At 40.4% G+C, this 70,599-nt stretch overlaps 8 protein-coding genes and 1 long non-coding RNA gene across 22 annotated transcripts in view; 5 read left to right on the top strand and 4 right to left on the bottom strand.

Annotated features, from left to right (window-relative positions):
* Window positions 1-2,032, bottom strand: part of LOC143896730 (uncharacterized) — a 2,892-nt gene extending 860 nt beyond the window's left edge. Inside the window, exons 1-2 of the mRNA XM_077404721.1 lie at window positions 1,275-2,032; window positions 1-1,205 (exon numbers count right to left, since the gene is read on the bottom strand). The exon at window positions 1-1,205 is cut by the window's left edge and continues 860 nt beyond it. Of these exons, the coding sequence (XP_077260847.1) occupies window positions 1-1,205; window positions 1,275-2,032 (1,963 nt within the window). The remainder of the gene's footprint in view (window positions 1,206-1,274) is intronic.
* A 14,443-nt stretch (window positions 2,033-16,475) lies between these two features.
* LOC143896729 (uncharacterized) lies at window positions 16,476-17,060 on the top strand. The gene has a single exon (XM_077404720.1). It carries the CDS (start codon window positions 16,476-16,478, stop codon window positions 17,058-17,060), a length of 585 nt encoding a protein of 194 aa, XP_077260846.1.
* A 1,620-nt stretch (window positions 17,061-18,680) lies between these two features.
* Window positions 18,681-19,477, top strand: LOC143896728 (uncharacterized). Its single transcript, XM_077404719.1, has 2 exons — window positions 18,681-18,808; window positions 18,919-19,477. Exons 1-2 carry the CDS (start codon window positions 18,681-18,683, stop codon window positions 19,475-19,477), a joined length of 687 nt encoding a protein of 228 aa, XP_077260845.1.
* An 18,093-nt stretch (window positions 19,478-37,570) lies between these two features.
* LOC143896733 (uncharacterized) lies at window positions 37,571-47,298 on the bottom strand. 2 transcript variants are annotated; one of them, XM_077404727.1, is made up of 4 exons: window positions 47,164-47,298; window positions 38,509-38,668; window positions 38,109-38,390; window positions 37,571-37,990 (listed from the first exon to the last, which is right to left on the bottom strand). In XM_077404727.1, exons 2-4 carry the CDS (start codon window positions 38,651-38,653, stop codon window positions 37,779-37,781), a joined length of 639 nt encoding a protein of 212 aa, XP_077260853.1. In that variant the 5' UTR covers window positions 38,654-38,668; window positions 47,164-47,298; the 3' UTR covers window positions 37,571-37,778. The 2 variants fall into 2 exon arrangements, with proteins under 2 accessions (XP_077260853.1, XP_077260852.1); XM_077404726.1 differs by having other exon boundaries at window positions 47,151-47,286.
* On the top strand, window positions 38,827-42,009 carry LOC143896736 (coatomer subunit gamma-like). 9 transcript variants are annotated; one of them, XM_077404740.1, is made up of 7 exons: window positions 38,829-39,576; window positions 39,657-39,727; window positions 39,812-40,010; window positions 40,304-40,645; window positions 40,868-41,028; window positions 41,099-41,278; window positions 41,384-42,009. In XM_077404740.1, the coding sequence occupies exons 5-6, from the start codon at window positions 40,899-40,901 to the stop codon at window positions 41,254-41,256; spliced, it is 288 nt and encodes a 95-aa protein (XP_077260866.1). In that variant the 5' UTR covers window positions 38,829-39,576; window positions 39,657-39,727; window positions 39,812-40,010; window positions 40,304-40,645; window positions 40,868-40,898; the 3' UTR covers window positions 41,257-41,278; window positions 41,384-42,009. The 9 variants fall into 9 exon arrangements, 8 of the variants coding, with proteins under 8 accessions (XP_077260863.1, XP_077260862.1, XP_077260864.1 ...); XM_077404739.1 differs by having other exon boundaries at window positions 41,381-42,009; XM_077404737.1 differs by having other exon boundaries at window positions 38,827-39,576; window positions 40,841-41,028; window positions 41,099-42,009.
* A 2,105-nt stretch (window positions 47,299-49,403) lies between the features above and the next one.
* On the top strand, window positions 49,404-58,470 carry LOC143896734 (uncharacterized). Of its 4 annotated transcripts, XM_077404732.1 has the most exons (7): window positions 49,404-49,494; window positions 49,751-50,121; window positions 51,899-52,112; window positions 52,199-52,255; window positions 52,357-52,461; window positions 52,549-52,837; window positions 57,047-58,470. In XM_077404732.1, exons 3-7 carry the CDS (start codon window positions 52,076-52,078, stop codon window positions 57,078-57,080), a joined length of 522 nt encoding a protein of 173 aa, XP_077260858.1. In that variant the 5' UTR covers window positions 49,404-49,494; window positions 49,751-50,121; window positions 51,899-52,075; the 3' UTR covers window positions 57,081-58,470. The 4 variants fall into 4 exon arrangements, with proteins under 4 accessions (XP_077260858.1, XP_077260859.1, XP_077260854.1 ...); XM_077404733.1 differs by lacking the exons at window positions 49,404-49,494; window positions 49,751-50,121 and adding an exon at window positions 50,586-50,808 and having other exon boundaries at window positions 52,199-52,225; XM_077404728.1 differs by lacking the exons at window positions 49,404-49,494; window positions 49,751-50,121 and adding an exon at window positions 50,586-50,808.
* On the bottom strand, window positions 53,350-56,732 carry LOC143896732 (uncharacterized). 2 transcript variants are annotated; one of them, XM_077404723.1, is made up of 3 exons: window positions 56,301-56,732; window positions 55,992-56,199; window positions 53,350-55,647 (listed from the first exon to the last, which is right to left on the bottom strand). In XM_077404723.1, exons 1-3 carry the CDS (start codon window positions 56,665-56,667, stop codon window positions 53,604-53,606), a joined length of 2,619 nt encoding a protein of 872 aa, XP_077260849.1. In that variant the 5' UTR covers window positions 56,668-56,732; the 3' UTR covers window positions 53,350-53,603. The 2 variants fall into 2 exon arrangements, with proteins under 2 accessions (XP_077260849.1, XP_077260850.1); XM_077404724.1 differs by lacking the exon at window positions 53,350-55,647 and having other exon boundaries at window positions 55,849-56,199; window positions 56,301-56,717.
* Window positions 58,471-59,323: 853 nt separating the features above from the next.
* LOC143896735 (proteasome subunit beta type-4-like) lies at window positions 59,324-60,921 on the bottom strand (the record flags this gene model as incomplete). The annotated part of the gene is made up of 6 exons (XM_077404734.1): window positions 59,324-59,515; window positions 59,587-59,785; window positions 59,856-60,002; window positions 60,174-60,333; window positions 60,453-60,491; window positions 60,600-60,921. Coding segments are annotated over 6 exons (957 nt in total), but the record flags the coding sequence as incomplete, so codon positions are not given.
* An 800-nt stretch (window positions 60,922-61,721) lies between these two features.
* LOC143896737 (uncharacterized) lies at window positions 61,722-62,930 on the top strand. The gene is made up of 3 exons (XR_013256738.1): window positions 61,722-62,100; window positions 62,275-62,571; window positions 62,641-62,930. It is a non-coding gene; the product is annotated as an uncharacterized LOC143896737 (long non-coding RNA).
* Window positions 62,931-70,599: the final 7,669 nt, after the last annotated feature.

Below are 70,599 nucleotides of genomic sequence, written 5' to 3'. Positions count from 1 at the left end.
TCAGCATGGCGTCCCACGTGTACCCCGGCAACGTATAATAATACGCGGGATCGAGCCCGTAACTCGCCATACACGTGTCCCGAAAATTTTCAAAAATATCCGCCAGAAGAAGCACGTCGGTCTTGAGATAGAGATCGCTGTACTCCCCGAGATCTCGCACGCGAAAACGTCGCCAGACCCTCTTCGCGTGCTCGTAGTCGCTCTCGTTCGCGGTCTCGTCGGTCAGGGAGCTGTAAAAGACCTCGCGCGGTGGAAGCTCGGTCTTCCGCAACTTGTCCAGGCTGTCGACGTACTCGTACGGAAATACTCCCTTACGAGTGAGCAGATCGAGATCCTCCGTGCTCAAATCCGCGTACTCCGAGCGCGTTATTCTCAGCTTGTCCTTGCTCAGATAGGACGCCAGGGTTTCGATACTCGCGGCTAAAAATTTGTACGAGTCCACGAATCGTAGCTTAACGTACCGATCCCATGTCCCATCCGTCTGCGTCTCCTTAACGGTCTTCGAGAACGATATGTAGGTTTCCTTCGTAAGCGGCAGGAGCTCGACCTCGCCCTCGAAATCGTTCGCGATTTTCTCGATGATGAAATGCGCGTCGTAACCCGACAGATTGTGGAAGAACACGGGAATCACGTACACGTTTCTGTAATTCAGATTGCAACGAACATGCGCCGGACCTCTGTAACGTCCGGTTAGATGACAGTAATCTCGCATGCGTTTGTCCTCCGGTTGGAACATTTTTCGACACACGTGACAATGCGTCGCGCACTGAAATTCGCGTTTCTCGTCCTCCGTAAGTTCTACCATAGATATATTGGTAGAGAATTTAATCTTAGCGCGACGCGCGAGAACGCGAAGCTCGTTAACGAACCACGAAACACAATCCTCGCCGCGACGATATCTGTACGTGAATACGGTATCGTCGTAGGTGCAGCACAGATAGTAACCCAGGCTGAACGGTACGTGACGCTGATAAGCGTATCTTTCCGTTCTCGCCCCCCCTTCTGCCTTCTCCCTCTCCCATGGTTCGAGAAGACACTCCAGATCCGCGTACACCACGAAGGGGAGTCGCTCCTTCCTGTCGTGATTGTCGAAAGACAGCCACTTATCGTCCTCGTTTGGAAGAACGATGGCGCAGTCGTTCATTCGGCCGCAGTCGACGCTGTGAGCGGCCAACTTTTCGCGCGTATAGAAATAGTGTAGGCATCTGCGAAGTAACGTCATATATTAAATAACATCTCTCCGTTCTCTTGTTCCTCAGTTTTTTTTTACTTACCGATCGCAAACGTGTTTCGCGCAGCGGCTCACGGTCAATTGCGAATTCACCAATCGCGATAGATTCTTTATCCAGGCGAAATGACCCCCGTTGACGACGCCACGCAACGTATCGCGCAGATAGAGGAGATTTACGTGTCTATCCCTCTTATCGTCGGTTAACCGCAGAGGCACGATCGCGTTGTCGTCGGCGCCCCGTCCGTACTTGTCTTTCTTTCCAATCTCTTCCCGAGTGGTGAACACATTGATCGATACGTCATTCTGACGTTCGAACTTTCCGATGTGTTTCAGATCTATGGGGAACTTTATCCCGTCGAGATTCAGCACCGTCGCGTAATCGGGATACGAGCCGCATCGTTCCGCGTGCCGCTTGGCGGGATACAAAGCCGTGACCACCGCGCGTGCGAAACACGTGTCCTTCTCCGATCGCACGTTCACCACCGCCTTTTTAAGTCTTATACCTCGCGGTATTTCCATCCAACATCCCACGCGCATGGGATTACACTTGTTCACGTTCACCGTCAGGTTCAGTATTCTAGACAACGCCCATCCGCTGTCACGTTCCTGAAATTCGTCCAACCCTGCTAGAATTGCGTCGCGCAGGCGCCTATAGTACCACTCGCTCAGATCGGACGCTTGGAGGAGCTGTTCGTTCCGCGTTACGATACTCTTCACGTCGATCTTATCGTTCGCTACGAATTCTCCATTGAACATGACATTGACCTTCAAGCACGTGTGTCTGTTCAAATTGTCCCGCATTTTTTCGAGCACGGTGCCCCTCGCATCCTCGAGAAATCGCGCGGGTTCGATGTACGTCGAGTTCGTTGCAACGCTGGTGAGCACGCGACTTCGGAACGCCGTATCGATCTCGACCCACGAAAATCCTGCTGCTGCTGCTACCAGCACCCTCACCGTCCAAACCGGCACCCACGGCGCGTTCGAATCGCCGACGCAGATCCTCCCTCGAACCTTCCAGTCGCGCTATTCGAGTCACCAGAGCGGTCACGGCTCCGGTGTTGCCTCGCCCTCCGGAGCGTCCGACTCGACAACTCTCCCGCAGTAGCTGGAGACACTCGTCGCATCGTCGTCTCCACGCGCGATACCCGTCCGCGTCGCGGACGTCCGCGGCGAGCAATTCGTCGCCCTCTTTCTGCATGTCATCCAGAAAGGCCTTTCACCCTCGGGAACACTGAATTTCACTCGATCAAAAAGACGACGAGACCCGTAGGTGTAAATCCTACGTAGCTTCTTTCCTCCGAACACCGTTTGATAATAATGATGATACTTGAGCGGCAATTTACGCGTATAATCATGCGCCCTAGCGGAATTTACCATCGTCGTCCCTATCCACGCGCGTTCGCGCGCAGTTCGCGCTCCGATATCTTTCCGCAAATGATGAGTCGCCAGATTTCATCGCGCGTCCTCCTTCACCACCACCAACGCACATGCGTTTGGCGATAACGACGTTTCGAGTCTCGCCGATTCGTCGTCCGAATCCGACGAGAATGCGGGCATGGGCTCGTAACAGCGCAGTTCGCCGTCTGATTCCTCGGACGAGTAATAACGGTGATCGTTTATTCTCGAGTACACACATTGCTATTGCTACATTATCACCGCTGTCGGGTCTAAATCAATTAGACGTATAAATACCGTCTTCTATTCTTTTCAAATATATTTGGCAATAGAAAAACCTCCAGTTCGATTGGCGATCGGCGATTCCGATTTCGCGACGGATCAGATATCTCGTTACGTCGACTCTCCACGAATCCGATCTGCAACAATTCCTCACGAGCGGTTCGCTTATTTTTACAATCGGTTTTCTAATTTTAGAATTAAACACCGGTTTGCAAAGTTCTACGTACTCGTCGCTCATGCCGCATTAAAAAAAAACAACTTATTCCCGTTCAGATCGGTTCGCACCACTCTCTCACGATACATTTGTCAATCCGCGTCACCGTATGCCGCGCCGTCGCGAGCAAAACTCATTTTATACGCGTTCGTTATCTCAACGTTTTGGTTTTCCATACCCAGAGATAAATTCTTTCCCCGGAAAAAAAAACGACAATTGCTCGCCGCATCGTTCGAGAAAAACAAAAGGAAGATGTGACGTCGACAGCGATCTTCGGACGCGCGATGAAAAATATTATTCGCGAAACGTACGGTTCGGGTGAACGAAGAGAGAGCGGTATCGTCTCTCTCGGTCTCTCTCGATACAACGAGGCTGGTCGGAAAACCACATCCGGTACTATCTTGATATTATTTTTATCGCATTTTTTTTGCTGATTATGACTGCTAGCTTTATATAATTTAACGAGTCGCTTTAGTTCGAGACTGTTTCTCCGTCGCGTAACGTCTTTTCAATTCTTTACGATTATGACTCCTTTCGAGCAGTTTGTGCCAGTTAAAGGTGTAGTGACTCTGGAGGAACTCCGGGCTGCCGATACGGGGGAGGAAACCGCCCCTCCTACGCTGGTGGTGCCCGACTGGTTGGATGAGGGCTTTACTTACACTCGTCCACGTTTCCGCATCGGTCAGCGCGACTTTTTACCGGGTGGTGATCGGCGTGACCCGCCGGATAATATGGCGTTGTTCATGCTGTTGTCCGAGCTCCGTTTCCGTCTGTTGACGGGTCGGGGATATACTCTTCCCCATGATGTTTAATCGTAAGTTTCATTAATTCATACATTATACATCTTTTTTATAAAATTAATTTGATTTAAATTTAACAAATAAAATACATATTACCGCCGTGCCTCGTTGACTCGAGTCTGTCGCGCGTGTTCCGCGAACCGCTCGCCGCGTCGCTCGAAAAAAAACCAAAGGAGGATGTGACGTCGACAGCGACCTTGAACTCGAGTTCGGACGCGCGATAAAATAATACTATTCGCGAAACCGCGTCCGGCCTGTCGGGACGAAGAAGCGCGCGATCGACGCTCCCCCTCGCGGGAAGACACGACGACCGCTCGCAGCGTCGATCGAGATGAGAAAAAAAAACAAAAGGAAGACGCGACGTCGAAAGCGACCTTGAACGAGTTCGGACGCGCGATAAAATAATACTATTCGCGAAACCGCGTCCGGCCCGTCGGGACGAAGAAGCGCGCGATCGACGCTCCCCTTCGCGGGAGGACGCGACGTCGAAAGCGACCTTGAACGAGTTCGGACGCGCGATAAAAAAATATTATTAGCAAAACGTAACGGTTCGGGGTGAACGAAGAGAGCTGTATCGTCTCTCTCTCTCGATCTCTCTCGATTCGTCGGAAAACCGCGTCCGGCCCGTCGGAGCGATGAAGCGCGCGATTGACGCTCCTTCTCGCGGGAGGACGACTCGCGATTTTCGCCGTTTAAAAAACGGGCGGCCGGAAACCACGTCCGACCCGGGCGACAGTACGCGCCTCGCCGCGATCGACGACGCTCCCTCCTCGCGCACCGTCGGTATCGCGGTACCCCCCTTCCCCGCTCCCCTCCAGAGTACCTGAGGCCAGAAGTGGAATTCTTCCCCCACTCCTCGTCCGTCCCCACTCCTTTTTTTCCCCACTCTTACCCCCACCACCTGCTCCTCCCGGACCCCTCTCGCCCATCTCTGATTTCGTTCCCCCCGCGGGGAACGTACCCCTCCTCCGACCCCCGCAATTCGCCCTGAGGGTAGAAGTATATATTGCCTAGCTACTCATATTTGATGCCCGTTGAGGTGATCTCATCACGAATGTTCTTGACAAAGATATCACATTTAACGTATATGTGGATTGTGGTGGTGGTCACCATGCAGCAGCCGTACATTGGCGCTATTTTTGCAAGATTTGCAGTTTTGGGTATGTATAAATGGTCTACGAGGATTCTAGAGCGCAGTCGAGAGTTCGATACGGTTCGAGTAAGTTGCAATAAACAGCCTCCATATACGATGAACACTCACGGTGCGAACTACTACGTTCCGATTCAAAACGAAACGTGTGAGAAACAGCACAATGAGTAAGTACCGCTAATTTTCATATATACTTGTGCAAAAAAAAAACTTTTATGAACATATAATTGTATTTTTTCAGTTTTGATAAACTCCGCTATACACCGCGTATTTTGGGAAAAAGATTTGCCTTGACGTCAACAGCGTATAAATTTTTGGATGTTGGAATCAGCGCGGGACCTATGTCCTCTGTGGATATACTTATTGGCGATAACCGAGGCAATCGGATAATTCTGCCTTATGCAACGTGGGTGACATTCATCGAAAAACATGCAGATATACAGCGACTCGTGCAGTCATCGGCACCATCATCGCTAACGTTTCGCGATCTGGAGCTTGTTAAAATACGTGACGCAGATATTGTAAAATTGTATTGTAAAAACCAGTTTGTACATGAAACCGTCAACTGTACTCTTTCTGTTCGAACTAGAACATTGCGTCGAGAACGTGTATTTTCAATTATGTCAAAATGTTCACGGCGTAAGTGAAAAATTCAAACAGTTTGTAACAACTTTACGTCAAAATTGTATCACCGATAAATGTAACGCAGTTACAATCTTGCGTGAATTTTACGATAAAAATTCGATTATTTATTGCGAATTATTAGCCTACGCTTTGGATACTATTGTGTATAATGCGCTACATGATAAATAAATGCATATAATATGGTTACAAATAATTTCCTTTTCATTTACCGTTCCCTTTTGTTAAGCTGTCTTCGTTTATCGTTTACATAAATGTATAATTATAAATTAAATATTAAGATCTGAACGATTAAATATTGTTGGCGAAGAAAAGATACACAATCGTGAGCGAGAACGCGCGAACGGGAAAGAGAGACCACGCGAACGAGAAGACGCGCGCAACCGGGGGCCGGGTGAGAAACATCTACGATGGAGAGATAACGCGAGCGGGAGCGTGTGACGTCACGCAGACTCCGCGGCGCGGCGAAACGCGGACCCCCTCGCCCCGCTCCGCGGCGAAAACGCCGTCGCCCCGCGGCGCCGGAAAACGCGGACTTCTCGCCCCGCGGCGCCGAAAAACGCGGACCTCCTCGCCCCGCGGCGCCGGAAAACACGGCGCCCGAAAAACGCAGTTCCCCCCTCCCCTTCTCCCGCGGCGCCCAAGAACGCAGTTCCCCCCTCCCCCTTTCCCCGCGGCGCCCAAGAACGCAGTTCCCTGTTCCTTTTCTCCCGCGGCGCCCAAGAACGCGGTTCCCCTCTCCCCCCGGGGCCCCCCCTTCCCTCCGCCCGCGGTTTCCTTCTGCCCCTTACCACCCCTCGCCCTCGGTTCCCCCCTGCCCGCGGTTCCCCCCAGCCCCTCACTACCCCTCGCCCTCGATATGTGGTCTAGAATCGGCCTAGCTTATCTACTCTCTATCAAACTACCGAGTGAAGACAACAAGTGGCTGTGCTTCAAGAACCACAACTGGAAAGAGCGACTTCCCTTTGTGGTATACGCCGATCTGGAGTGTGTGCTGCAGAAGACACAACCGGAGACGGAACACGCGTCATACGCCTATCAACATCATCGAGTATGTAGTATAGCATACTACGTACAGTGCTCGTACGATGAAACGTTATCAGCGTATCGATTTCGTCGCGATAACGACTGCGTCGCGTGGTTCGTCGAGGAACTCAAAGGATTGGCGCATTGCGTAAAGAACATATTGTCCGACATTGTATGCATGGTAGACCTAACGCGAGACGAGTGGGAGACATTTCACAGCGCGGCGCAATGTTACATATGTGAAAAACTGTTCGCGCCAAATGATAATCGTGTACGCGATCATTGCCACCTAACTGGGCGTTACAGAGGTCCAGCACACTCGACGTGCAATCTGAATTATAAGGATTCTCACTTTATCCCATTAATATTCCACAATCTGTCAGGTTATGACGCGCATTTCATTATCAAGGAGATAGCTGCCGCGTTCAAAGATTGATGTACTGCCTATAACAAAGGAAAAGTACACCTCATTTACTAAACACGTGAAAGACACCACGGAAAGATCAGATTCGCGAAACGATATAAAATTAAGATTTATCGACTCGTACAAATTTCTGAGCGCGAGTCTCGCAAAATTGACATCCTTCCTAGATAATGATAAATTAAAATTATACGTTCAAAATTTTCCGCGTTATCCGACGACGATTTCAAATTATTGACGCGAAAAGGTGTCTTTCTATACGAATACGTGGACAGCGTCGAAAAGCTGGAGGATACGTGTTTACCACCGCTCGATTCATTTTACAGTTCCTTGACCGGTGACACCGTATCCGAGAGCGATTACGCGCATGCCGCGAATGTATGGCAGCGATTCTCCGTTCGAACCCTGGGCGAATACAGCGATCTATACCTGAAAACCGATGTCTTGCTGTTAGCCGACGTGTTTGAAAATTTCCGCGACAGCTGCGTCGCGAGTTACGGGCTTGATCCCGCGTACTACTACACTTTACCAGGCTTTACGTGGGACGCCATGTTGAAACATACGCGTCAATTTCGAACTGCTGACCGACATTGACATGGTTATGTTTATCGAACGTGGTATTCGCGATGGTCTGAGTCAATGTTCCGGCAGATACGCGCAGGCCAACAACAAGTACATGCAGTCGTACGATTCATCAAAACCGTCGTCGTATCTAATGTACTTCGGTGTCAACAACTTGTACGGCTGGGCGATTTGTAAACCACTGCCCTACGCGGAGTTTCGATGGGTCGAAGATGTTTCAAATTTCGACTTTAGCGCGATCGCTTTGGATTCGCCTACGGGCTATATTCTCGAGGTCGATCTCGAGTATCCGCAGGATAAACACGACGCGCATACTGACCTACCGTTTTGTCCGACGCGCGATAAACCGCCTGGCAAACGGCAGGACAAACTTCTCGCCACGCTGCACGATAAGAAGCGTTATGTTATTTATTATCGCAATCTGCAGCAGTGCACGGGCCTTCACGTCACTAAAATACATCGCGTATTGCAATTCGCTCAATCTGAGTGGCTCAGCGCTTACATCGAACTCAATACAAAATTTAGAACATTGGCCAAAAATGAGTTCGAAAAAAATTTATATAAATTAATGAATAACGCAGTTTTCGGAAAAACGATGGAAAATGTTCGCAACCACGTCGATGTAAAATTATTGACAAAGTGGGACGGACGATACGACGCGGAGGCAATGATCGCGCGACCAAATTTCCACAGCAGGAGCGTGTTTTCGGAAAATCTGATAGCTGTCGAACTGCGCAAACTCGAGGTGAAATTTGACAAACCGATCTACGTCGGCATGTGCATCCTCGACTTGTCGAAGGTGTGCCTATACGAATTTCACCACGAGTACATGTTTCCCCTGTACCGCGACTCGTGTAGAATTATGTATACCGACACGGACAGTTTGACTTATCATATCAAGTGCGACGATGTGTATAAGAACATGAAACATGATATAGTCAGGTTCAACACGAGTGACTACGCGGTAGATAACGCTTACAGTATGCCTCTCGTCAATAAAAAAGTGCCGGGCCTGATGAAGGACGAAAACAACGGGGCCATTATGACCGAATTTGTTGGACTTAGGGCAAAAATGTACGCCTTGCGAATCGATGGCAAAAAAGACTGTAAAAAGGCGAAAGGTGTTAAAAGCAACGTCATCGCGCGTACCATCGCGTTCGACGACTACACGCGGTGTCTGAACGATGAGATCGAAATGATTCGACCGCAGTCATGCATACGATCGAAAATGCACGAAGTGTACATTATTTGCGAGACGAAAATCGCTCTGAGTCCGTACGACGATAAGCGATATATCGTGCCGGATTCGACCGATACGTTGCCGTGGGGACATTATCGCATACCTTTATCATAGTAGTTATCATAATAAGGAACAGTGAAGATTCATGTATGTAATATAATGTATGTATGCATGTATGTATGTATGTAATGTATGCAATACATGTAATAAAATGTATGTACGTATGTACATATGAATGTATGTACATATAAATATATATGTTGTCACGACTTTTTGCACTCCCGTACCACTCCGGGACGTGAGCCGGATCAAAAGGACTTAGGAGAGCGGGATGGTTGGCCTCTCCAGTGATTTCCTCGCACCTCCGATACTCCACGAAATGTTCCGAATGTTAGACGCGTACCTTCGCGTCCACGAAATCGCGAAACCTAAACGAGACGCAAGACGAAGTGTGGAGGTGCGTGGAATCGGCTAGCTTGACCTAATCACAGGCGGGGTTAATGAAGGGCGGCGCGATACTCGGCGGGGTGACACGTTAATTGCATACTCAGTCAGATAATAAAGAATATAACATTTATTGAGTACTGGTTGTCGGGAAAATAACAACGTTTATCCATCCGGCTTCGATCAAACACACACACACACACACACACACACACAAGATAATTTCGATAAATAAATTAAGAATAGCCGGTGGAGGGGTGTCGAGATTCATTTAACAGAACTAATATTACTGCGGACGCGAGACACCCACGGAGTATTAATTGGGTCTCTAATAAACCCGCTGAAGGTTCTATTCTCCAACAATTAATAATATGATATGAATAATATGAATAATAATAAGACGCTTAATATCACTCACGAGAGTGAGGTTCAACACAAAATGTCGCGAAATAAGGGTACGTCACGCTTGGATTGCGTGGAAACCACGTCCGGGACCGTACGAAAACTCTGTCGCAATAATATCTTAACTTAACGCGAGATATTCGGCTCGGGCGCAACGGGGAGGCGCCGAGTCATTTAACCAAGCAAGTCGCGATATCGATAATAATGTTGGGCGCCAGGTGTGGAGAAGGCCACACCACCTTTGACTCGAAGTGCGCTTCTAATGTCCACGGAACGCTAGGAAGAACTACGCAATTAACATCTTAACGCACGAAGCGTGTGAACGCCGGTAATTTCTTAACGCGAGTATAGGACGCAACGCAAGTAATACCGGACGCAAAGTTTCTCAACGCGAGAGCACAATTATCAACCCGTAATAACGAAATTCGAACACCGATCGATACGCTAACACCGACGCTCGAACACCAGAATTTCCCGACGCGAAGAAACGGTAACGCAATTGACGAACCACCGGCCCGTATGCGGCCGTATACCAAGGTCGCGAGGACAACGCAATATACTCGCGATACCGAACTCATTAACGCCTATCGCGATCCCCAGGGATTCGCCACAACGCTTGTACCACGGTTCCGCGGCCACGATACCATCCCGAGGCCCTTCGCTCTCGTTATCGATCGCGAAATTACACTCAATCTTAACATACGTTATCCCGGGCGAGAGCGTGTACCGGAGGGCGGTGTCGTGGCTTTACATATCGCGATTTACGGGCAACCTCACCGGGAATACGCCTCCTCCTGGGCTCCTCGCCGTCGCCTTTCCCCACGATCCTCGATCCTCCAGACAAATATCGAAATACCCGACTCGGGGTGGCTATCGCGTATCTTACAAAACGATTCTCGCCGACGGACGACCAGGGAGTGAAAACGCTAGACCCGCTCGATTGCGGAATCGATACGGTACCCCTTCCTGAGGGGCGCGCGAGCCAATCGGGCGCGAGCTTGCAAGCCCGCGGTGTCCCGGCGCAGTGCTGTCGATACGAGATCCTTCGGGGGCGGGCAGCGGTCCCTCGGCGGCGTGCGACTCCTCAATTCTGTCCTTAGCAGCGGACGGAATTCGGTTCTCGCCGGTGTGTCTCCGGTTTGACCATGGGGCGGTGATCAGTCACCCCGTAGGTCGATGTTTTGTAGAGATCCTTTGCTGAAGCCGGGTGTTCACCCATGCGCTTGGGGCCCCGCTATCGGCGGCCTCGTCCGTCGCTGCCGTACGTGCCGCCCGCCTGCCGCGCTGCTCTCGCCAGCCCGCGATCTCTGCTGCTTCCGCGTTTGCCACCCCTCCCGGGTCATCGATCGTCCTTGATTTTCCTCGCCACGTACTCCCTCGAAGGTTTGCCGTGGTGTGGGTGAGGTGCCGCGCGTATTACATTGCAAAAAAAAAGGAACGTCATCAGAACGTGGAAACGCAATTAATTACGACCCCTGGAGATCTCGCCGTTGCCTCCCTGGTCCGTCCCTGGGCGCGAAATTCCGCGTCTTGTGACGGCGGCGGGGCGCCGCGACGATGCGGCGAGCCGCAACGTCACAATGTATGTAATGTATGTATGTATGTATGATTGTATGTATATATGTACGTATATGTATAATGGAAGGAATATTAATCAACCATATATTTTTATATTTTATATTATAAACATTTATTCAATAAAAAATTTTTATACAATATTTTCATTTATTATTTCCCTAAACATTTTGTTCCTAAAGTACGGCATGTTGTTCTGAGTAAACGTATTTTTTTTATTTGCACAGACATACTCGGCGAACATGCAAGAGAATACACCACAATCGCTGCCGTTCGTCTGTTGCGGAATGTTCATGGCGGAATAAAATTCCCAGTCACTCATATCATAAAATTGTTTCTTTTTATCAAGACTCTCATCTTGTAAATATAGTTTTAGCGTAGCCAGACATTGCGAATTATCACCGCCCCTACTGTCGTAATAAACAATCGTTTTATCGCGGAAATCTAATATTGACATACACCAGTGAACGTTCAGATGTATAGGGATAATAATAAGATCCTGCGCAAATATGTCCACCTTCCTGGTCCATCACTTCAGAGATGAGTGACCGCTCGACAGAAGTTTCGGGTAAAAGAACGTGTTCATCGCGTGAAATTTTGAATACTTGTTCGAAGATGTACCTCTGGCGATCAGCAAATTCATATAAAAATTAATAACATCAATGACGGTAAGTATGTAGTGGTAGCCTCTGTTGAAACGTGAGTACGGACGCATCTCAACGATATCAGCTTGCCACAGATCGTCGTACCCTCGCACTATGACGTGTCTGCGGGGAAAATTTTTTCTTGCCGATGCGTGCAATTTGTCCACCAACCGTCGCTTTTCGATATTTTTATCCACATCGGTCGATTTTAACGGTCTCATGTTTCGTTGTCGCCGTTTCAGCTTCTAGTGCATCGTTCGTAGCAGTTTCTGAACAGTTCGTAACCGCTTCTGAACCATTCGTGAATCGTTCGACAGCCGGTCGACAATCGTTCCTGAATCGATCGTTGTCGTTCGTCGTCGTCAGTTAACTGCTTCTTACCACTCATCGTCGTCGTCGTCGACGTTCTTTAGCCGTTTGTAGCCTTTCCTGTCTCCGCGTAGTTCGCAGCTGTTTCTAAACCGCTCATAATTGTTTCTGAGCTGTTTTTGAACCGTTCGACAACCGTCCGACAATCGTTCTTGAACCGTTAGACAGTCGTCCGACAACCGTTCTCTCGTCGTTCGTTGCTGTTCGTCGCCGTCGTTAATTAACCGTTGCCTCTCTTCACTCGTCGCCTTTCGATAGTCGTTTCTGCTAAACCGTTTGTCCATTGTTGTTCGTTGTTGCGTCTGATTCAACGATATTCGCACGTCAAAGCTTGTTCACCGCAGCCTGTAACGCTCGCACGTTCTTCTCGAACGCGGTAAGCTTCTCGTCTGACTCTTTCCGTTGATCTGTCAAACTTTTAACGCACTGATCCACATATAGTTTGTTAACCGCGTCACCGTCAGTCTCAGGTCGCGCTACGCGACGAATCTTGCACGACCTTGCGTCAAAGTCCGTAGCGGTGCGACACAGAGCGTTGTCGCGCACAAAATTACTCACTAATCCGCTCCACCGATAATGATAGGAAATGGCATTCGTCGCGTTTTCGCGCTGCTCGAACAATCCAAATTTATTGATCGGCATTTTGACATCGATTGAACAGATCGCTGTCGCGCCGTTTAATTTATAATAAGCCCAGCCTCGCGAAGTTCCTCGATGATCGACGTGATCTCGTTGTCGTGGGCATTGTTGCCAGCTTGACGCGAAGCGTCGAGCAATCGCAGACGATCCACCAGCTCGTTGGGGTCATCCCAATGTACGTAGTCGATCTTATTGTCGGTTAGCGTCATCGCGCGAGGCGCGAATAATCCCTTTCCGGATTTTTTTTTCTTGGATTCGGTAGATATCAACGGTGAGATTACAAATCGATACTTGAATCCCACATTGCCCTTTAGTCGCCCGAGAGGATCATGTTTTAATTTATGAGCACTCGTTGCCAACAGTATGCTCCTGTACTTTTGCTTATCGTCCTCCGTGTAAATTGTGTCATCGGGTATTTTCTTGAAGATCAATTCGTAAATACCGGGTGTGCCGGCGTATCGTACGCCGTCGATATAAATGTTATCCGCTTTGTCCACGTCAAAACTTTTATTACCGAGCATCAATTTATTATTACCGAGATAAACGCCGTACGCTATGCCTATTGTTGGACAGGCGCCCAAAACCTCTGCGATGTAAATTCGGCTCAGTGGACCCAAGTGATCTTCCAACGATTCTATAAACCATTTGTTTCGGTATTCTCGCATACGTCTGACAAAGATAAAAGCAGTCGACGCTCGAGTGCCTGCCCATTGAGAAATACTCTCTCACAGTATCTTGCTTATCGCACGCCACGTCGTCGAAGACGAATATCGAGTTTAGACACGCTCGGTGGAATGACGTCACTGTTATTGGAGAAGGTGTAGTAGCCAATTTCATCGATCGATGTCAATAAATTCTTCAGATATCGATATTTCGGTTGTTGCAGCGATTTCGAGTACACGTACACGTTCTCGAAACGTACACCGTGCGGACTTTCCAGCAAACTTATCAGAACGTTGGTTTTACCACAATTCGAGGGACCGCAAATGATTGCACGTATAGTAGTCGGCAGCATCGTACCGTGTTTGCGCCTATCCGCGTTGCCCTCCATCGACCGTGATCTGTCGTCGCAATTCGTCACGCGAATCGCTAACGGTTGTCGCACAAATCTCATTTTTCCCTCACACTTTGTACAACTAAATCGAACTTTATTGTTCAAACGTCTATTTATAGGCGAGCGGAACCGCGAATCGCTCAGTCGCACAGAGACCTTCGGACATTTGCGATTTTAGCGCCGAATGTGGCAAACGTCAACGAAAATAAAAAAAAACAGGTAGAGGTCTGTTTAATCACGCGATAGGTACATTTCCGTTCAAACTGCACATTCCCGGCTATCAGTTTTGCGGTCCGGGTACTCGTTTGCAAGAACGATTGGCTAGAGGTGATCCGGGTGTAAATCCATTGGACGTGGCGTGTCGCGAGCACGACATAAACTATTCGCATAACAAAGACCTCACTAAGAGACACGCGGCGGACAAGATACTCGCCGAGAAAGCGCTAGAACGCGTCATTGCGAGAGATTCGGCTCTCGGAGAGAGGGCAGCCGCTACAGCCGTCTGGGCTGCCATGAAGGCTAAGACGAAACTTGGAATGGGCTTGAAATCACGGAAAACACGAACGAGGAAAAGGACGACGAAGAAACGGATACTTCCAACAGCGAAACGAGGCGGCGTGTTGCTAATTCTACCGTTGTTGGGAGTTCTCGGTTCTCTGGCCGGCGGAGCGGCCGGAATTACAACGGCGATGAACGCTAGCAAAGCCGCGCGGCGTCAGCTGGAAAAGACGCAACGTCACAATCGCGCCATGGAAGGTCGCGGACTTTATTTCGCTCCGTACAAATATGGACAAGGACTATATCTCGGCCCGCACAAACGCGGGCGAGGAGTAGCGTTGAGGATTAAAAAAAAAACGTCAAAAAAGACGTTAAATATGCCCACGGGTATTACGACTAACATACAATTGAGTCGACTGGCAAGGCAAATGCGCGTACCGTTCTTCAGAGGTGTTTTCATGCGTGATTCGTTACCGATCGTCGATGGCATACGTCGAAACGAGAGCGGTATTGTGAATTTGGACGATGCAACGGGCCCCGGTACTCATTGGGTAGCGTACGCCAAGAGGGGAGATGGAGTCGTATATTTCGACAGTTTCGGCAATCTTCGACCACCGAAAGAACTGGTGCGATATTTTGGACCGAGCGTGATGAAAATTGAGTACAATCGCACGTCTCATCAGCGATACGATTAGAGCATCTGTGGACAATTATGTTTGCAATTTCTCCGAACGATCGACGACGATCGGCGTTAATTTAAAACCTGACGACGCGCCGTGTGGAGACTCAGTGTTCGTCGAACAGCTTCCGCCGACATGTCAATAACGTTCACGCTGACGGGGAAGAGCAGCATCCTCGCGGAGCACTATTTTCCCACCGTGGATCTGAGCGACGGTGACTACGAGCTCGGGCTAACGTGTTTCGAGACTTATCACACGATTCCGAACGTGAATTCTTTGAATAATAAATTTTATTTCGACGAGGATGACACGGAAATTACGATTCCCGAGGGATCGTACGGGCCATACACAAGTTTTTGAAACGTGAAATTTCGCGTAAACGTCCGCGACGCGTGGTTCGTTCCAACGACGATCGTCGTACGTCGATCGCGGATATCGCGCGAGAGGAAACCGTTCGCGCGAACGGCTATGAAGACGAGGTCGCGGAATACCCGATAGTGCTTCGCGCAAATTACAATACGATGAAGAGCGAGATCAAGTGCGCTTTCAGAGTGAACTTTAACAAACCGAACAACGTCGGATCGCTGCTGGGATTCTCGTCGACGCGTATATTGCAGTCGGGACAATGGCACGAATCGGACGCACCGATGAATATTATCAATGTAAACGTTATCCGCGTGGAGTGTAACGTGACCACGGGTGCGTACAGCAACGGCAAACGCGTTCATACGATACACGAATTTTCACCGAGCGTACCACCGGAATATAAGATATCGGAAACGCCGGCGCAGATCATTTACCTGCCGATCATTGCGCGGAGCGTTACAAATCTAACGATACGCGTCGCTGATCAAGACGGACGATTGCTCGATTTTCGCGGAGAAGAGATCACCGTCAGATTGCACGTACGACAGCGAGAGCAATAACGCGCCAGTGTATGTGCGTGAGCGTGAGTGTACGCGTCAGTGTGTGCGTGAGCGTGAGTGTACGCGCGACACATGAGATGCTAGTGTTGAACGACTCGGAGCACGCGACAGATAACAATAATATCTTTACGACTGCGTCAATCGACGATATCGTCAAGTCGACATACGGCGGCTTTAAACAAGCGACGAAAAAGAAGCTCAACGCGTCGAACGTTAAGTTTTTACAATCTCTGGGATTCGCGGTGCGAAACATCTGAAACGATGACTGAAATTCTCAACATTGGAGGCGAGCCGGTCTTTGACGATCGCATCATCAAGATCGAGACTCACACGTACAACCCGTACGCCAACACAACGTTTGACTATAGCGACGAGATACGGATACCCATACAACAACAGGATCTGTATACGTTGCCGTGCGAAAGTTTTCTCTACGTCGAAGGAACATTGACGGTGACCAGAGCAGCCGGTCAAGCCGATAACGTGGTATTGGGTACTAATTGCGTCGCGTTCATGTTTGACGAGATTCGATACGAGCTCGACGGTATGGAAATTGATCGTTGCAGAAACGTAGGAATAACCAGCACGCTCAAGAACTACGTTACGGTATCGTCCGACAGAAGCGTGATCCTGCGAAACGCGGGCTGGGAACCACATAATAACCCGAACAGATATTTCAATTTCTGCGTACCGCTCAACTTGTTACTGGGATTTTGCGAGGATTACAAACGCGTGGTGATCAACGCTCGTCACGAATTGATCTTGATACGAACGCGCAACGACAACAATTCCTTGGTGAGAAGTCTCGCGTTGGAGCCTACTATCAAAATACTCAAGATACAATAGCGAATGCCTCACGTGGTATTGAACGAGATCAACAAGCTGTCGATGCTGCGCACCTTGGAAGACGGACGATATCTAAGTATGGGTTTCCGTTCGTGGGATCTGTATGAGTATCCCCTGTTGCAGAACTCGACCAAGCATTCGTGGGCCATTAAGACCGCGACCCAGCTCGAGAAACCGCAATACGTCGTCTTCGCTCTGCAGACGGGTCGGAAGAACGTCATGTCCGCCGACACAAGCCGATTCGACGACTGCAACTTGACCAACGTAAAACTCTATCTAAACTCGGAAGTTTATCCATACGACGACCTGAATTTGGACTTTGGTAAACACAGATGGGCGATTCTGTACGATATGTACGCACGTTTCTGCAAGGGATACTACGGATACAAATACCTCGAGCCGAGTCTCACCGTTTTGACTTTTCTACGTAACGGTCCGTTTGTGATCATCGATTGCTCTCGCCAAAACGAATCCGTCAAAAACGCCACCGTGGATGTTAGACTAGAATTCGACTGCATGGAGAACGTACCGCCGAATACCTCCGCGTACTGTCTCATCATACACGACCGCGTGATTGAGTACAACCCGTTGACGAACGTGGTGCGCAAAATGGTCTGAATGTTCGCGGCAACGTCGACGTAAATATTTTCTCTCTCTTTCCATCAATCTCCGATACAATTATTGAGAGGGGTAAGGGAGGGGGGGAGTATAAATCAGAGTGTCGCGAGACGGTTTGCAGAGTTGCGCGTCATTCCTCCCGATTGACGCATCGACGAGCGAGAGAAAGATAAAGAAATCTCGTCATGTCCGTACCAACGTTCGTGGACCTGCAAGGATTCCTTGTCGGGATGAAATTTGTCGTGAAGGAGGTGGCGGTGCTGAGAAAAGGCTGCGTTCTGACGCATCACATCTTTCATTAGCCCATGCCGTGGAATCTCTTCACAAAATCCGACAAATCGTGCGCTACCTGGTTGATTCGCAATCACCATAAATTACGATGGAAAGACGGAAACGTGCCGTACAGTATGGTAAAACGCTTGACTACATCGGCCGTGCTTGGTATAGAAGAAAACAAAAAAGAAGACAAAGAAGACGATGACGACGAGATGCCGACTCTTGTGTACGTCAAGGAATGCCAAAAACGAGAATGGCTGGTCAATCTCCTGGAGAATTATGCGCAAAAAAACCTAATTGTCGAGACTCTGGATGCGCATTACGAAGATATCAAATCTTTGAATAAATTAGATGACACCAATACTCTGCGATGCGGAAAACATAAAAAGAATTGCGCGTTACAAAATGTAATAAAACTATTTAACTGGTGGTCACGCGCGACGCCATAAAGATTTGCGATCTTTTTTTAATAAATAAATTATATATAACTTTTTATAATGTTTTATTTCTTACTCCCTTTCCTTTCTCCAATCATCACTGTTAGAGTAGGCTTTACTTCCCCCTTTCCTAAAAAAAATCCACTGCGCAGTTCTATAAACATTATTTCCCCCTCTCCCTTTCCCCCACCACATCATTACTTTGGGAATATTCGATTAATTTTATATGATCAGTCTTGTCGCGATCGTTTATACTGACGGTCAACTTCTCAGAGCCTAGAAAGCGAAAATGTTCTCCTTTGAAGAATGCAATAGCAGCAGCAGCAGCAACAACGGTGCAAAACGCATGAATACCATGAATTATTACGTGCCGATTCACAACGTTGAAACTCAAACGTATGAGAAGAAATGTAATAAGTAAGTTTCGTTTAGGATAAAAAAAAACATATAGAGCCTACCCCAGTTTTTATATCTTAGCAAATTGTATACTTATGATAAATAAAACTAATTTCATTTATTTTATACAGCATTTCGTTGGATCGTCGCGCGGTTCGTATACTCAGCAGACGATACGCGCTGACAGCTACGGAATACAAATTCCTTGAAATTGGTATCAACGTGGGTCCACCGAGCTACGTGGAGATCGCCGTTGGAGATCCTCGCCGAGGAAAGGAACTGCTGTTGTCTCTCGAAACGTGGAAGGCACTATACGAGCAACGGCAAAATATTCAGAATTTCTTTCGCAATAACTTCAAAGATATCCATAGTTTTATAAACGTTGGACCGCTAACGGTGAGAGTTTGTACGGTTAATAACATCAAACTCATACGTCTCAAATCTGCAAACGTATGCTTGAGAATGACCGAATCGACGATGCATCGTATGTTCGATCTCGATTGGTGCATCGATGCGAGATTCGATCGTTTGATCAGAATACTTGCAACGGTCGATGCAAAGTTTGCGCAGTTCTCCGATATCGCGTCCACTGTGAAGGATCCCAAGGAAGCGTCGAACGTAATGAACGCTAGTGATGCGTTCAATACGAATCAGATCGTCGATTGTAAGCTCGCAGCTTTAGTTTTTTAGTATGTAATATATATTATGTTTTTTTACAACTAAATGAACGATGTAATTTCTTTGCGTGCATGCCCATCCCTACCTATATTTTATCCAAATGTTGTTTACGACGAACATGTTCCAACAGGTTCGATGCGTTATCGGGTTGATCATCGTCCCGATGACGTCATTTTTTTTTTGTTTTTTACGTACTGCGTCGTAAAAAAATAGCGCGAAATTGTTTAGTCTACGAGATCACAACTTTTTTTCTTAGAAAAATGTTGTTTACGACGAACATGTCCCGACAGGTTCGATGCGTCATCGACAAAATACGATCCTTACACAGTGCGCTATCGAGTTAGTCTTACCCATTGTACGCCGCCTAGCGGCGTCGTTGCGAACGAGGCCCCCGCGACCCGACGGACCCCGCGGCGCAACCGCGGATTTCTACGCGGCCCCCGCGGACCGCCGCGGACCCCCACGCGGACCCGCGGCGCGACCGCGAACGCGAACGCGGACCCCCTTCCCCCCGCGCGGACCAGCAGGGAACCACCACCACCACCACCACCGCCACCACCACCACCACCGCCACCACCGCCACCACCGCCACCACCGCCACCACCACCACCACCGCCACCCCCGCCACCACCGCCACCACCGCCACCACCGCCACCACCGCCACCACCACCACCATCATCATCATCATCATCATCATCATCATTATTATTATTATAATATATGATCTAGGCTATATACCTTGTTTCTAATGGTAATAGAGAACGCGAAAAGATGGCAGAAGATATTAATGAGTGCATTAATAAAGTAAATTGTGGCAATTCAACGAAACAAAAAAAATTATTGGTTTCGGAAAAATCTAGATGTAAAAAAATTTTAAACAGGAGAAGTAGACAATGTCTGGACGTCTGAGAGTATCGCACTTGATTCAATTAGTAAAAAATAATGAAATTATATGGAATTACTGCATTTATTTTTATGAAAGAAAGATCAAAATTTTAAATAAGTATTGCATGGGATTTTATCGTAAAAAACTTGAAAAGTAAGACCTAAAAATTTATTAGAAACTAAACAATTTTCTGAATTAAACTGAAATGTGCTCTCACAATATACAAACTCGCCTTAATTCTTTGATAATTTTAAATATTTTAGATACATTTCCCGATATCTCTTTTTTCTTTAATCCAATTGTGGCTTAATCCAAATGGAAAAGTTTGGTCGATTATTTTTGGAAAAAAGTAGCTTCACGTCCAAAAACAACTGGATCTGCTGCCGCTGCTCCCGAATCGTGGCCATTATATGTCGAGAATATGACATTTCTTCAAGAAATACAAATTAAACAAAAATAGTAATTCAAATCTGTAAAAAATAATTTTTATGTTATAGTAGATTATTATCTATTTCAGGACTATTGATAATTTTCTTAAGGAAGATGAAGAAAATAGAACTAATGAAAAAATTAGAAGAGGAAGAACCAACAAAAACAATAACGGCATCGAGGAAATAGCGTCAGCTTTAACCGAATTGGCAAAGGCACCATCAATAATTCCACCTCCATTGCCCGCTCCTTTACCACAAAACACTACATACCAGATACACTACACAATTTTCCGCGAGGGCGTGTATCACTGGTGGCGCGTACCGCCAAATTGGTTTAAAAGAATATTTCCTTGATAGAAGCCATCTAAGAAGTAATTTTCTTCAAGAAAGTAAAATTTTGTCATTAAGAAAAGGAAACGTTATAACCCACAAAAGTCATACTTTATTCAAGAAAATGATTTATTACATGGCTCTTAAGAAATTATTTCATTGGATTTAAATATTTATTTTCTTGGCGTATAGATTTTAAATATTACACTCTTTCTTAAAAAAATGTTACTACATAGAAAAAAATTATTTTCTTGTTAAAGAATAAATGTTTACTTATAACAAGAAATTAAGTGTCAAAGAGCATATAAATTTCAACTAAAAAAATTGTTATTTTGATTCTGATATCGTACATTTTTATTTAAATTAAATAAATATTTACTTAAATAAAAAACATAATTTAAAAACATATTTATTTGGTTTAAAAAAATATTCCTTTGGTAGGAGCCGCCTAAGAAGTAATTTTCTTCAAGAAAGTAAAATTTTGTCATTAAGAAAAGGAAACGTTATAATCCACAAAAGTCATACTTTATTCAAGAAAATGATTTATTACATGGCTCAAGAAATTATTTTATTGGATTTAAATACTTATTTTCTTGGCGTATATATTTTAAATATTACACTTTTTCTTAAAAAAATGTTACTACATAGAAAAAAATTATTTTTTTGTTTAATGTTTACTTATAACAAGATATTAAGTGTCAAAGAGCATATAAATTTCAACTAAAAAAATTGTCATTTTAATTCTAGAAAACATTTTCTAAGATGTAATTTTTAAAGTGAAGAAAGTTAGATTTCTCATCTTGAAATAACAGTTTATTTTGTTTAATAAATAATATTCTGTATTTTTTTAATGAAATCTTTACTTAAATGTAGAAAATGTATATATAATGACTTAAAATAATTTATTTAATACAATACACATATTTACTTGGAATTAGATATTTTTATTTAAATAAAATGAAAGGTAGATTAAAATACAATTGTCCTCATCGAACTCACGCTGAAAAACGAAAAATAATATAATTTATTTTATTGTCAATTTAATTGTATATATATTTGCAATAAAAATTGTCTAATATGATTTTTGTAAATAAAACGTTTTATTTTAATGTAACAATACCAACTGTTGATAATTTAAAAAATTTAATGTTTTACATTAGTCTGTTTATCCCAAAGTTACCTAAAATTAAACTAATACGGAACTTTTAAAATTACAATTAATTTATAAGAATGACTTTCAATTTTGTAAGTGATAGGGAATGACATATTCAATATATATTATAGACTCAAATAACGATGGGATAAAACTAGGAATTTAACGTATTATACTCGTTTTTCAATCTTAATTTGGAATAAAATGGAATTTGTTCTGTTGTAAATATCGTCAAAATTCAATGGAATTCGATATATACATATTGATTTCCAAATTTGGGATTCAATGGTATTTATTTCATTGTCGGAATAGTCGGAATTCAATGGAGTTCAACACGGACACTTTTCAATCCCTATCCTGGCATTCAATGGTATTCATTTTATTGTCAGAATAGACGGAATTCAATGGAATTCAATACGGAAATTTTTAATTCCTAGTTTGGCATTTAATGGTATTCATTTCGTTAACGAAATCAATGGTATTCAATGGAATTCATGACGAAACTTTCCAATTCCTAACCTGACATTCAGTGGTATAATATTTTTGTGTCGGAATTGGATGGGATTCAAAAAAGACAAATTCTTTCCAAAATAAGGAATTCCATGATATTGAAACTATTTCAATCCCTTTTTGGACACAATGGAATTCGGAAAGTCCTTAATTGAATTCCTGGTAATCCCGTTTTAATTCTTTTTAATCTTTTTTCGTTTGCTGGAATCAATACCGTATTTACGTTTTTTCTGACGCCCCCCATATGATAAAATTGGCACGAAATCACTTTGTGGATCATGGATTTCTTTATAATGGAATCCACATAACCAAGAATCTCTTGCATTTACTTTTGAGAACGACAGCAAATACAGATTTGAGAATAGCCCATAAGTTGACACAACATCATTTAGATGTAAAAGGCCCTCAGCGTCAAAATGTGAAACTGGCTGCACAAGTATTTTCCAACAGCACAGCAAAAGCTATTCAATCTTGCGCTAGAAAAGGTCTTGCTGGTTTTGAAAATTGCTCTCCAGTGGTTCGTGTGCTGGAAATATTCAATAAGTGGTTCGACATTTTCAACAGTAGAACGATGTATGGAAAAAATCCAGAACTTCACGGATTCGGTGTTCAACTTGAATCTCAATGTCAAGTATTGCAAGAAATGAAAGAGTTTATCACAAACATGACTGTTTTCGGGAAGAAAAATCTATGCTTCCTTTTCAGAAGGGCATCGCACTGTGCTGTCGCTCGTTGCTAAGTTTATTTGCATATTTGAAAACAACCTATGGCCAAGAAAAAGTCCAATTTCTCATGACTTGCCGACTAAATCAAGATGGGCTGGAGAATATGTTCTCTTACCTTCGTGGTATGGGAGGATATAATAATCACCCCAATGCTACAGATCTACAAAATAGACTTCGGTGGTATGTTCTTGGGAAACACTCCACAGCTCTCTTTTCAGTTTGAGCAAACACCGTTCCAGATCCACTCGACTCAAGTTTGACGGAAGCACAAAATCCGTCGAAGAAAAATCCTTCATATTCTGCCTCACAACAAAATGAAGATGAACTTCTGATAAACATGGGCTCGTTAGAATCTTCAAAAGATGATGGAGAAAAAGAAGGCTGCGAAATAATGGAAAATGAGCTGAGTAAGATGACGTATGTGGATGATAGCAATCCGATGAAAACTGACAATTATGAATTACTGAAGCTTCCTGAAGGTTTCAAAGAATTCATTGAACAAGGCGATGATTTTGAAGGTGAATATTAAGCGCGTTCAGCAGACCAAGCCGCTCAGTCAAACGTGATTGACTTTTACTTTTAGAACCAACCAATCAACGCAGAGTGTTGGTAAGACAAACTCAACAGTTGTTTCTGCTGAGCGCGCCTATTGAGGCAAAAATGAACAAACTTATGTCCTGCTATAACATTTTTATGGTAAAAGTACTAACCATGCATGTTATTGGGACAAAAAGATTACATAAACAGAGAGAGAGAGAGAGAGAGAGAGAGAGAGAGAGAGAGAGAGTAGAAGGAAATTTTCATCATCATTACTCTATTTATATTGTTAATAGCATCTGTCATTGGATTTAAAATTAATTGTACATAATTAAATGAGATTGACACGAATTTTTTTTTATCACTAGTTTCACATTTCTACGACTATAAGCCAACAGAAGAAGAAATGAATCTCGTCGAACAGGTCGAAAATGTCGACAAAATTGATGACCGGGAATGGATCTGCAATCAAGGCTTAAAAAACATCGCGGGATATGTTGCCTATCGGTTTAGAGACAAGTATTCCTTTTTAGGTAATCCAACAAGAGATTTAGGATCGCTGGATAACTCGGAATATATAACGATGTTATCGAGAGGGGGTTTGATGTACCTCTCTGAAGAATTCATTAAGGTAGCAAACATCATAGACAATGTATTTGAAGAATTTCACGGGGCAAATCAACTAAAACCAAAAATAAAACATATTTTTCAAAAAGTGGCAGATCTTGTAATGGAGAAAAATGACTCCGTTTCTCGTGATGCACTTTTGTGTTTGGTGCGCACGAGAACGTACATCAGGCTCAGGAAATGGAACATGCAAATTCGAGAAGAAAATAAGTTTAAGAAAATAGCTAAAAAAAGTAGAAAAGAAAAAAAATTAAGAAAATGTTTAATAAAACTGTTAACTAGCAATTAATGTTTTTTTCCATAGAACTTCGAACGACGTCCCTATCCACTTTCATTGTTTTCTAATTTTTATATATTTTTCCCATAAATAGGTGATTTAGAATAAAATATAAAGAGGGGATTCATTTTTTGTAGGGCCAATTTTTAGTTTTTTTTTAAGGTATTTTACATTTAAATTCTGAAGATATTAAAAAAAAGGTAAATCGGTGAGTGATAATAATCGTTTTTTAATTAATTTCCTTCAATCAGCCTGATTCATTATCATTAATTGCAACTGGGTCAATAAAAAAAGGTACAGTGGGGATTCAAACCCGAGTCAAAAATATACAAAGCAGAATACTTGCCGCTACACCACTGACCATTTCTGAAACTATCTTTTGTGACGTGATTTATATTCATTAACAATACTTGTTAACTAGCATAGTTTCGATTTTATTCATCAATTACAAACGCTTATTACTCGTCGATATTTTTTTTTTCATAAGTTTGATTTATAATTTTTCCAAAATGACTTGTTTATCGGTAAAAAAAACCAATTTTCTCCAAAATTTATACCATAGAAAATTAAATATGGTTTTCTTTATGGAAGCTTGTTTTCGTGATATTATTTCCATTTGTTATGAAAAATTAATAACTTTTCAGTAATTATGACTAAGAGATTTTCCTATCCATTTCTATTTGTTTGAATGACCGCTAGTAATGGCCGAAAACTGTGCGGCGTTTTCTATTGGCTGTGAAACTCATGATGCGCATTGCCTCACCTTATTTCTTTCCACCATGAGCAGATCGTACTAATTGGCTACAAAATAGAGAAGTTATAGAAACTCGAGAACTTCTCTATTTTGTAGCCAATCAGTACGATCTGGGCAGCGATCATGTAACTTTTCCCCTAGGGCGGAAAGGCGAAAAGTGAAAAGTTCCACGTGAACTCGTGATCAGCAGAGGGGGTCATTGTACATGTAATTGTTTGTGAAACTTGTGCAGCTATCTGCAAAGTTCTCTCTCCAATTTATTTAAAAGTACCAACAATTGAAAACTGGCAAAACAAGAGTAAAAGATTTTATGAAGAATGGAACCTTCCTAACTGTTGTTGTGCTATAGTCGGGAAGCACATAAGGGCCTTGGCACATAGAAAAACTTCAAGCTCCAAATAAATCTGGAAGTTCCTATTTTAATTACAAAAAAAGTTTTAGCATTATATTGATGGCTGTTTGTGACGTTGATTACGTATTTACACTTGTGAACATTGAATCCTATGGTTCACAAAACGATGGAGGTGTTTTCAAAGACTCAGCCTTTGGGCGAGCGCTGAACTCTGGTATAATAAAACTAAAAAAAAAAAAGTGGTAGTATTATACCTCGAAAAAACCTAAGTAACAAGTGGTAGATCCTTATATCTCGAAAAATCTCGAAAAAATCTAAGCAGTAGTATCTTTATTTCCGAAAAATTATAACCCAAGTGATACACGTCACAAAATTATGTTACCTTATCAAAAAGAAGAGTCGCGCTTCAAGTGATCTATTACAATTACAAAAAAGAAATGATATCTCTTTAAATTAGAGCGCCAATTACAGAGAGAACATGTATATTGCCTCAAAAAATAATTGTTGCACTACTTTGAAAAATCTTTACATTGTGTCAATTAGAAAAGAATGTATAATAACAATTTTATAAGATTAAAAAATTTTATTTAAATTTAACAAGGGAATACAAGATATTTAAATACAAAGTTATTTACATGTGTATTTTTTAATGGCCACAAAGAATTACAGAGGTAACAGTACAAAATAAAAATATTAAGAATGCGATGGGAGTAATATTAAATGATTATCAGCGTGGATGTGGGAGTGAGTGATATAGGTGTGCGTAACGACGCGGACGGCGGATAATGCGGCTTATAATTAAGTATAGAATAAGTTTATTTATTTATTTAAAATTTGAGGTCTAGCAGCGCCAAGTATTTTTACAAGAAAAATTTATGTATTTTAATAAAATATTTTTATTTTGTACTGTTACCTCTGTAATTCTTTGTGGCCATTAAAAAATACACATGTAAATAACTTTGTATTTAAATATCTTGTATTCCTTTGTTAAATTTAAATAAAATTTTTTAATCTTATAAAATTGTTATTATACATTCTTTTCTAATTGACACAATGTAAAGATTTTTCAAAGTAGTGCAACAATTATTTTTTGAGGCAATATACATGTTGATTATTTAGCAGGATCGAGTGGTTTCGGGAACCTCGCGAATAAGATTGAGCAAGTAAAAGATATACTAGAATATATTTCAAAGAGTACAGAAACGTAAACTCGAACTTAAACTTTTGTCGAACTGAACATGAGTAACGGCTTGTACAACGACGTGCTGCTTACTGCGGCGTGCGCGACTGACGAGAGAGGCGAGCCGGGGGGGGAAGGAAAAACAAAACGCTAACGCATGCACGGTCGCTGTTGCCTCAATAATAATAACGGCGTGAAGCGCGCCAAGCTTAAAGGTCATTTCACGGTGACAATCCAACATTCCCACCGCTTAAGTGCTTCACGCATCTATTTGTTAGATTTAACATAGCACATAAATCTTTGAAACGCTCTCTTGGGACGGCTTTTGTATAAATATCCGCTCGTTGCAGATTACTAGGAATGTAACATACTTTTAACTCGTTCTCCTCTACTTTTTCGCGTAGAAAATGATAGCGGATGTCATTATGTTTAGTTCTTTTGTGATAGACCGGATTCTTTACCAACTGAATTGCAGATTGATTATCTACGTGAATAATCGTAGCTTTCTCACATTGACATCCGATATCGTTCATAAGTTTTCTAAGCCATATAGCTTCTTTTGCCGCCGCTGCGGCCGCAACATATTCAGCCTCGGTCGTGCTTAAAGTTACAGATTTCTGTCTTTGGGATGACCAAGTTACCGGACCGTTCGCAAGCATAAACACATAACCGGTTGTCGAGCGCCGCGTCTCAACATCGCCTGCAAAATCTGCGTCCGAATATCCTTCTAATATGAAATCGTTCCCACCGCTTTTGTACATTATTCCAAGCTCCGCGGTCCCTATCAAATATTTAAAGCAAAACACATTTTGCTGCATTCCAATGACTTTGATTATGTTTGTTCAGAAATCGGCTAAGTACGTTCACCGCAAACGCTATATAGGGTCTTGATACTACGGCCAAGAACATTAATGAACCCACAGCTTCCCTGTACGGAATATTCAAAATCTCTGATTCATTCTTTTCTACCGGACCAAGCATCGCGTGTGGATCCGCAGGTATGGAAACCGGTTTCGCGTCGTTCATACCAAATTGCTCTATTATTTGCGTGATATACGCTCTCTGATGAATTTGCATTGATTTTTCAATGCGATTGCGTTCTATTTGCAAACCCACGAACATCGATGTATCTCCCAAAGTTATCTCAAACGATTTTCCTAATTCGCTAATAATATATTGGAGAACATCATAAGACTTGCACGCAATCAAACCATCGTCCACGAATATTACTAGAAATACGCGCACATTTTTATTCTCACCGACATAAATACATTTTTCCGAATCGCATGGCACGAGATTAAATTTTTTCAAAAAGTTTGTAAATTTCTCGTTCCAACATTGCGCGGCTTGTTTGATACCGTAAAGTGATTTATTTAAGCGACACATCACAGCACTTATGTCGTCGTCGACCTCTAGTCCTTCGGGTATCTTTAGATAGAGTTCTTCCTTCACTTCTCCGTGCAAGAACGCCGTCTTCACGTCGAATTGAATCAGTTCGAGATCCAAATGGGTTATCATCGCCAGGAACACTCGCAGAGAATCGTAGCGCACCACTAAAGCGAAAGTCTCGGTGTAATCGAGCCCTTCCTTTTGTTGGAATCCGCGCGCAACCAATCGCGCCTTGAACCGCTTGATGTGTCCATTTTCGTCCTTGAAGATTTTGAACACCCACTTAGTGTCCAAGAGCTTTTTACTTTGGTCCATCGGCACAACTGACCATGTATTGTTTCGATCATGCGCCTCCAGTTCCTCATTTATTGCACGTCTCCATTGTTCGGACTCAGACCCGTTTATTGCTTGTCTGAAAGTTAATGGAGTATACTCGGTTGCATTTATTTCGTATCTCTTTGGTGGTTTGATGCTTGCCCGATCTCTTAATGTTCTCCTTTTGTCAACTGATGATTCAGGAATTGTTTCAAGTTCTTCCTCTTCACTGTTTCCAAGCTCATCGTCCCTTAGTTCTGGATCGTTGTGATTCCCGTCATCCATCCTCTTAGTTTCAGGTAGTTTGGTCAGCTCGTCGTCGCTGTGATTCATTGGCCGATTCTCCTCAGTATGCTCGTGGAAGGTGACATGCCTGGATACTGTTATTGATCGTTTGTCAGGATCAAATAATCTGTAATTCACGGAGTCGTTATCATAACCAACTAACAACATCCGTTTTGCCTTTGCATCAAGTTTTCTCCGCATCTGGTGTGGAACATGCATGTACGCGATTGACCCGAATACTCTAACATGTGACAGATCTGGCTTCTTCCCATGCCAGATTTCGAATGGTGTTTGCTTTGGATTCTTGCTCTGAAGGGTGCGATTGAGAACGTAGACCGCTGTATTCACAGCCTCCGCCCAAAGCGCCTTTGGCAGATTCTTGTTTCCAATCATCGTTCTCGCACTCTCCACGATTGTGCGATTCTCTCGCTCCGCCTTTCTATTTTGTTCGGGGGTGTATGGGGCAGTATTTTCCATACGAATTCCACGCGATTTGAAATACCGATGCATATCCTGGTTACAATATTCGCGACCGTTGTCGGCGTGTACCACTTGTATCTTGCGTCCGAACTTGTTCTCCACCATCCGAGCAAATTCCTTGAATTTATTGTAGACATCGCTTTTGTGTCGCAGAAAAAATACGTGCCTGTATCCCGATGCTTCATCCACGAAGGTCAAAAAGAATCTTGCTCCTCCAATCGAAGGTTCAGGTAGCGGTCCGCACACATCTGAGTGCATAAATTCACCTGCACAATATCTTGATCTGTCACTTGTGTTCTTGAATGGTAATTTGTGCGATTTTCCGAGCTGATAAGCGTCGCAAGAGAAATCTTTCACGTCTCCAAGTTTTACTCCGTTCACTGCACCGCAGTTCACCATTTCGCGAAGTGTCTTCTGGTTTACGTGGCCGAGACGCTCGTGCCAACGCTTGAGGCTTATAATGTTTGCTTCCGGAATCGCGCGCGAGTTGCTCACACGAAAAAACATTCGGTAAACATCATTGTTCTGTTTTACGCCATTTGCGTACACAAGATCGTTTTTCACCAACGCGACGCGATTGTCCTTGAACGATACCTCGTAACCTGCGGATGTGAGAACTCCAACCGAGAGCAGATTTTTCTTTAATTTGGGCACGAAAAACACGTTACGAATCGTCGCACTTTCCCATGTTCCTCGTACGAGTTTTTCAATATGCACGTTTCCGATTCCGCGCACGTCACATTCGGCGTCGTCACCGAGCTTCACCTTTTCTCCGCTTACCGATCGGTAATCAGACAACCATTCTCTGTGAAAGGTAACATGGCAGGACGCTCCGCTGTCAGTCAACCAGACATCTTCCGTGTCGACTTGTAATAGCTGCTGCACATCTTCCGTAGAAGGCATTGAGCTCGATTTGCTTGTTAATATGAAGGCACAATTTTCCGAAGATCCATGTGGAGATGTTCGTGACTTTTTTTCTTCATTGTCGCGTTTCTTCTTTCTGCAGTCACGAGCATAGTGTCCCTTCTTATGGCAGTAGAAACAATTGCCATCATTTCTCTTACTTTGATCGCCATGTTTCTTCTTACTTTGATTTTGCGATCTCGAGTTATTTTTCTTCTTGCCTATTGTCATTGCAGCGAGGGCACTCGCAGCATCATCGTCCGCTGAATATTGACTTTCTTCCTTGATGAGTCTCTCCATCAAATTGTCGAGCGTTTGTCTTTCCACGTCCATGCTGTCCCACGCGGTCCTGAACGCATTATATTTTGGCGGGAGACTGCCCAGAATTTTCGCCATTATCGACACGTCGTCGATATTTTGGCCGATGTCCCGTAGCTGTTGCGCGAGATTTTGCACTTTTGTAAAGTGCTCGACGACAGAGTCCCCGGAGGTCAGGCGATATTCATGGTATCTTTGATTCAGCACGAGCTTATTTGATGCCGATCTTTGTTCATGAATTTTTGCAAGTTTCACCCACATCTCATTGGCTGTTTCGCATGTTATAAGCGACTTGAGTTGCTTCGCTTCCATTGTCGAAGAGATCACAAACATGGCTTTTGCATTATCGCGTTCCCAGACTTTTATCTCTGCTGTAGCCTCAGGTTTCTTCCGCGTACCGTCGACAATTTCCAACAAGCCATTTGCTATAAATAGCCTCGTGATTTGAAATTTCCATGTGGTGAAATCGCTACCATCGAATTTCGGCATATGCCGCGTCGTTATTTTGTCCGACATTTTTGCTCACTCGCGTTTCTCAATCGACTTTACTTTCGCGAAAACCGTGTGTCTTTCTACCGTTGCGTATTGACCCGAGTCACTTTACGAACACGACACTTCTTCCGATAACCGTCCTACGGCACTGGACCCATAACCTGTTGATTATTTAGCAGGATCGAGTGGTTTCGAAAACCTCGCGAATAAGATTGAGCAAGTAAAAGATATACTAGAATATATTTCAAAGAGTACAGAAACGTAAACTCGAACTTAAACTTTTGTCGAACTGAACATGAGTAACGGCTTGTACAACGACGTGCTGCTTACTGCGGCGTGCGCGACTGACGAGAGAGGCGAGCCGGGGGGGGGAAGAAAAACAAAACGCTAACGCATGCACGGTCGCTGTTGCCTCAATAATAATAACGGCGTGAAGCGCGCCAAGCTTAAAAATCATTTCACGGTGACAATCCAATAATACATGTTCTCTCTGTAATTGGCGCTCTAATTTAAAGAGATATCATTTCTTTTTTGTAATTGTAATAGATCACTTGAAGCGCGACTCTTCTTTTTGATAAGATAACATAATTTTGTGACGTGTATCACTTGGGTTATAATTTTTCGGAAATAAAGATACTACTGCTTAAATTTTTTCGAGATTTTTCGAGATATAAAGATCTACCACTTGTTACTTAGGTTTTTTCGAGGTATAATACTACCACTTTTTTTTAGGTAACAACATATACACTACTATGCGTGTACTTGGCGCTCTTTTTTACCTTTTTTTTAAAAGGTAATTTTGTACAAATATCACGCCTTTTTGTAGTGTTACGCATCTTAATCTTATAAACAATATATCTTATAATCTTATAAACCGTATATAATACAAGGTATGGAGCTAAAAGTGTTACGGACTACTATTTCTAAAGAAAACAACAATTTAATATTTTGCTTAGTTTTTTTTTTAATAATAATCTGTAACCCTTTTAGTTGTACACCTTGTATATATTTTTCAATTTCAACATAAAACATAATCGCAATAAAGCAAGATTAACGTTAATAAGTCGTTAACTGTAAAATTCTTTATTTATTTTTATTTGCGTGTCTTACTGAATGTTGTTCGCAACTGTATATGTATGTACCGATATCTTCAGGTATCGATATTTTTGATAATTATTTTTACGTCAGACATAATTTTAATTCATCCAATTTTTATTATGTCTAGACATAATTTTTGTCCAATTTTTATTATGTCTAGACATAATTTTAATTCAACGATTTTTTTTATGTCATGACATAATTTTAATTCTGCCGCTAGGGAAATTTTAAGTCGATTCTTATGAATCAAGCTTGAATTCAATGTTTAGGTGTCCCAGGTTGCCGATGACGAGGTCCACATAGCGCGCTTTATAGTTTTCGGTGTCCAGGTGTATTAATACCTTGAATTCGATGACCACATGTCCCAAGTTGCCGATGACGAGGTCCACATAGTGCGCTTCGTAGTTTTCGGTGTCTACATATGTATTAATACCTCGAATTCGATATCTACGTGTCCTACATTGGGTGCGTTCAGCCGATACTTCGCTAGCCTAGCAATCGTGAGCAGTCGCTCGTTTTCGCTCGTTTCCTCTCTTTTGACCTACTGGATTAAAAAGAGAAAAAACGAGCAAAAACGGGCGACTGTTCACGATTGCTAGGCTAGCGGAGTATCGGCTGAACGCACCCATTCAGATTTAAACTTATTAATACACCTAGACACCAAAAACTATGAAGCGCATTATGTGGACCTCGTCATCAGCAACCTGGGACACCTAGACATCAATTTCAAGGTATTAAGATACGTAGACACCGAAAACTATGGAGCGCAATATGTGGACCTCGTCATCGGCAACCTGGGACACTTAAACATCGAATTCAACGTATTATTACACCTGGACACCGAAAACTACGAAGCGCACTATGTGGATTTTGTCATCGGCAACCTGGGACACCTAGACATCAAATTCAACGTACGATTACACCTGGACACCGGAAACTATGAAGCGCACTATCTGGATCCCGTCATCGGCAACCTGGGATACGTGGACATCGAATTCAGAGTATTAATACACGTAGACACCGAAAACTACGGAGCGCACTATGTGGACCTTGTCATCGGCAACCTGGGACACTTAAACATCGAATTCAACGTATTATTACACCTGGACACCGAAAACTACGAAGCGCACTATGTGGACTTCGCCATCGGCAACCTGGGATACGTGAACATCGAATTCAATTCATTAATACACGTAGACACCGGAAACTATGAAGCGCACTATCTGGATCCCGTCATCGGCAATCTGGGATACGTGGACATCGAATTCAAAGTATTAATACACGTAGACACCGAAAACTACGGAGCGCACTATGTGGACCTTGTCATCGGCAACCTGGGACACCTAGACATCGAATTCAACGTACAATTACACCTGGACACCGAAAACTATGAAGCGCACTATCTGGATCTCGTCATCGGCAACCTGGCACACGTGAACATCGAATTCGAGGTATTATTACACCTAGACACCGAAAACTACGGAGCGCGATATCTGGACCTTGTCATCGGCAACCTGGGACACCTAGACATCGAATTCAACGTATTATTACACCTAGACACCGAAAACTACGGAGCGCGATATCTGGACCTTGTCATCGGCAACCTGGGACACCTAGACATCGAATTCAACGTATTATTACACCTGGACACCGAATACTATGAAGCGTACTATCTGGACCTCGTCATCGGCAACCTGGGATACGTGAACATCGAATTCAACGTATTATTACACCTGGACACCGAAAACTATAAAGCGCACTATCTGGACCTCGTCATCGGCAACCTGGGATACATAGACATCAAATTCAAGCTTGATTCATAAAAATCGACTTAAAAATTCCCTAGCGGCACTTTCTGCCAAGCGTAGAGAACCTTCTTTTCCGTTGACTCAATATTTATTATATATATACCTAATTTACCTAATTGTAAATAGAAATCTTCCTCCTAACCGATAAGTCTATCGACCTAATTTCGAAATACGCGCGCGATATCGAAACTGGCGATACCTGCGCCGCCAGCGTCGAAAAAGTGAAAGGGACGTTTCTCTAATAATCATAATAATATTGAGACGTCGGCGTTAGGAGGAGGAGGAGGAGTATCTTAAAAATAAATTTTCGCATTTGGACTTTGCGTCGCAATATCTCCGCTCGTAGGGCACGTAACGGAATATTATGAGAGAAATCCCTCCCTAATTGGACCCCAAGCTATCGATCAAGCTTACTTAGAACTTGATTCGTTCACTCGTTATCGAGATCTCAACATCTCGGGTACTCGCAACCCGTCGCGTCGCGTCGACTGCGAAGGCCGACCCGACTGCCGATCGCGACTGCCGACTCTAATCGGTCAATCACATCGCCCAATCTGTCACCAAGTCGCCGATGCTGACTGATCGTATTTAAGCGAATTTTAGTGAGAATATGGCATCAATATTACCGAAAAAAAAGTATTCCTTTCAATGCATGCAAAATTTGAAAAAACGAAAAAAACTTGTTCTTCTATGTTTCGTGTTTATAATAGAAGAAATCCGATATAAAAAGCAAAGGTTATGGGTAAAGCCATGGATAGCACAGAGGCAAGAACAAGGAATACATCGCAATTTTTTTACTGAGTTAAGTCTTGAAGATCCAAACAAATTTTGCAGGTATTTTAAAATTAAAAAATTAAACATTTTAGGTATTATAACTTATAAGAGTAGACGTGATATAAAGTTTTTGTTTTTATTTTGAACAGATGTTTGAGAATGGACACTGCCACCTTTGAGGAGCTTCTTCATAAAGTTGCACCTTTGATTATGAAACAAAATACTCATCTTAGAAAAAATATCCCACCAGCAGAGAGATTATCTCTTACCGTATCCACAGGACACCCGCGGAACATTACAAATTACAACTAAACTATCACGTGATCGGAAACTGTATTTCTATTGGTTCCGACTTTGAGTCGGTGAGTCGAAAAATAGACCAAAGTCTAAAATGCGAGTCGGCCGACCAGTCAGTCGGCGCTTCGTTGTGATTGGCTAGATGTGAGCCGGCAGTCGCGATCGGCAGTCGGGTCGGCCTTCGCAGTCGGTAGTCTGATACGGGCTTAAAAGAGACGGTCGGTCTCGCTCCGCGTGTACTTGGCGCGAGACACTACCGTGTCTCTTGATTACCAGCCGATTCAGTATTGCAGAATACAAACATTAAGTTTCCACATTACTTTGTTGGAGATGAAGATTTCCCGTTGAAACCTTACATTCTGAGACCGTACCCTGAAAAGTATTTAGACGTTCATAAAAGAATTTATAATTACCGATTGTCAAGAGCACGGCGAACGATTAAAAATGCTTTCGGTATTCTATCATCAAGATAACGAATATTGCGAAATAATATTATTGCTGATGTGGAAAATGTGGAGAAAATTGTTGCAGCAACTGTGTGTTTACACAATTTTTTACGTATATTTGAGGAAAGAGTTCCTGCTTGTGAAAGAGTGTATTGTCCATCCTTTTTGCTTCCTCATAGAGGAAGCTTTGTTCTCGTAAAAAAATTATTTTTTAGTTGCTTTTGCCAATGTGTTCAAAATGTTCTAAAACGTCGAAAAATCGTTATTTTAAAAAATGTCGGTATGTGTGTATGTATGTGTGTATGTGTGTATGTGTGTATGTCTGTGCCAAAACCGAAATTTCTATAACTCCAGAACTGATCAACCAAATCTTAACGAATTGTATATGAAATAGGGGTAGAAAAGACTGAAGAATATAATAGAATTAATAACAATTGCTAATAATCAAAGGGTTCTTTTTTAATAAAATTTTGAATTTTTGCAGAAATGTTTGTTTATGCTTTAATTTTCGAAAATTTGGAGATATCGATCTATTTCTAATTTTATTATATTTTTCAGTTTTTTTTACCCCTATATTTTATATATAATTTTTTAAGATTTGGTTGATTAGACTCAGCTTTATACGTGATCAAAGGACCCTAACTTTTAGAAAAATGTTTGTAATAGCTTTAACTTCTGTAAATTTTAAGATATCGGTTTATTTTTAATTTTGTTATATTCCTCAGTTTTCTCTATTTCTATTTTATATAGTTCTTTAATGCCGGTATTTATAGTCGGGTCTTATATTCAAGTTAAAAACGAGATGCAAGTACTAGTTGCTCTAACTTCCGCAAATATTGAGATATCGGGCTGTTTATTTTTTTTTTTTTTTAATCAATAGAGTATCATTCAAGGAAGGTCGGTAATGAATTTGGCGATGATCGGTAAAAGGGTTTTTTGCAAGTAGAAACCTTGGCTCACAAAGCTTCCTCTATGAGGAAGCCAAAACAAATAGAGGAAGCTTTGTGAGCAAAGGTTTCTACTTGCACACTTAAAAACTATGAGGAAACAATGTGCAGGTTTCTACTTGCACACTTTTACTTTTTTGTTGATAATGTTCAGCCTGATAGGAGCATTACACCAGGCATGTTTAGAAATGATCACGTAAATAGTTTTGAAAGAATAGGACGTTTAGGATCAAATAATGCTTCCAGAAACGTGATGGAACTTCGGGATAGTATGGCTAACTATCTTTCCAATAAAGGAGCAGTTCATCGGCAATGGGATTATAATTTTAGAGGATATATGCCAGAATAAATATTTTCAGGTTTTTTAAACATAAAACAAAATTTTTAATATAAAATATTTTTTTATTATGACACTTAATGTTTATTAATATAAAACACTTGTTTAAAATATGTTATAGTCTTATATATGCTAAATAACAAATACATATATTACCGTGTAATAAACTGTGGATTATTAAATAAAACCATGTATCCGAATAGTAAACTTAAATGTATTATTTTTATGTTTGTTTGTATAAAAATACCATAAAATAAAAAATCAAAGAAATTGATCGTACATGAACTTTCAGTATTTGATCAAATAACGTGTATTCAAAATTAAACTTCTTTATTACTTGTATATCTGTAATTTCTAGACCTTTGAATGTAGAAAAACATTAGAAATTATAAACAAACTGTTCACAACTAAACTTGGATTTAATCTGTTTAAAATTTGAAAATGTAAAAAAAAATTTAATTTGTATACTTTGAAATTACTTGCATAATGTCAATTTTACATGAAATTAAATCTTTTTTATTGAGAGTCTTTAAATCTCCATACAAGGAGTCACAAAAATATTTTAAGGACTCATTTTCTGCATGTACGGTATTTTTCTTAGTAACATAACTTTTAAAAACATCAACAGCATTACCTAACTGTTCTTCAACAGGCGAAAATTTTCATTTTAGACTAAATCTATTTGGTGTAGATGTATTGTGTGTTGTAGGTTTTTCTGGCGTAGATGGCCTTGGTATTGCAATCTCTTTAAATGTAGATACGTTAGGTGTTGTGGGTCTTTCTGTAACTAATGTATTTTTGCTTAAAATATCTGAGATTGAGAAAGATTCTTCCAAGTTAGATAAAGATTCGTTTGGTACATCGGTACAAGTATCTGCAAAATGGTTACAATATTAATATAGTTATTTATAAAAAGCAATATTCGTTCAACAACTTTAAAATCATATAAATTCACATTAGAAAATATAAAAAGTTCAATTTAGTCAATTTACCTGATTCATTTAAATACTCGTAATTGGTACAATCGTCATTTTCGGTCATGCTTTGTGAATTTTCTTCATAAGTATCAACATCCTGTGTTTCCGAAGAGTTTGATTCCTCTTCTATTGTAATATTACCAAATGTTCGTCGTTTCTTCACCACAGGATGTAAAAATGTTAAATACTTCATTAATGGCCATTCTGTTTGCTTAGCTGCTCCTGAAGGTATCTTTTTATTTCTTTCTTTAGAAAATCTATTGCGTAGTGACAACCATCGAGCAGTACAATCAGCGACTAAAAAGAAAAATATATATATATTTACATATGTATTATTATTAAATCTAACTTTTTTACTTACAGAATCCTATATATAATTAACTATGTGTATATATATAATGTGTATTATACTTGCCAGGTATTTTTAATTCTCCGCTTATAAATAGCCACGCATTCTCCATAGCTATTCGGTCTTTATAGTTAACATTTTTCTTATCATATAACTGTGGAAATCTTTCGACCAAGGTAATTAATTGAATGTCTTTATTTATTATCTCCATATTTTTTATTTGTACCTGAAAGATGAACGTATTAATTATATAAAATTTTCTTTCATTTTAGTTGCGTTCCAATATTTACTACTAGTACTAAAAATAAAATATTGGCTGCGTTCAGCCGAACCTCCGCTAGCCTAGCAGTCGCTCGCTTGGTAGCGGTTGCCGCTTAGCGCTATCGAAGTGTCGGCTGGACAACTCAGCGGTTGTTAGCGGTCGCCATCTTTGTTTTCATCGAACATAACCCAACATACCCGCGAGTAACACCCGTAACACCCAACTAATCTCGTTGTGCGACGACGACGACGACGACGATCTTGTACTCACAAACAATACGCGTAACGAGCTCGAGAGCGACGACAAGAGCCTGCAGGAATTGATAGAGAGCGAGCTGGCGCTGAGGATCTGCTCGAGCAGCACCGACGACGAAGCCGTCGAGGAAACCGAGAACGTCGTCACCCAACCGAAGACGATCAAGAGGATCGTCCTGGACCGCCGGCGCAATTCATAGCGGCCGAGAGCGAACATTATTCCCTGATCGAGGAACCGTACGGCCACCGAAACGGTCATTTGTCTCCACACGTGTCGACATCGAGATCGTGAAACCAGAACCGGTGCGCTTCCACGACGAGGAAGAGGATTAGGCGTTCGTCGAGCAGCCGGAAGCCGGCGCGGGCGTTGCACCGATAATTATTCAGAAAACGAACGAAAGCGATCAAAAGTCGAGCCGCGACGAAGTCGTCGACGTTAGCAACGACTACGAGTATCAGGCGGTCGTCAAGGAAGTCGTACTTCTCACGGATGATCCAGATTCTAGCAATATCACGAGCGATCTCCTAGACAGACAGAGCTCCCAATCATTCCATAACCTGAGAAATATATTGATGTTCCGGTGAAAAGTCTCTGAAGAACTATGAATACTGAAGCAGGTATTATATTTCTCTAAATTATATATTATTGCAATATAAAATATCTCGATAAACACATGTATGAATTTTTCATTTTTCAGTTTGATTGTGTGAACACTCTCTCCGATCAACTTCTCGAAGATGTGGTAGTGGCCGTTGAACCTCTTACAAGGTAAATATACTATCGACGCATTTATATATATGTTACCTCCTTATATTTTTTATGATAGGTGTTGTAATGAGTCGTTTATTTCAGTTACTCCATTGTGTGCGTAGTACCATGTCCGCGATTACCTTACAATGAACCAGGAACCACCTACACAGTATTGAAATATTTGGAAGATGTACGAACGAGTGTCGTTACCATTCCTATGACGTTACGATTTATGGCAAGGGATTGCGATCCAACGACGGAAATACCGGACGTGGAACAAGGATACCACGACGAATATATGGTAAAAGATCAGTTTTAATGTTATAACAAAAAGTGACTTTCATATAAATACTTTTGCGAGCAATGCATTAATTCAAAATTAATATAATTTCTTAAATCTCATGAGAAAAATATAACAAAAAGTGACTTTCATATAAATACTTCTGCGAGCAATGCATTAATTCAAAATTAATATAATTTCTTAAATCTCATGAGAAAAATGCGCTTGTTTATAAATATTTATTATATCAACGAAATTATTATTCACAAAATTAACGTTATTCATTAATTTGTATATAAATTCGATTTTTTTAGTTGGAAAATTTGGAAGTGACTCTAGCTGATCAAGTACGTGGCGTTGGTAACAGAGGCATGGACTTTAATACCGCTTGTGATACATACGCTGCGAAAGGATTTGTCAAGCTAGAGGAGACATTCGCTTTGGGAGACACAGTGACGTCTTTATAAGGAGCCGGAGCGGCTGCTCACAATCTGCTCCTGAGTGGCGTCTTCCGAGAAGGAAAGGAAGTATTAGCACATGCTATACTAGCACTGAATGGAACGCAAGTTCACGCGCAACTATCTGTTCTCTGTCAAGATCCAGATGTCGCTGAACTAATAGTCGCGTCCGTAGGATAGAGATCGCAGTGATACAATGTAAGAATTTTCGCAATAGGAAGAAATACATTCGCTGATTGCTGTAAAATAATTTTTATAATGTAAGATTATCGTTATATATACATGGAAATTATTTAAGAATACTGCTTGTATTTCTTTCTATCGTTAATATATCATGTGACTTTTCTTTAATGTATTACAATCATTAATTACAATATTCATAAACAATAGCAGTTTAGTGAACTGCAATTAATTCTATAGTGTTTGTTAAATTGGTGTATCCATAACCAGCATGGAAAATATTGACAATTTGATTTTGGATGAATTATTGAATGATGATGATAATGATGATGATGATGATGATGATGATGATGATGATGATGAGGTCGAAGATTTACTCATTCCTGTTATAAATGACCAAGGTAAGGAAGTAAATAATAATGAGCTTTGTAATATGTATATGATCAATTAGTCATGTATGATTTTTGTCAGGACGTATAAATATCGTCGATATTGTGGCGATTGGTGTAGAAGATGCACCAATACTACATGACTTAATACACGCAGATAGACGGAACGGAGGAATTTTAAATTTGCATTACTATGAGCATGTAGTATTAAAAAATTTAATATATCGACAAATTGGGTAAGATGAAGATAAAGTTTTATAATGTGAGTTTTTAATTGTATATAGAATAGTGATATTTAAATGTTTATAGAATTATTTTATGTGTTCATGTATTATGTCATGTATTATATCATGTAAATTATAAGAAGACGAAGACGGTGATATGCGAATGTACCGGCGGGAGGAGGAGGCCGACGGACTGGTCGCAGATCTTCTCTTTAACACACTATATAACAAGCTATATATCACATTCTGAATGTGACTGATAAGAAGAAAGAAAAAAAAAGAACTTCAACGTTTTCCATCCAATTCCTTATTCACTATCTCGAAGTGTCTTTACGTGATTACTGTTTGATTACTAAAAACAAGTTTGTATTGTTACATACTGTAGGAATTCTGGAACGGCCATTACAACGTAAGTGATACCGTTTTGTATATTACCTTTTCTTTTTTTATTTGCTTAAGATAATCGACTTATATAGCTTGCGAATGCAGAGGGGGGGGACGAACCGTTATGTTAAAAGCCATTTATGATATAAGTGAGTGTATAGCAATTATATACACTTGAAAAAAAAAAACGACTTCGATGAAGCACGCGTGGCTACAGCACCGTTTACAGACTATTTTTTTTTCTCTTCGAATAACAGCCTGTTATATTTGTTATACAGAACGCTGTCGCAAAATCCAATTGTACAAATCTTTAACGAAAATTGGATACATTTATCTCTTGTTACACATTACAATCTAATTAAACGCTGAATTGTATAATACCAGATTGTACTGTTATTTTTATTCGTACATAAAAACGTGTACATTGCTATGCGATATAAAGGTCATATGGAAAAAACGTAATAAAAACTGTGGTAGATTTATTATAAAATAATCATTTCCACATCGTGCTATTCGTTAAACCTTTCATCTCATACATTTCTCGTACAGAGCACAGGAAGGTGAGCATGAAATATGTTTTCTTTGTGAAACAAATTCATTTCTGTCAATAAACAAAACATAAGAAATTATATATACAATGTACAACATTTTCTCCCTCAAATCATTTTTTAATTTGGGGAAAACACGATAACCGGGGCCCCTTGATTTGACTGTGGTTTCTGGTAGTATTTTTTACGCTGAACAAAAAATTATATAGGTCTTATAGGGCTAACTGTTTTAGTTCTCACACCGGTGAGGTCGCCTTTAATCTAGACATTTACCAAGTTATATTAATTTTGAGCTTTAATACTGCATATCTCGAAAACTAAAGCAGTTAGCCCTATAAGACCTATATAATTTTTTGTTCAGCGAAAAAAATACTACCAGAAACCACAGTCAAATCAAGGGGCCCCGGTTATCGTGTTCGTGCCTTTAATTTATGTATTTCACCAGGTAATTTTAACAAAAAATTCAATTCTTGCATAACTTTTTGTGTGAAATAGTAACTATAATATATGTATACTTATATATAAAGTATAATTAATAGTAATATATTGACTGAAATTAAAAAGATCGCAGACCTGCATGTGAGTGTGACAATAATGAGCACATAAACAAGTATGATATGAGGACCAAATTGGAATCAATGTATAAGTTATGCAATTTATAAGTTATTCATTATTTGTTCCCTTTTCATCCGCGCATTTTCATCAACTGCTTCATTTTCATCGACATTTATATCGTTGTAGTCTTCACCATTTTCCTCATTAATGTCCTCATTCATAAAGTAGTTCTCCCTTACATTAACTTCATCGTGCATTAAAAGAAAATTGTGGAGAGTGCAGGCCGCTGCAATGATGTAATTTGCCATTCTTACACTGTTAACATCGAGATATTTCAATCTCCGCCATTTGCACTTCAGCAATCCAAATGCACGCTCAACAATCGACCGTATAGATGAAAGTTTGGTGTTATATCTAGACTGTTCTGGCATGAGATGTCCGTTGTCTCGAAAAGGTGTCATCAGATTCTGAAGCAATGGATACGCTGAATCGCCTAGAATGTGCTTTTGTGGTGGTATAATTGGATTTTCTTGATCCATCAGTCTGTTAAAAATGGGGCTACTGCGAAATACAGCTGCATCATGTGCTCGTCCTGGCCGACCAATTAGGCAATCTATAAATTTTCCCGTATGATCGCATATGCCTGCAATAACATGTAATAATTTATGAATGTAATTGTTCGATTCTCAAAACAAAAACAGCATATTATGCATTTCTATCATATCTTAACAATTTAATCGCACACGACGATTTGATACCTAATAATATGTAAGTATTAAATAATATGTAAGTAAATATTATTATGAGAATTGAAATTGATAGTCAACGAACCTTGAAAATTAATTGAATGGAATCCTTTACGATTATAATAATCGTTTGCATTTCCGGGCGGTTGTTTGATGGGAATGTGACATCCGTCAATAGCCCCCACAACACCCGGAAATCCTCGTGATCGCATACGGAAAATCTGGAACAAACAAAACAGAATTCACAACATTGCTGATATATGGTATAAAATAAAAAGATTCTACGAATTACCCTTTCATTATTTTCACACTCTTCGGCATTTGGCCATATTACAAATTGTGGCATCATTTCTTTTAATGCACAAATTACTTTTTTAAATACTACATGGGCGGTACTTTTTGAGAGCCCAAATCTGTCGGCAACGGATCTAAAGCTCTCAGGAGTGGCAATAATCCATATAGTTAACAGTATTTTTTTCCGTAACAGAACGTTGTTTTCATCTTGCCCAATTTGCCGATATATTAAATTTTCCAATTCCTTGTAACAAAAAAAATATTTAAAAACACATGTTATGGTTAATATATACATTAGTTGCTTTTCATTTACACTCAAGTGATCTGAGTCACTCAGTTATGTGAGTATTTTATACTCAGGTAAGATATGTCATTTTGCACTTACCTGCTTATTTTGGTGACAAAACTATCGCATAACAATACAGATTCACTTTTAATGTGAGTCTATTAGGTTCATTAAAGCACACGGTCTCGATTGTGGATAAAAACTCAGTTGAATCTCACTTGCCAGCATGCAAAAAGAACGTGCATTCAACGGAGTTATGACGTCACAAGTGAGAATTATCTGAGTTTTGGTGTAAATGGAAAGCAACTATTATTTCATAGTGTTAAGTTTATTGTCATTAAAAAATATCCCACCTCATATAATGCTCGGCTCATTCTAAAATGCGAGTGAAATTGGTTATCATTGTAACGTGGTACTACATGCTCATAGTAATGCAAATTTAAAATTCCTCCGTTCCGTCTATCTGCGTGTATTAAGTCATGTAGTATTGGTGCATCTTCTACACCAATCGCCACAATATCGACGATATTTATACGTCCTGACAAAAATCATACATGACTAATTGATCATATACATATTACAAAGCTCATTATTATTTACTTCCTTACCTTGGTCATTTATAACAGGAATGAGTAAATCTTCGACCTCATCATCATCATCATCATCATCATCATCATCATCATCATTATCATCATCATTCAATAATTCATCCAAAATCAAATTGTCAATATTTTCCATGCTGGTTATGGATACACCAATTTAACAAACACTATAGAATTAATTGCAGTTCACTAAACTGCTATTGTTTATGAATATTGTAATTAATGATTGTAATACATTAAAGAAAAGTCACATGATATATTAACGATAGAAAGAAATACAAGCAGTATTCTTAAATAATTTCCATGTATATATAACGATAATCTTACATTATAAAAATTATTTTACAGCAATCAGCGAATGTATTTCTTCCTATTGCGAAAATTCTTACATTGTATCACTGCGATCTCTATCCTACGGACGCGACTATTAGTTCAGCGACATCTGGATCTTGACAGAGAACAGATAGTTGCGCGTGAACTTGCGTTCCATTCAGTGCTAGTATAGCATGTGCTAATACTTCCTTTCCTTCTCGGAAGACGCCACTCAGGAGCAGATTGTGAGCAGCCGCTCCGGCTCCTTATAAAGACGTCACTGTGTCTCCCAAAGCGAATGTCTCCTCTAGCTTGACAAATCCTTTCGCAGCGTATGTATCACAAGCGGTATTAAAGTCCATGCCTCTGTTACCAACGCCACGTACTTGATCAGCTAGAGTCACTTCCAAATTTTCCAACTAAAAAAATCGAATTTATATACAAATTAATGAATAACGTTAATTTTGTGAATAATAATTTCGTTGATATAATAAATATTTATAAACAAGCGCATTTTTCTCATGAGATTTAAGAAATTATATTAATTTTGAATTAATGCATTGCTCGCAGAAGTATTTATATGAAAGTCACTTTTTGTTATATTTTTCTCATGAGATTTAAGAAATTATATTAATTTTGAATTAATGCATTGCTCGCAAAAGTATTTATATGAAAGTCACTTTTTGTTATAACATTAAAACTGATCTTTTACCATATATTCGTCGTGGTATCCTTGTTCCACGTCCGGTATTTCCGTCGTTGGATCGCAATCCCTTGCCATAAATCGTAACGTCATAGGAATGGTAACGACACTCGTTCGTACATCTTCCAAATATTTCAATACTGTGTAGGTGGTTCCTGGTTCATTGTAAGGTAATCGCGGACATGGTACTACGCACACAATGGAGTAACTGAAATAAACGACTCATTACAACACCTATCATAAAAAATATAAGGAGGTAACATATATATAAATGCGTCGATAGTATATTTACCTTGTAAGAGGTTCAACGGCCACTACCACATCTTCGAGAAGTTGATCGGAGAGAGTGTTCACACAATCAAACTGAAAAATGAAAAATTCATACATGTGTTTATCGAGATATTTTATATTGCAATAATATATAATTTAGAGAAATATAATACCTGCTTCAGTATTCATAGTTCTTCAGAGACTTTTCACCGGAACATCAATATATTTCTCAGGTTATGGAATGATTGGGAGCTCTGTCTGTCTAGGAGATCGCTCGTGATATTGCTAGAATCTGGATCATCCGTGAGAAGTACGACTTCCTTGACGACCGCCTGATACTCGTAGTCGTTGCTAACGTCGACGACTTCGTCGCGGCTCGACTTTTGATCGCTTTCGTTCGTTTTCTGAATAATTATCGGTGCAACGCCCGCGCCGGCTTCCGGCTGCTCGACGAACGCCTAATCCTCTTCCTCGTCGTGGAAGCGCACCGGTTCTGGTTTCACGATCTCGATGTCGACACGTGTGGAGACAAATGACCGTTTCGGTGGCTGTACGGTTCCTCGATCAGGGAATAATGTTCGCTCTCGGCCGCTATGAATTGCGCCGGCGGTCCAGGACGATCCTCTTGATCGTCTTCGGTTGGGTGACGACGTTCTCGGTTTCCTCGACGGCTTCGTCGTCGGTGCTGCTCGAGCAGATCCTCAGCGCCAGCTCGCTCTCTATCAATTCCTGCAGGCTCTTGTCGTCGCTCTCGAGCTCGTTACGCGTATTGTTTGTGAGTACAAGATCGTCGTCGTCGTCGTCGCACAACGAGATTAGTTGGGTGTTACGGGTGTTACTCGCGGGTATGTTGGGTTATGTTCGATGAAAACAAAGATGGCGACCGCTAACAACCGCTAACAACCGCTAACTGTAGCGCTTCTGTCCAGCCAAATATTTGCGTAGCAAGCGCTCGCCGCTTACGTGCGCTACGGGTAGCAGAGGTTCGGCTGGACTCAGCCATTGTTTGTCATATGTGAAGTAAACTATAGACTTTGATAATAGCGCAGGTGTACGGGTTTTCTCACTAATTTTAATGAAATTTATATTCAACCAACGTATTTCGCCTGAAAACAAAGGTTTGAAAAGAAAAAAGTATCGCTCGTGGCTTTAAAAGAAGAAATTAACCGCTAAAGTTGGCGTGATTGAAGGTTTATGAATCCTGTCATACCTACGATACGTACGTTGCGCTTGCTCGTTTGCTAGCTTGCCTGTTTTTATATTAATCCTTTAACAAGGGATCGATTGTATATTCCTGAAGAATGATTGTAATTTCTTGATTAAAAATGCAAAAAGTGAGCAGCACTGTTTCTACTGACCCTTCCGATAGTCGCTCACGTAGCACGGAATCACACGTCATCCCACGATACGTGTCTGATCGTTTATCGTATTCAATGAAAGTTGAAATTGAGTTAACTTTACAGTTATGGCATAAATCACAAGTTTTCAAGACTTTAATATAAAAATATCGAAATCCAGTGTTAAATTTTATCTTTTCCGGCACACGTTAACAGTTACGACCTCTATAAATCAGAATAAAAGTTGAATCATATTATATTTATGGCATAAATTACCAGTTACTGAAACTCAGTATAAACAAAGCTTGGGCGGAATTCATAGACCAAACTTGAAAGTCAAGACGGTCTTAAGCTCGTTCTCAAGACTACGATCGATTCATAGTTCTTGCTTAAGACCGACTTTCAAGTTTAATCTTGAGCTCGGTCTTAAGTAAGCAAATAACGTTGCATAGATAAATCTTAAGACCAAAATGGCATTATTCAATGCACAGTTCTTACTTAAGATTTGTCTTGAACCAGTCTTGGTCAAGTCGACCAAATAGTCAACTTAAGACGGTTTTGTCAGGTTATGTGCTACATTGGCTGCTTTGGGATTGCTGGGGATGCGTCATTCTCGCCGTCGTGGCCGGTGGCCGTCATCATCGTGTCGTGTATCGCGAGTCGCGACGATTAACCTTAAAGAGAGCGACGGGTGTTTTAAAGATTCGCGAACGGTCAATGGGTTCGACAGATATCATTAGTACCCGTTTGTAACCGCTTTTCAGTTCGGTTGTCCTCAAAGGGTTTGAATACAATTATTAAATTATTAGACCTAACGCTAAAACAGTAAATCCGCTATTTTTAATATATCGCGAAACGGTCAACGGGATTCGACAGATAATCATTATACCCTTTGTACCGCTTTCCATTTCGTTGTAACCTCAAAGGGTTTTGAAATACAATTATTTAAAATTTATTAGACCTCAACGCTAAAACATTAATTCCCTATTTTTTAAGATATCGCGAAACGGTCAACGGGATCGACAGATCTCATTAGTACCCGTTTGTACCGCTTTTCATTCGTTTGTACCTCAAAGGGTTCGAAAATACAATTATTTAAATTATTAGACCTAACGCTAAAACAGTTTTTAATCCGCTATTTTTTAAGATATCGCGAAACGGTCCAAGGGGTTCGACAGATAATCATATTACCCGTTTGTACCGCTTTTCATTTCGTTTGTACCTCAAAGGGTTTAAAATACAATTATTTAAAATTATTAGACTAACGTAAACCATAAAATCACGCTATTTTTTAGATATCGCGAACTGTCAACGGGAATTCGACGATAATCATTAGTACCCGTTTGTACCGCTTTTCATTTCGTTTGTACCTCGAAGGGTTCGAAAATACAAATTATTTAAAATTATTAGACCTAACGCTAAAACAGTAATCCGCTATTTTTTAAGATATCGCGAAACTGTCAACGGATTCGACAGATATCATTATTACTCGTTGTACCGCTTTTCATTTCGTTTGTACCTCAAAGGGTTCGAAAATACAATTATTTAAAATTATTAGACCTAACGCTAAAACAGTAAGGCGAATTCATAGACCAAACTTGAAAGTCAAGACGGTCTTAAGCTCGTTCTCAAGACTATACGATCGATTCATAGTTCTTGCTTAAGACCGACATTTCAAGTTTAATCTTGAGCTCGGTCCTTAAGTAAGCAAATAACGTTTGCATAGATAAATCTTAAGACCAAAATGGCATTATTCAATGCACAGTTCTTACTTAAGATTTGTCTTGAACCAGTCTTGGTCAAGTCGACAAATAGTCCAACTTAAGACGGTTTTGTCAGGTTATGTGTACAATTGGCTGCTTTGGATGCTGGGGATGCGTCATTCTCGCCGTCGTGGCCGGTGGCCGTCATCATCGTGTCGTGTATCAGCGAGTCGCGACGAATTAACCTTAAGAGAGCGACGGGTGCAGTGGTGGTGTTTTCCCTCCGAGGAGGTACAACGAATAAACTCGAGTCGCCGATACTCGAGGCGAAGAGGTGTGACGAGGAAGTGCGTAGTCATCGGTGTGAGAGCCGAGCAGCGAGAACGACGAGGAAGAGCAGAGGGAGCGAGTGCGAAAAGGGGAGAGCGAGAGAGGACAGCGGACAGGCCGAAGCCAGGAATTCCGACGACCGCGGCTTCATCAGGGAGCTCCACAAGTAGCAACGGTTTCGTCGGTAAGTATCGAAGTTGACGCGAGGGGTGGAGAAGTTAAGACGGTTGTCAGGTTATGTGCTACAATGGGTGCGTTCAGCCGATACTCTGCTAGCCTAGCAATCGTGAGCAGTCGCTCGTTTTCGCTCGTTTCCTCTCCTTTGACCCAATGGATTAAAAGGAGAGGAAACGAGCGAAAACGAGCGACTGCTCACGATTGCTAGGCTAGCGGAGTATCGGCTGAACGCACCAATTGCATTGCGAGTGGTGATATTCCAGTGTAGGGATTGCGTCGTTCTCGCCGTCATCATCGCATCGTGTACCGCGACGATTAACCGACGATTAACCTTGAAGAGAGCGACGGGTGCAGTGGTGGTGTTTTCCCTCCGAGGAGGTACAACGAATAAACTCGAGTCGCCGATACTCGAGGCGAAGCGAAGAGGTGTGACGAGGAAAGTGCGTAGTCATCGGTGTGAGAGCCGAGCAGCCGAGAACGACGAGGAAGAGCAGAGGGAGCGAGTGCGAAAGGGGAGAGCGAGAGAGCGAGAGAGCGAGAGAGAGAGAGAGAGGGACAGCGGACAGGCCGAAGCCAGGAATTCCGACGACCGCGGCTTCATCAGGGAGCTCCACAAGTAGCAACGGTTTCGTCGGTAAGTATCGAAGTTGACGCGAGGGGTGGAGAAGTTAAGACGGTTGTCAGGTTATGTGCTACAATGGGTGCGTTCAGCCGATACTCTGCTAGCCTAGCAATCGTGAGCAGTCGCTCGTTTTCGCTCGTTTCCTCTCCTTTGACCCAATGGATTAAAAGGAGAGGAAACGAGCGAAAACGAGCGACTGCTCACGATTGCTAGGCTAGCGGAGTATCGGCTGAACGCACCAATTGCATTGCGAGTGGTGATATTCCAGTGTAGGGATTGCGTCGTTCTCGCCGTCGTGTACCGCGACGATTAACGGACGATTAACCTTAAAGAGAGCGACGGGTGCAGTGGTGGTGTTTTCCCTCCGAGGAGGTACAACGAATAAACTCGAGTCGCCGATACTCGAGGCGAAGAGGTGTGACGAGGAAAGTGCGTAGTCATCGATGTGAAAGCCGAGCAGCCGAGAACGACGAGGAAGAGCAGAGGGAGCGAAGCGTCACAAGCCGGGAATTTCGACGACCGCGGCTTCGTCAGGGAGCTCCAGAAGTGGCAACGATTTCGTCGGGAAGTATTGAAGTTGGCGCGAGGGACGGAGAAGTCTGCTGTGGTCTGGCTCTGGTGGTAGCGGCGGAAGTGGAAGCCGCTGCAGTAACCTCCTTGAGACACTCGAGGCCAGGAGAGCTGCAACAAGCACGGACAGTGTGTTAAACGAAAATTTTTTACAATGTCAACTAAAAGAGTTATTTATTCCGATTTGGAGAAGCAAGTGTTTCTCGAAATTTTAAAAAAGTATAAGCATACTATTGAGTCAAAAGGAACAAATTCGTCAACATTAAAAGAAAAATCAGAAGCTTGGTTTATAATTACACAGGAATATAATGAGTCTCCATTAATTTCTAATAAGGTATTATAAGATAAACAAACTCTTTTTCTTTGCCAATGAATAATAAAATGCGGGGGATTCGTTTATTTCGACCAAACTGGCAATCTTTATTAAGTTGATAAATTCGAGGAACTGCTGTATGAAATATACTTCAAATACCTTACCGTTATTTGACAATTGACTTATTTTTAATATTAATCTACGCACAAAACATGTAAATGTTCCATTTCATTATTTTTGACTTGATGTTTTCTTAAATCACTTTACACATATTCAATATTATATTGTTTTAGTTCTTAGATTTAGATTTATTGCTGACATAATGTCCGAACTAACGAAATGTTTTATAAAGGCTGTGGTCCACTTGATACTACAAATGCTTTGAAGCATTCTTCTTCTCCTTCTTTCTTTATTGAAAGAAAAAAGAAAAGGAATGCTTCAAACATTTGTATGGTTGATTAGCACAACGTTTCGACGGGGATTCCAGTTCTTATCAAGTACACTTTATCGTTTATACGCTTTTGGCTGCGGTCCCCTTGACGTTACAAATGCTTTGAAGCATTTTTCTTCCTTTTTCTTTCTATGAAAAAAGAAGGAGAAGAACGCTTCAAAGCATTTGTAGTGTCAAGTGGACCACAACTTTTATCAAACATTTCGTTAGTTGGGACATTATGTCAGCAATAAATCTAAAATCTATAAAGAACTGAAACAATATAATATTGAATATGTAAAATGAATTAAGAAAACATCAAGTCAAAAATAATGAAATAGAACATTTACATGTTTTGTGCGTAGATTAATATTAAAAATAATGCCAAATAACGGTAAAGTATTTGAAGTATATTTCATACAGCAGTTCCTCGAATTTATTTATTTTTCTTAATATTAGGATGTTTTATGTTGCAGAGAGATGTTTCACAATTAAAGAAATACTGATCTAACTTGAAACAACAAAACAAGAACATTTTAACAGCTGAAAGACAAGCAAGATTTCTTACTGGTGGAGGGCCACAAAAAAATGTTGGTGAAGTCGATTCAAATGTGTTAGACATAATACCTAGCCTTTTGACTACAGCACCAACAATGTCTTCGAGTAATTTTACAAGGAATGAGTCTACAGGTACTATTAAAATGTTTTTAAATAATACATATAAATTTGTTAATAAAATTATTTGTCAAATAAATAAATAAAATTTATTATTTTAGATCGACAAAAAGAAATTTTTAAAGCAGTTAAGCAAAATAAATCAGCATCTGACTTAAGTAAGTTAAAAATTAATTAATTTAAAATTAATTTAAAATCACAATTTTTTACAATATAATGATAAGATTAGTATTATGTTAATTGTATATTTTTTTTCCAGATAATATATTGATCGAGGTAGACGAGGACGATAGTGATGGCGAAAATTTATACTCAATTCTTCATGAAGAAGAGAATATACAGGAAGAGCTTAATAAACAATCTGGTAAGAAAATACCAAACGTTATTTAAAATTAATACTGTTTAAAAAAATACTTTTAATATTTAAATGCAACTTAAAATTATGTTTCAGATGTAATGACTAATGAAAAAAAAAATATATATCTTGATTCAAAGAGAACAAATCATACGGACTCATTAAACTCTACATCAAAAAAGTCGAAAGTGGATAGAAGTAACGTAATATGTGAAAAAGAATTAGAGTTAGCAAATATTAAGATCAATCATGAAATCGAAATATGTCAATTAAGAAAGGAACGTGAAGAGTTCATAAATGAGTTAACAGTTAGAAAATTATTATTAGAGGAAAAAGAATTAAAAGAGCGAGTAAAATTAGCGAAGTTTCAAGCTCAAAAAGAGATGTAAGTAATTACTTATTTTTTTATTAAGGGGGTTGTCGTGAAATATAAAAATATTGTCGATTTCTCTAAACTTCGCGTATGTATTAATAAACCTTACATACATTACGTCTCCAAATTTGAGATAGACAATCCATATTCGTTTTCGAGATATTCATTGTGGAAGTTGCGCTTTTTAACATGGGCTTTTATGGAAAGGTCGCCGCGAGAGCCACATTTTCGCTTATAACATCTCCACCAAAACTGTCATTGTTTTGAAAAACTAATATGTTATTAATGATATTCAATAATATCGAATAGCAGAAACTCGTATAGAGCAATCCATATTCGTTGTTGAGATATTATAAGTAAAAGTACGTTATCATGATGCCTGAAAAATGCGCAAAGAGAAGCGCTGTGGTGACGTGGCAACGTTGGCGGCCCAGCAGACATCGCGCGTAAATCACACTATACTCTTTGAGTATAGTGTGTACCGACGAAATATATTTTTTTTTGTTTGTCAATAACATTATGAATTGACGAATTCCGGATTTTGCTGGCTACATAAATGAAAATTGAGGAGATTTATGCAATAGAAATCTTTTTGTTGAATTGATTTATAGTAACATTAGGTTATTACGAGTATTAACGAATAATTCGAATAAAATATGAGTGCATGAAAAGATGAGGATATCAAATAAATATACCAGAGTAGTTTTACAATAAATAATATATTAATATTTTTATTTATAAACATTTAAAAACATTTAAAAATATTATTTATAAACATTTAACATATTTTTAAACAACCAATTATTTTCGTCAGAACTTTTTTATTCTTAGTTACTAGAGGCTTACGGCTACTATCACATTTGGAAAGAAACTTGATTACTTCATCTTCTCCTTCATTTGAAAATTTTGATTTTAAATTTTGGAATGTTATCCCTGCGACAGCTATTTTTTTAATTATATCACGAGAAACGATGTTTTTAAAAGGAGCCAATTCCAATACTTTATGATTGATAATTTTGTTGATTTTGTTTTCTTCGATTGCTTTCTCAAACTTCTTTTCAAAAATGAATAAGTCTGTTTCTTTGGAAGTAACCTTTACAAGTTGTTGTAATACACGAACGTCAAATAAAGCTTCATGGAAAAATCCAGGACTCTGAGTTTCAAGCAGATCTTGTGCTAAATTGATTAATTTAAAGGCACCTGGGCCTTTACGGAATGGATACACTGTTTTAAACAATTTTAACGTATCTGAAAACCCAGTTACAATTTGAAACCTGTCTTGGATTTTACAGTTTGTAATTGCATTTAGTAATCGAGGAACATCAAAACGAGCATTGTGCGCAACAAGCAAACAAGATGGAGATACAATATTTATAAACTCTGAGAACGCGAGTAATGCATTTTCAAGCGTAACGGCATCAACTTTTTTATTCTTGAAATATAAATCTCCATTTTTATTATGTAAAGAATTGATTTTGGTTACATGAATAGGAATCGCTTGACTAGGTAAAATGTATACATTAAATTCAAAAGCTTCGGATATTGCTGCTATTTGTAATATATCACTTTCTATTTCAAAGCCTGCTGTTTCTAAATCAAAATAAATTATTTTAGTCGTATTATTTGTACTTCTATCATCAACCTTTTCTTCAATGCTTATTTTTTCGCTCGTCATCTCTATCCCACAGTTAGTCTTATATGTAATACCTTCTCTTCTTTCTTTTTTCTTTCGTAAATTTTGTCTGTTTGCTGCTAACTGAATACGCCTCAATTTCGACTCTCTCGTAACTTTTCTAGATGACTTTATTATTCTAAGTTTATCACTTCTTAGGCAATATGCTGATGTATATTTACCTGCTTGTAAACCTAATAATTGTGTAACCCTTATTATTCCTTGATCACCTTCATTTTTACTTAAAACAGCACTAGCGACTCTAAAATCCGCAGACTGCGATTTACTGTAACATCTCATCTTTGGTGCTTTACAAGCTATCATGCTATTTAGGCTTTCATTTGCCTGACTGGATGCGACAACGCTAAATTTTGCAGCATTATTTGCATATTTTTCGAATAATTCTCGAAGACTTAAATATAAACTTTCATCTTTCAATACAATAGTTTGCTGTGTGTTATCGTCACATCGCTTACACCACTCGCCACAATTCTCGTGACTATTATATACATGATCCGGGATGTTTCTTATTGCAGAAGCAAGGTCTGCAGTTCGTCCTTTTTGTTGAGCAATCGCGTACGTGAAACATTTTTTTAAATGATTTATAACACCACTTTTTTTTAATTCTTTGAAGGAATTCGATAGTGTGTACAATTCACTTACAAAATTTTTAACTAAATGATTTTTATCGGCCAATTTATGAATGACTTTGCCACTTTCTTTTCGTATTGCGGCAATCGTACTACTATCTTCGTCACCGATCAAAACTCCAACATTTAAATTATTTTCTTGAAGAATTTTACTTCGATTGATCAATTGCGCTCCGGCGTCCGCTTCCATCGCTTTTGCACTGCCTTCAAAATTCTCTCGACAATCGTGGTCATCTTTCGAATGTCCTATATCACATTTGTAACACTTGCGATTTCGTGTTGTATAATCTAAAACTTTATGACTTAAAAATCCAATTATTGCTGCATAACCATTCAGACTGTCATAACTGCGACCGTTGCCTCTTTTACTCCAGCCCATGTCGTACGAAACTATGATGTTTACAATACTACTGCATGCTTGGTCAAATTCAGGACTTCTTTGATTAGAGGATTGAAGAATCGTTAGGTAAGGATAAAGATCGCGAACAATGTCGGCTGGTCTATAAATAAAATAAAAACCGTATTTGAATTATGGCTATATATTAAGGAAAAAAATCATGTTTATTTTTTTAAATCTAAGTAATGTTTGTTTTTATTTTTTAATGACAAGTAAAATACATAAATTCAATTAAATATAAAATATAAAGGTTTATCCCAGCTAATATCAATCCATTATTGATGTATTATAAATTAAGCAATAATATACAATTCAATATACAATTGAAAAGTTAAATCGCAGCTACAATTCAGTATAAATATATAATTCAATTAACCAAAAGAATATTCAAAAATGTGCATATAAAATTTACAAATATTCTCATACAAAAAAAATGATAATTCTTACAAATTATCACAAAGCTCTTGAGTGTTCTTTATCACAAGGTGCCTTTCTTCTAACGCTGCTTTTTGGCAACTTTCTACAGCTGCTTTTTCGATGGCTAATCCGACTTTTCTTTCATATCTTTTGAACATATCCATTGTTATGACTGGAATATTGAGGCATGCAAGAATTTTGTTCAAACCAGTACATCCAAGACCAGAATGCATCGCACCTACAAACAAATTTTTTTATTTATAGTGATAACATAAAATATTATTAAATAAAACAGAAAAATTTGTTATAATTAATTGCAAGCAAAAACTCATATCTTACCAAGGACAGCTTGAAGATTCACATTTGTGTAACAGTGGCCATCTAAGTCAACTTTCTTACCAGTGTTAACCTCATTTTGAATTCCACATTTATGGCACTTAATATGAAGTATTGAGAAAAGTCCTTTGCGCACTTCATTATTTATATTATCTAAACTCAAAACTTCTTTGCAAGCACAGCAGTGTAGTGCTTGGCCCATACTTTTAAGGTTAACAATATGATTCCCCTCATCATCGCTTTCTTGCCTGGTACTTTTATTGGTTTTGCTTTTTCTGGCTGCTACGCTATTTTCTACAGCTTTTTTCACTCGTTCAGCCTTTTTCTTTGAAACGAACCTTCCACGTTTTGAACGCGGTTTTCCAGACATTTTTTCTAAACGTCAATTTACGCAGCCAATTACGTTGCCAAATCCGAATTTTTTACACGCGTGCGCGGAGAGAGTAGACAGGCCACGTCTATGTGTGCGTGTACAGTCGCTCTAGCAGATCCAGTCTTTAAAGTGGAGAAGGGGAATACGCGGAGAACCGTAAGCGCGCGTTTATACTTTTGCTGATATTTCAGCACGACAACCCCCTTAAATAATTAAATAATTTATCATATTTAAAATTTGAATGTAATTAAATTTGGGAATAAGAGCCAATTGACTCTTATATTGCCAAATTTATATAACTAGATTTGAATTTTTTATATAGAGAAAGAGCCTTCATATATCTATTTAATAAATAATTTATATTTTTTTATTTTAGGGGCCCTAATTATTTTTCAGATGATGACAAGTAAATAATTGTTTGCCACGTGATGGATTCGCCGCATTCGTGTCGAGACTCATTGCATTCGCGTAGCAGCGACGGTTCGTTAGACGGTTTAGGGAAGAAGTCTCGAAGGAACAAACTGAAACCTCGGGCCGAAGCGAAGAGGGATCATTTGTGCGCTGGAAGCAGTTCCGACGAAGACTGTCGCAATCTCATGCACGCAAGACTGGCGCGTCCTCCGGCATTATCCTGGCCGCGTCATAATTTATGCGAACAACGGTGCGCGGCGATCCCCGGCGTTGCCCCCATCGATCATCCTCGTATCTGCTGAAGACGTCAGGAGAGGAGGTGGCATCTCGAGGCTGCAGCGCCGAGGTTGCATCCGACTCGTACGAACGAGCTGTGGCGCGGCGCATTACGCGCACACCTCCTCCAGAGGCCTATTACGGCCGGTGAAGCACCGCGCGCGCGACTTTCTCCCCAATTCCTCTGCACTCTGCATTCCGCCGTAGATCACGCGCTCGTTAGCTACGGTCTCGTCTCCGCGCGGATGCGCCTCCACTGAATCCCACCTTGTTTTACCACCAACAAGGTAGGATGCCTGGGTTTCGCGATCGCATGCACGCCGGGCGCGTACTACTTTAATGGAAAGTATGTCAACCGCTCGCGCTCGCGAGAGGAGAGGATGGGTCCGCGATCAGATTATCCGATAATAATATCGGATAAGCGTCTTTGTTGGCGGCAGCGTCCGGGCGAGAGCAATTACGCGTGTTACGTTTAGGCGCGAGCCTCGTCATCGAGAGCGTCGGAGGATGTCGGTGAGAGTATACTCTCGATCGGAGATTCTTCGATCGGCGTGCAATCATTTCATTTATCCTCGCTCGGTAGCTCGAAGATGTAGATAACAGTTTAGTTTAGATGTAGATAACAGTTTAGTTTCAGTTATTTGATAAATTAAATTTACGCGAAAGATGCAAGAATGAGGTCAACGTTTTATTCTTTTTCGATTTCAACGAAAATTTGAGATTTATTACTGAAGTATTCAATTTATTATGATGCATCTTAAGTCTTGCGTTTTATTTTGATTTTTTTATTTATATATGTTTAAAATTTATATAAAATTATTTAAATTTCGGTTGAAATTATAGAGTACAAATTTTCCTTTAAAAATCCAGAGAGACAGACTGTGATTTTAGACTTCAACAGAAATTTGAGGCTGAATAAGTAATACTAATAAGTAATAGTAATAAGTAATATTTAGTATAGTAATAAGTAATAGTAATAAGTAATACTTTACATTTATTGAAAAAAAAGGAGTTTTTGTAAAGAAATCGATCGAGATTGCCGCAAGTATTATCTCTAATATTAAGGTGTTATTTAATGAAAATAAAGTTTTTGAATATCAAATCATATAATAATGTGTATTAATGTGTATTCCTTCCTTTTTTGTATATAATAATTGTTTATTAACAATCGACTCGATTTTACGGCGACCGTCATCTATTGCTTGTTAACCATAGCCGATTGTTAACCAAATCTGCAGTTTTATCTCGCAATTTTCATTTCACGCGTATTTCAGTTGTTTCAGCTTGTGCAGTTTTGCACAATTTATCCTTACAATTTAAAGATATTCTCCCAGAAGATCCAGATGATGATGCAATTGTAAATGATGCAATTGAAAATGTTGAAGAATTGCATCATAATGATCCTCATTGGCAGCCTGCTGATGGTTTTCTTGTTAGACAGAACGTAGTTCGAAATTTGTTCCAGTGATTTACGAACAATATCCTCTATTTTACGTTTCCATGCGTTTGTTGCCTTGCAAAATCCATTGTGATCTTAGAGAGAATTCACACCTTGGCAGAATAGCAGAAAGCAGAAAAGCAGCAGCCAATCAGGACTTGAGCTGATAGTAAGCATACTACAGTATGCATGCACAGTACATTCTGCTTACTACTAGCTACTAGCGCAAGTCCTGATTGGCTGCTGCTTTTCTTTCTGCTATTCTGCCAAGGTGTGAATTCTCCCTTAGACCCTCATCTAAGAAATAATTATTCTCCTCTAAAAAATATATATATATATATATATATATATATATATATTAATTTCCATATACGTTTTAATGTTGCAAGTATTATGCTGAGTTTTTACGCGTAAAAAATAAATATTAAATAAAATATCTGTTATTATAACGAAGATTATTAGTATGGTTACTGGAAATAATATTTTCTTATCCTTACATGTATATATATAATGCAAATAAATGTATAATTGATGAAAACTTGTTTTAATTTATTCATTAAGAGAGAATCGATCTTCACCATGGACACTTTTATTATAACTTATTTTAAAGGAATAAGAAAACATAATTTTTTACAAAGCAGCAGGTCCCCAAAAACTGTCTAAAGTTAGAGGTCCTTGTATTTCGACTCCTTTTTCTTTTGTGACAATGCCAAGATGATACTAAAAAACAGAGCAGATTGTTGACAATACAATTAAAATTATTAATTACACACGTACGAATTTTAGTTTACCTTTGGGAATGATCTTGCGTCTCTGTAGAAAAGAACTTGCATTACTTTGTACAGAAGTTCGATAGCTTCCTCCTTATTCATTTGGTTATTATCCTCGTAAGCTTTTCTCAATATAGGCGTTGCCATGTAAGCACCATATCCAGTCGCAATAACAGGATCGTTGTAAGCTGTCCCAAGCTTATCCACAGTTCTTAAAAATCTGAAAAGGCAAAACTGCGATTTACGATGTACTTGAAGACACGAAGTGTGTTGAGGAAACGCACACTTACGGTTCTCCATTTTCCAAACCAGCAATAATAAAATTGTTCAAAAACGGATCGAAATTTGATCGTCTGTTATACATGACACGCGTTAGCCAGCAATGCAATGCCTTTGGCTTTAAACTAAATCCATCATCCAAGCATTGCTCCTCAAGACTGAAACAAAAGTGTTGACGTAAATTAGCGCTTTTGACACTTATTGGAAACTCTAATGTATTCTTATATCGTACAATAACTTTACAAAACTTTAATAAATAAACTAAGATGTATTATTTGAAGAATATTAAAGACATGTAAAAAAAAAAAAAAAACTATGCTGAGACTCACATCTTTCTTTCCACATAGCTCTTGATGCACTGAAAATCTGCATAATCTCCAGACGTACCAAGGATGATGTTATCATTAACTTTCGTAAGACGTTCCAGATTTCTGTAACGAGCGAGCGATCCGTAAGATCCTAGGACGTCTGCCGCTATAATAATTCCATCTTTGAATTGTATGCTAATGACAGATGTGCCAGTTGTTATAGAAGACATGTAAATAATAGAATGAGTTAAAGTAAGCACTTATCATATCTTCATACCATTTCGGAAATTTATCTAGTACCAGTCTTAAGTATTTTGAGTTTCACTTTACTTTGTCGCTCTGTAAAAGAGAAGATGAAATGCAAGATTTGCATCATCACAGGAATGTACAGAGAAACTTTAAACTAAGCGGATGGAAACGTTTGTAAATTATCGGATGAAAACGTACTATGATTTCTGAAACCAACGGTGCCGTACTCGCTGCCGGGAAAGTGATAAAATGCGTTGCCACTTCTGGAACTCCCTGATGGAGTCGCGGTCGTCGGAATTCCTGGCTTCGGCCTGTCCGCTGTCCCTCTCTCTCGCTCTCTCGCTCTCCCCTTTCGCACTCGCTTCCTCTGCTCTTCCTCGTCGTTCTCGGCTACTCGTCTCTCACATCGATCACTACGCACTTTCCTCGTCACACCTCCTCGCCTTGAGTATCGGCGACTCGAGTTTACTCGTCGTACCTCCTCAGAGGGAAAACACCACCACTGCACCCGTCGCTCTCTTTAAGGTTAATCGTCGCGATACACGACGCGATGATGACGGCCATGACGCGCGACGGCGAGAATGACGCAATCCCGACACTGGAATATCACCACTAATGTAGCACATAACCTGACAAAACCGTCTTTAAGTCGACTATTTGGTCGACTTGAGCAAGACTGGCTCAAGACAAATCTTAAGTAAGAACTTTAATGCCATTTCGCAATCTCCGGTAAATTCTTGTAAATCTTTATCACGATTGGTCAAAAAGCTTGGATTCCCGAACATTGCCGAACACTGCTCTCTTTAAGGTTAATCGTCGCGGTACATGACGCGATGATGCTCGTCGTACTTCCTCGGAGGGAAAACACCACCACTGCACCCGTCGCTCTCTTTAAGGTTAATCGTCGCGGTACACGACGCGATGATGCTCGTCGTACCTCCTCGGAGGGAAAACACCACCACTCCACCCGTCGCTCTCTTTAAGGTTAATCGTCGCGGTACACGACGCGATGATGCTCGTCGTACCTCCTCGGAGGGAAAACACCACCACTGCACCCGTCGCTCTCTTTAAGGTTAATCGTCGCGGTACACGACGCGATGATGCTCGTCGTACCTCCTCGGAGGGAAAACACCACCACTGCACCCGTCGCTCTCTTTAAGGTTAATCGTCGCGGTACACGACGCGATGATGCTCGTCGTACCTCCTCGGAGGGAAAACACCATCACTGCACCCGTCGCTCTCTTTAAGGTTAATCGTCGCGGTACACGACGCGATGATGCTCGTCGTACCTCCTCGGAGGGAAAACACCACCACTGCACCCATGATGTAAAAAGAAAGGTGTTTCATTCCCGAGATGCGCAGTGGTCTAAAATAATGACTGCCTTCTGACCAATCAAAAAGCCTCCCCAAATGTAAAAAGCAACATGGCTACTTCCATGATATGTAAGAGGTTAGATTGTTAGCCGCCGCATGAGCGGATTCTCGCTTAAATCCAACCGGCGAGTTTTGCTTATCTGACGTCTAGTTCCTGGTAGTTCCTGTCATACTTACGGAAGTAGTAGGAGAAAGAATAAAAAATACACAGGACTCAATGTCTCTGCTAGACAGAGAGAAGGTGGATCATTACCGTCGAATGTAAATGCATCGCATAACTTTGCTTCTTTAATTGACTAATTTAGATCTAACATTCGATAAGAAGGTATTTATCATTAGAATTAATAATAATATTTATAAATATAAATGTTTTTGTTTTATTAGTGCATGTAATGAATTATATAAAAAATTTCTTTGAAAGACATTTCATCATCATAATATTGTAACTTTGATGAGAATGTAAGCAACATATTAGCAATCTTCTTATCTGTTTGTGAAGAAGAGCTTCTATGAGGAACGGTCAGCTTATGATTGGACCAATAAGGAAAAATCGAAGTCTCTAGACAAACCATCGTACACCAGTTTACAGCGCAGTTTCTTGGGCCGGTCCAACGAATCTACTACTACGTTTACGCGAGCGTTACTTCTGTAGTAACTTATGATAATTTCTTCGCGTAAACGGGATTTTGTAGTAACTTACGATAATTTACTCCGCGTAAACGAGTGATATATCGTAAGTTACTACAGAAGTAACGCTCGCGTAAACGTAGTATACCTACGGCTACTACGATAAGAGGTTTGTCCTGGCCATCTTTAAATGTGCCAATTTATTATTAGTAAGCTACATATTATATTTTCTTTACAGAAACAATGCCATCGTGTTCCATAAAAAATTGCAAAAATCGAACATGCGACGGAGATGCAAGAGGAATAACCTTTTTTAGATTTCCGAAAGAAACTCCAATTCGTCAGCAATGGCTTAATGCTTGTCAACAAACTGAGACAAGTTTGAAAGTTAATAAGACTGAGAAAACTAAACAGAGAGATAATAGAAAATAACATACGTAAGAAAAAATAAAAAAATATATATAAACTGTCTAATAAAGAAAATGTTGATAAAAATAAAATAACGTTATAAAATATAAATGCATTTATTTATTTGTTATTATTATACTAGCATGCCCCGCCGGGCTTCGCCCCGGCCCCGGTATTTGGTGTATTTGGATATCTTTCTAGATTTTTTTTTTTTTTTTTTTTTTTTAAGTTATTATGCTATTCAGGGCAGAGACGAATCCAACAAACCATAGATTATTAAAATCTGTCCAGCCGTTCTTGAGTTATAAATGGTGTAACTAACCCGACTTTGTTTTATATATATAAATTATACTAACTTTTTTATACACTTATTTTTTATGAATAGCACGGCTTCTAAAACTTAAAGCGGTCTACATAGTCCGATCTTATTATATTTAATATTATCATATAGGTTTATATATATATATATATATATATATATATTAATAAAGCATTGCAACGGCCATTGTATTAATGACAGCATTTTATAACGTAACTAATGGTTCAATGAAGAAAATTTGTTTTCGAAAAAGAAATTCTTATTTCGTCGGCTGCGTTTCGGCATCCATACAACTGATTGTAGAACCGGCCTAATCAATCTAGGTTAATAATTTTATCATTTCAAATTATATTACGTATTTTTATTTTTATGTAGTCTTTTATTACTTTAAAAATTTTTAATTTTGTTTGTATTTTTTTTACATTTACAACTTTTCTTTACATTTTTACCAATACTGCATTAGAATTTCGCGCTACATTTGGGGAGTGAATTTGATTGGCTGCTCCGTATTTGGCCGCCATTATGCGCAATGAAACACCTTTCTTTTTACATCATGACTGCACCCGTCGCTCTCTTTAAGGTTAAGTAATCGTCGCGATACACGATGCGATGACGGCCACCGGCCACGGCGAGAATGACCACAGAACATATAAGAGAATGACGCAATCCCCGGTAAATTCTTGTAATTATTATCATGATTGGTCAAAAAGCTTGGATTCCCGAACATTGCCGAAGCCATATTCTTAAGCACAGACTTCGTCAAGACGATCTTAAGCTCAAAACTTGTGTTCTCAAGATTTATCTATGCATGTAAAGCCGTCTTCAGACGGTTTTCGATCTTAAGACCGTCTTGGCCAAGATCATGCTTAAGACAAATCTTGAGCAACAATAAGGGCTCAGACACAATGACAAAAATAAAGAATAAGGTAAAGGAATAAGGAATTAGGGAATGTCGCATCTCACTTCAGAGGAGGTCGATTCTGTATTTTGAGACGAGGTGAAAATTACAAAAGTGAACAGATTTACTAGATTTCGACAAATGAAATTGTAGATTCTCTAGTGAATTTCCTCACTTTTGTAATTTTCACCTTGTCCCAAGATACAGAATCGACCCCCAGTACACGTACATTAAAGTGAGATGCAACATGCCTTATTCCTTATTCCTTTATCTTATTCCTTATTTTTCTCATTGTGTCTTTAGTGCCCGTCTACAATAAGTGTTTTAAGCCCTAAGCCCTAAGAAATTAACCAATCACAGTTAATTATTCTCCTCAAATTTAACAGCGATTGAACAATTTCTTAAGGCTAAGGGCTTAAAACACCTATTGTAGACAAGGACTAAAGGCTGATTTATAGAGGCCGTAACCGTTCATTTAAGCCGTAATTTTTAAAAAATTGACCAATCACAGTCGAATGAGAAAAGAATAATCGACTGTGATTGGTCAATTTTTTAAAGATTACGGTTAAATCAACAGTTACGGCCTATATAAATCAGCCTTTACGTTGACAAATTACTCAACCGTTGTGCAACTATTGTGTTCTCTGAACGCACTCGTAGTAAAAGAAATGTTTTGCTGAACGCAGTCACTCTTGACTAAACAGCTATTTCAAATACGTGAAAAAGCGGGTAAGAAGTCATTAGAACACATCGGTCACAAGAAAGAAAACGTGCCTTATAAATAAGAGATAATATTAAGAGTACTTTTCCAATATGTACGCGGCAAATGTTTTAGCAAAAAATGGTAAGCAGCAAAATTTTTCATATTTGACGTAAACCTGATTGCATTAACTTCACATAATTAAACCTTAGCTTAACTCACTATTCGTCTCTTTCTAAAAGGTTAGTTACAAAGAGAAACACACACACACACACACACACACACACACACAAAGTGAATTAAGTTACGATTAAATATTATGTGACTTAGGTGCAATTGGGTCTCATATTAAGTTAACTGAAAATTATTAATTAATTATATAGAAATCTTGATGTAAAGAAATTAAAACTATACAGTTGAATTGTGCAATATGTATGATATTCGTCTATTATAATAGTGTCAATAAGTCTCACAATTAGTTTATACATTGTTATCAATATATATGTTACACTGATATCAATATTATAGTAGATGTAATTAAATAATTAATTTTACAAGATGTAAGAAGAAAATTAATTAAATGGAAAAATCAGCAACATAAAAGTCAATACATATGTCGAAAATATAATGACGGTCAAGTACTTGCAGGTAAATTTCCTTCATATTGATAAATTTCATGACTGCTATTTTATCATATTTCTGTTATTTAAGTTATTCAATATAAGTAAAGAAAATGTTAATTAAATAAATGTCGGCATTTTAAACATTTTCACTATTTCCCTTATAATTCTATTAGTTTTTAATAAAATAAAAAGTGTAATTATATTTTATTTTTGTATTTTAGTATTTTTTTATTTATGTCTATTTTTAAGATTCATCATTTATCAATTTCAATATGTATGCACTATTTTAATAATATAATGTTTCTTCTCTTCTAGAATCTTCTTATGGCAAAACCAAGAGGAAGCGCTAGACAGAAGAAGAAACAGAAACAGTTCTACGAGTATTTGCCATACATATGAAGAACTTAACGCTACCACCTTTTCGAGAAATTCAAGAAGTCAGACAGAACTATAGTTGTTTGTCTCACCGGACGTCGCCACAAATAAAAGCATGGATACATAATAAACAAAAAGCCCTAAAAGCTGTACGGCCAACATGTGAGTAATACTATTTTGATAACTTATTAATAGCAAGTATTTTTAATTGTTAATTTTTCACCTTGTGTATGTTACTTGAAAATTTACTTGTGACAAATTATTTATTTTAGATATATCTTCATGTAACATTTCTAATAATGATATAATAAATGAGATAGAAGAAAATAATAAACGTAAAAGTTCCAGTAAATATTTTTAATAAAATACAAAATTATTTTAATTTTTTTTTTAAATGGGTCTTATTTTGTACATGTTCGTATTTATTTTTAATGCCGATAAAATATTGGTTTTAGGAAAATGTTTAACATACATGACATGAAAAAGATACAAAAGATAATAAACGGAAAAAATCTAGTATTTTGCATAGTTTTATTAAAATTCATATTTTTGTTACGTAAGTTATTCAATATAAGTAAAGAAAATGTTAATTAAATAAATGTCGGCATTTTTAACATAAACACATTTTCACTATTTTCCTTATAATACAACTAGTTTTTAATAAAATAAAAAGTAGAATTATATTTTATTTTTATATTTTAGTATTTTTTTATTTATGTCTATTTTTAAAATTCATTATTTATCAATTTCAATATGTATGCACTATTTTAATAATGTAATTTTTCTTCTCTTCTAGCATCTCGTTGTGGCAAATCCAAGAGGCAGCGCTGGACAGAAAAAGAAACCGAAACGGCTCTACGAGTATTTGCCATACATATGGAGAACTTAACGCTACCAAATTTCCGAGAAATTCAAGAAGTCAGAAAGAACTATAGTTGTTTGTCTAACCGGACGTCGCCACAAATAAAAGCTTTTATAATCAATAAACAAAAAGCCCTAAAAGCTGTACGGCCATGTGAGTAATACCATTTTGATAACTAATTAACAAATATTTTTAATTGTTATTTACTACTTGGCATTAATATATTCATGATAAATATATAGATAGATATATTTATTGACTCCCTTCAGGGTTGCAAGGCATTTTGTAGGGACGTTCCCAACCTTTTACATTCACTTAGCCTACCTTAGCCTATCTTACATTTAACCTTACATACTAATCGCCCTACCTATCTTTACACACACACACACGCTCGCAAGTTCCCTATCTCTGTGGACTTCCGTTTCCGTTTACAAACTCCTCACTCCTCCTCTTTCTCTCACTCACTCCTCCCCTCCCCTACCTCCCATTCCCCCCATCACCCCTTTCTTCCCTTACTCTCTCTAATTTTTTCAGCCATCTTTCCCTCTCCCCTTCTTCCCCCAATACCTCCCCCACCGCTTCCTGCTATGATCTCTCTCCCCCCCAATCTGCACAATCTTTCCACACATGTTCCCACGTCTCCTCCTCCCCTCCACACACCCTGCACACTCTTCTCTCCTCTGCCATCCAATGTTTCACCCCCCTCATACCACCTCCCAGCCTGTATCTAGCCACCTTCTGTCACCTATTTTTTCCCCAGTTCTTTTTTAAGTACTCCGGTATCCCCTCCCCTTTTATCATGCCATACCACTTGTTAAATTTTGCCTCCCCTATCTCTTTCTACCTCTCTTTTCTTTGCATTCTCTTTTCTCTCTCAAGCACGTCCTCCCCCCTCCACATCCCCTCCTCCCTCAGCTCCTCCACCTCCTCTATCTTCCAGCCCCTGCTCTCCGCCGCTTCTTTTCTCTCCTCCTCCCATCCCCCCCTGCTCACCCCTCTTTTCGCCCTCCTCTTTACCTCCCCCAGCACTCCCTTGCCAGCTCCCCTCCCTTTCCCTCCTCCAATTTTTTCTCATACCCCCAAGCTCTCATAACCGCCCTTCCTCCTAGTTTCTCCCTTTGTAACTCCTCCCTAATCATATATCCCGGTATACATCTTTCCACTCCCAACACCCACCTTAAATATCTTTCCTGTAATCTCTCTATTTCCCCTCTTTCCTTCCACCCCCATATTTCCACTCCGTAACTTATCACCGTCCATATCAACTTATCAAACAACCATATTCTCCTACCCCAATCCCCCCCAAACCTCCTCTTTCCGATCCCCCATACTTGTCCCAGCAACGCCGCCCCTCTCCTCGTCCTCTCTTTTACATGTTCATCCTGCCTCCCATTACATTTTACTACATATCCCAAGTAGCAGAATTTTCTCACCTCCTCTATTATCCTACCCTTCCACCTCCAACTCACCTTTTCCATCTTCCTCCCCCTTTTCTGCATCTCATTATCTTCGTTTTTTCACTGTTCAATACCAATCCCTTTCTGTCCAAATACCCCTCCAGTTTTCCTATCATTCCTTTCATATCTTCCTCATTCTCCGCCAACATCGCTATATCATCTGCATAAGCCAGTGTATATATCTTTCTCCCTCCCAGCTTTATTCCACCCCAGCCCCCTCTTTTCAGTTCATCGTCAATGTCCGCCAGCAGCAAGGTGAACAGAATCGGACTTAACGGACACCCTTGTCTGACTCCCCTTCCTGTCCAAAATCTCTCTCCCATCTCCTCCCCCACCCTTACTCTGCATATCGTCTCCCCCAGCAGTTCTTTACACCTCTCCACCAAGCCCTCCCTTACTCCCCTTTTTCTCATGGCTTCCACTAGAATCCTCCTGTCCACCGAGTCAAAAGCTGCTTTTAAGTCCACGAACATCACCACCATCTTCCCTTTCTTTCCATTTATTTGCCAGTTTATCAGGTGATTCAGTACGTAAATTTTGTCCGTGGTCCCAACCCCTCTTCTAAACCCTGTCTGACTCGGTGGCAGCAAACCCTTCTCTTCAACCTCCTTCCTCAACCTTTCCGCCAGTACGGCAGCATACACTTTGTATGCCGTTTGTGCTAACGTCACCCCTCTGTAGTCCCCCACTCTTTCCCCCTCCCCCTTTTTTCCTATAGGCACTATAATTCCCTCCCTCCAATCTTCCGGCCACCCCTCTCTTTTCCACACTCTATTGCACACTTCCCCTAGCCATTCTTTCACTACCTCCCCTCCAAATTTCCAAACCTTATTCGGAATTCCATCACTTCCCAACGCTTTTCTCTCTCTAAGCTTCCTCACTACCTCCCACACCTCTTCTCTCCTTATCTCCTCTTCCTCCTCCTCTTCCTCCTCCCTCCTCTCCCCTCTTCTTGTTCCCATCACCACCCTCCCGTTCATTCCTCCCAACAGCTCTTTAAAGTACCCATCCCATTCTTGCATACTAATTCCCTCATTCACCCTCCTTCTCCTCTTTCTCTCCCTGTTTACCACCTTCCATACCTGCCCCTCCGTCCTGACCTCCTTTACTTCCGCTTCCCATTTCTCCACTTCTCTTTTTTTCTTCCTTTCACATAGCTTCTTGTATCGCTGTTTTTCCTCCCTGTAACTGTCCCCCTCTCCTCCTTCCCTTCTCCATTTCCTTAACATGTTGCCAACTTTCTTTTTTCCCTCCCTACATTCCTCATCCCACCAGCCCCTTAATCCGCTTTTTTTGCCCCTCCCATTCACTTCCCTTAATACCTCCCTTATCCTCCCCTTCAACCCCTGCCACTCTTCCTCCACTCCCCCTCCTCGAGCTTGCCTGTCCCTCATTAACTCTCTAAATTTTTTCCTGCCCTCTTCTGACCAGTCCCCTCTCCCACTTTCGCTCCTTCCGCCCTTCCCCTTATCCATACCTTCCTCCCACCCTTCCACCCACGCCGTCACTGGCTGATGTTCTGAATCGACCTTCTCTTCTACCACCACCACCCGTTCTACCTTTTCCCTTGTCCTCCTGTCCCCTAACACGTAGTCAATCACCGACTCCCCTCTTCCCCCTGTATACGTCCATTCTCCTTTATCACCTCTTATTCCTCCGTTAAAAATTGCCCACCCACGTTCCCCCAGGAATCTACACATTTTTCCTTCCCCATTTACTTTGCCATCTTTCGATCTCCTCTCTCCTTCTCCCATCTCTTCTTCTCCCTCTTCCACGAACCCTCCTTCCTTTCCGGTCCTTGCGTTAAAATCCCCTCCTATCAGCACTCTCACTCCCCTCTCAATCTTCTCCACCCATTCTTTCAGGTTTTCCAACTTCCGGTCCATATCCTTATTTATATATACTCCCACTACTCTCCACCACTCTTTTCCAAGTTTCACTTTTATCGATACTATCCCTTCCTTATCTTTTTTCGTCTTCTCTCTTTCCATCTTGATCCCTGCCCTCACCCCTACTATCATTCCTCCTATCGCCCTTCCCTTCCGGCTCTTCCTCCCTGCTCTCTGCACTTCCCATACGTAGCCTCTTGGCATTTTTTCTTTTATCCTTTCCCACCCCTTACCGTCCACCCACGTTTCGCATAACACCATTACGTCCCAATCCTCCAGCCTTTTCCAAAACTCTTTATCTTTATTTGTTAGCCCCGCCACATTCCAATAGGCCACCTTATAAATACTACTTCCCCCCCCTCTCCCTCTCCTCTCTCCCTCCTCTCCCTCTTCCTCTCCCACTCTTCCACCCAGTTCCTCTCTCTTATCCTTCTCAATTTCTGCTCCTCTTTCTTCCCCCCTACCCGTTCCCTCTCCCTCCTCTATTCCCCCTGTCTTTGCTCTTTCTCTCTTTCACTTTCTCTTCCTTTCCCTTGCCCTTCCTCCCAGCACCTCTCTCTGCCATTCCTAAGCACACCTCTAACCTCATCCCACACCCACCATTCCCCCTCTATCCATACCCTTCCCATCCGTATCCGTACCTTTTTACCCTCTCCTCTTGCCTTC

This window comes from Temnothorax americanus, unplaced genomic scaffold (assembly GCF_048541705.1).
Source record: "Temnothorax americanus isolate GAGA-0224 unplaced genomic scaffold, ASM4854170v1 Scaffold194, whole genome shotgun sequence".
Lineage (NCBI taxonomy): Eukaryota > Metazoa > Arthropoda > Insecta > Hymenoptera > Formicidae > Temnothorax > Temnothorax americanus.
Note: the sequence above shows the minus strand (reverse complement) of the source record. Positions and strands in the feature narration are given on the sequence as shown.

Excerpts from the sequence above, each read along its gene's own strand:
- LOC143896736 (XM_077404737.1), top strand. The coding sequence starts at position 40,899 with ATGGAAAATATTGACAATTTGATTTTGGATGAATTATTGAATGATGAT. Across the intron at positions 41,029-41,098 it reads TCCTGTTATAAATGACCAAG|GACGTATAAATATCGTCGAT; the intron begins GTAAGGAAGTAA and ends GATTTTTGTCAG.
- LOC143896732 (XM_077404723.1), bottom strand. The coding sequence starts at position 56,667 with ATGTCTGGAAAACCGCGTTCAAAACGTGGAAGGTTCGTTTCAAAGAAA. Across the intron at positions 56,200-56,300 it reads GAATCTTCAAGCTGTCCTTG|GTGCGATGCATTCTGGTCTT; the intron begins GTAAGATATGAG and ends ATTTGTTTGTAG. Across the intron at positions 55,648-55,991 it reads CAAGAGCTTTGTGATAATTT|ACCAGCCGACATTGTTCGCG; the intron begins GTAAGAATTATC and ends TTTTATTTATAG.
- LOC143896734 (XM_077404732.1), top strand. The coding sequence starts at position 52,076 with ATGTCTTCGAGTAATTTTACAAGGAATGAGTCTACAG. Across the intron at positions 52,462-52,548 it reads AGAGCTTAATAAACAATCTG|ATGTAATGACTAATGAAAAA; the intron begins GTAAGAAAATAC and ends ATTATGTTTCAG. Across the intron at positions 52,838-57,046 it reads TTTCAAGCTCAAAAAGAGAT|GGGCCCTAATTATTTTTCAG; the intron begins GTAAGTAATTAC and ends TTTTTATTTTAG.
- LOC143896733 (XM_077404727.1), bottom strand. The coding sequence starts at position 38,653 with ATGGAGATAATAAATAAAGACATTCAATTAATTACCTTGGTCGAAAGA. Across the intron at positions 38,391-38,508 it reads CGGAGAATTAAAAATACCTG|TCGCTGATTGTACTGCTCGA; the intron begins GCAAGTATAATA and ends TTTTCTTTTTAG. Across the intron at positions 37,991-38,108 it reads CGAGTATTTAAATGAATCAG|ATACTTGTACCGATGTACCA; the intron begins GTAAATTGACTA and ends ACCATTTTGCAG.
- LOC143896728 (XM_077404719.1), top strand. The coding sequence starts at position 18,681 with ATGTTCTCCTTTGAAGAATGCAATAGCAGCAGCAGCAGCAACAACGGT. Across the intron at positions 18,809-18,918 it reads TATGAGAAGAAATGTAATAA|CATTTCGTTGGATCGTCGCG; the intron begins GTAAGTTTCGTT and ends TATTTTATACAG.
- LOC143896729 (XM_077404720.1), top strand. The coding sequence starts at position 16,476 with ATGACTGAAATTCTCAACATTGGAGGCGAGCCGGTCTTTGACGATCGC.